The 55,983-nt window shown below is 47.8% G+C and overlaps 1 protein-coding gene and 1 pseudogene across 2 annotated transcripts; one reads left to right on the forward strand and one right to left on the reverse strand.

Annotated features, from left to right (window-relative positions):
- The first annotated feature begins 1,003 nt into the window (after positions 1-1,003).
- Positions 1,004-22,170, forward strand: LOC136515810 (MDIS1-interacting receptor like kinase 1-like; annotated as a pseudogene).
- Positions 22,171-26,752: 4,582 nt separating this feature from the next.
- LOC136516866 (uncharacterized) lies at positions 26,753-28,884 on the reverse strand. 2 transcript variants are annotated; one of them, XM_066510361.1, is made up of 3 exons: positions 28,735-28,884; positions 27,355-28,643; positions 26,753-27,056 (listed from the first exon to the last, which is right to left on the reverse strand). In XM_066510361.1, exons 2-3 carry the CDS (start codon positions 28,635-28,637, stop codon positions 27,032-27,034), a joined length of 1,308 nt encoding a protein of 435 aa, XP_066366458.1. In that variant the 5' UTR covers positions 28,638-28,643; positions 28,735-28,884; the 3' UTR covers positions 26,753-27,031. The 2 variants fall into 2 exon arrangements, with proteins under 2 accessions (XP_066366458.1, XP_066366457.1); XM_066510360.1 differs by having other exon boundaries at positions 27,355-28,647.
- Positions 28,885-55,983: the final 27,099 nt, after the last annotated feature.

The following is a 55,983-nucleotide window of genomic DNA, read 5'->3' on the forward strand; positions in this document are numbered from 1 at the left end:
TGGGGTAGTGATTGGAGATCCACCACTTTCTAGGGCTAGGATAGCGAGAGTTGAGCGCCTTCTTGGTAGTCCACCTGGGACTGTCATTGTAGAAGGAGGGCAGTATACCATTGGTGAGGACCAGCCTTAGGGAGCTTCACAGCAGCAGCCCTTGCCAGCATAGCAGACCTAGGAGGGAGCACAGGCCGAGGAGGCCGAGGAGACAGAGCAGGCACCATAGCCCCAGCTTCGCCGCTCAGGTCGTACACATGCAATAGTTTCACCGAGGCCACCTACTCAGCGGAGAGGTTCACGACCACTGCCTAGACCACAGGGTCCTTTCCTAGTGACCCATCTTGATTTGAGGGCCGCCACGGCCAAGCAGGTCTAGCAGCTTCGCTTTGTGGAGTTTGATGTCTGGTTCCCTCCCAGGAGGGATGAGAGAGCAGCTGAGGGCTTCTATACACCGCTCCACGAGGATTTTTACAATGCTTATCTCAACAGTGGTGCAATATTCAGATCACAGAGAGTTTGCAGCATTGAGGCCATGGTTGCAGCAGTCAGAGAGCACATTCGCCCCTATCTTGCATATCTGCCGAGGCTGACAGATCTGATAGGCCGGACTGGACTATATGTACCATCTTGGGTTTGGCAGTTCTATGCTTCTCTATTTGTTGATCCTCATCACAGATATATTCACTTTGCATTCAGAGGGAAGGATTATAGGATGATGAGTGAGAGAGCCAGAGACATACTGAGGCTACAAGAGCAGCCTATCAGGTTGCATGAGGTGTGTTATGGATGGCAGGAGACTCCTAGGCGTCCTCATGGTGGTTTGGTGCCCCCGACAGATCTGGTGCGCCATTGCTTCAAGGAGCCCTTTGGTGAGGGGTCAAGGAGGAACCCTAGTGATCTTACTCCTACAGCTCGAGTGTTAGAGGCCATCATCTGGAGGACACTTCTTCCCAGGTTGGGATACAGAGAGGGCTTGACTCGTCTATAGCTTTGGCTTCTAAATGCCCTAATGCAGCAGACTGTGTTCGATATCTGGGACCTCCTTCTATCAGAGATGGAGGATACTATTGCTGAAGGTTTCAAGGGTCGCAGACAGCTTCCCTATGCACATTGGATCACCTTCCTCATACTAAAGGCAGTGTCAGTCAGGACACCTGAGATGGTCCAGGAGTACAGAGGTGCTACCATAGAGTTCCCAGCTTACAACTTGTCACAGAGGATCAGGCACAGCACTCCTCAGGCACCCAGACAGCCTAGCCGTCGTCCTGACGTACTAGAGTCCGTAGCTCAGTAGGACAAGATCATTCGAGGGATAGCAGCTACAGAGGAGGAGGAGCTAGAGGCATATCAGGAGATGAGCGATACTAGTGATAGCTCAGACGAGGACTACCGAGATATTCCATAGATGCCTCCATGTAGACATGACCATGAGGCCGGTAGCTCCAGCTCAGCTCCACCTGCACCACAGACGAACCCCGCTCTCATTGCTATACTTGAGCGGATGCAGCAGGATCAGGCCAGACAGGCACAGGAGACCTCTGCCACTTTTGCCCAGTTTCAGGCTCATCAGGACGAGTTCCAGAGGCAGCAGCAGATCATGCAGTAGCGGCAGTAGGCTATCCAGCAGCAGCAGCAGCAGATGCATCAGCAGCAGTTACTAATGCAGCAGCAGCTCATGGGATTTATGCAGCATGTAGTGACAGCACTTGGGGCCCCACAGCCACAGCCTTCGCCCTAGCTTGCTCAGCCTGCCACCACTTCGATGACTCCAGCAGTACAGCCCAGTGGGCTTCAGAGTTAGGGACAACCTCCAGTGCAGTTTGCTTCACCTCTAGTTTAAGTGTCCCAGTGGTTGTCTTCACCAGTGGTAGCCCCGCAGTTCACTCCTTTACAGACAGGCTTCACTCTGGACCAGTCATCCTCGCTTTTTGTGCCTGACATGTCAGTCTCCAGGAGTCTTGGAGCATCTTTTAGCGAGCTGACAGGGATGCCCACACCGCCGCATATGCATGCCCCAGGTCCTTCTACAGCTCTTGTCGCCGTGACTACTCAGAGGCTCCCCAGCTCAGTTGCATCTTCATATCCTACAGATGTACCAGCAGCGTCACAGGCAGCTCCAGCCCCAGCTCAGACCCAGACCACTTCTGTGACACTCCCAGCTACAGAGGGTCAGTCAGTTCAGAGCTCCGAATCAGATGATGATGGCACCTAGTTCCACATTGCTACACGTACTTCAGCGCCTGACTCGTCCGCTGCAACCCCGCCGACCGACCCTTAGTTTTGGTGTTTGACGCCAAAGGGGGAGAGGGATGAGTATGTAGATTCAGGGGGAGCGTCTATTTAGGGGGAGCTTAGATTATTATTAGCTTATATTATTCATTTGGAGTTTCTATGTGTGATACACTATTACTTTACTATTATGCATTCGTGTGTTTACTTTCATGCATACATTTATATCTATGTGATAGTGCTATCTTTGTGATTGTGATATATGACATGTGTGCTCTCTATTTCGAATTCTTTATATGTCATATCACCTTAACGCTCATTTGACTTGCTTCCACGCTTTACTCTATTGCAAATGAGCCTTATGATTTGTACTCATGCTTATTTCATATCTCTTGAGTACATAATGATGGCTTAGGTCATATAAGCTTAACTAACACTCTTGTTCTTATTGACAAAAGCTTATATGATCCAAGCATGTTAAAAACCTCAACTCTTTTACATACTCGAGGTGGTATTGTCATCAATCACCAAAAAGGGGGAGATTAAAAGCATCTAGGCCCCTAGATTGGATTTCAGTGATTAATGACAATATAAGATTACTATGACTAACGTGTGTTTTGCAGAGGCAAATTAGTTAGGTCATGGTAATGGAGATCGATTGGGCGATCATGGTATCATGCCCCTACGATGGAAATCGTTTCGGTTTACAAAGGATGGACGACAAGGTTAAGGATGACTAGTTCTAAGTGTCGAATGAAGTTGGAGAGACACTTAGAATAGTTTAGGACTTTGTTTTTTCCTTTGGCCGTACTATTAAGGGGGGTATGGACGGGTAGCTTGACCTAGGTGAGTCTATTGAGTTAGGTGTGGTGCACACTTGTTAATTCTAGCACTAGGTAGCTCCTACAAAGCCCTTTGATCCTTTGGAGCAAACTTCATTCACAAATGATCGAAAGTTGGAAGTGAATGGAGGGTCAAATCCTGACCGGACGCTGGCTCCGGTGCTACCGGACGCTGGCCGCAGGGTCCGGTCAGTACATTTGACCGAGGAGAACAAGTCTGGTGTGACCGGACGCTGGGAGGTCAAGTGACCGGACGCTGAGGGCCAGCGTCCGGTCAACTCCAGTAAGGGTCCAGACTTGTGAAAGTGTGACCAGACGCGTCCGGTCAATACTGACCGGACCCTGAGTATCCAGCGTCCGGTCGAGTACAGTAAGCATCCAAGAGCGACCGGATGCGTCCGGTCAGTGCTGACCGGACCCTGCCAGCGTCCGGTCAACACTTAAAAACTGATGCGCGGGTTGAACTGACCGGAGCGTCCGGTCACCCCGTAGAAGCTCATAACGGTTCGTTTTTCAGGCTGCCTTATAAATAGATGCTCCACTCGTGTGTGGAGATACTTTTGCTCATTCCATCAGCTGAAAAACTAGTTTGTGAGTGCCAAGAAGAGCAAGGTCCTAGTGAGGTATTTGTGATTTGAGAATCCAAAAGAGAGCCCTCATTAGTGAATCAAGAGTAGCAAAGTGTGCATCCATCCTTCTCATTAGGCTTCGCGTGGTCAAGTGAGAGTTCGTGCTTGTTACTCTTGGTGATCGCCATCACCTAGACGGCTTGGTGGTGGTTGGGAGCTCGGTGATCATCCGGAGAGCTTGTGGGTGACCCGACTCAAGTTGTGAGCGGCTTTGGGTGATTCGCCATGACGGAGTGTCGAAGAATTAACCCGTAGAGAGCACTTGATCCTTGCGCGGATCAAGGGGGAGCTACACCCTTGCGCGGGTGCTCCAACGAGGACTAGTGGGGAGTGACGACTCTCCGATACCTCGGCAAAACATCGCCGCGTTTCCTCTCCTCTCCTTACTTTGAGCATTTACTTTGAGCAATTCAATTCTTGTCATTTACATTCCTAGAATTGCTATGCTAGAGTAGAATTGGAACTAGGTTGCAAGTCTTTTGTGTCTTACATCAATAGAAACACTTTTCTAGGCACAAGGGGTTAATTGGGCTAACCATAGGATTTGTTTATTGCGAAGAAATTTAGAATTAGCCCAATTCACCCCCCTCTTGGGCATCTTGATCCTTTCAGCCACAACCCAATATCCGCGTCATCTATCGGCCTACTAGTTTGACAGTGTCGGATTACTGGGCTGATTGTCGCGTGGCCCCGAATGAACGACAGACTTTCGTCCTTGGGCTTTTCCCCCATTCCACTCTGCAGATTTTTTTTCAATATTCTAAATAGCGGGCTATAACATTTAGCGGATAGTTTTGCTCCGCCGTAATAGCTCTGCTATATCCTGCTTTACCCGCTATTTAGTATAATGATATTGCAGTGGCAGTTGCCAAAAATTGATATAGCCCGCTATTTAGTACAATAATGTTGTAGTGGCAGTTGCCAAAAATCGCTATAGCCTGCTATTTTGAATTGAATTTTTATCCACGGGAAGCCACGATTCGGCCCAGTCTAACGTTACAGGAGTTAACTACGTCGTGCACTGGTACGGTTCATGGAAATTTGATTTGCGACTCATGGATTTGGCACTGACAGTGGCTTAACATTCATTTTGGCCCCAATTCTACAATAATACTACTCCATAGACTAGTGCTCATATCATAGCCTCATAGGCGGTGCTTCATGGATTGCGTGGTCAGCTCTGAATATTTTCTGATGACGTTGCTTAAGCCTGGATGGTCAGAGTAAATTGTGGCAAAGTTTCAGCCGTCACTGGTTTCCAGCCGGGATGATGAATGTTAATAGCTACTCACCAGCCGGGATGATGAATGTTAATAGCTACTCCCTCCGTTTCAAATTATAAGTCATTCCAACTTTTTTGGAGAGTCAAATCATTCAAGTTTGACCAAATTTATATAATAAAGTACTAACATTCATGATACCAAATAGGTACCATTAGTTTCTTCATTAAATATATTTTTATAGTATATCTATTCGGTGCCATAAATTTTTGTGATCTTTTCTATAATTTTGGTCAAACATAAAATTGTTTGACTCTTCAAAAAAGTTAGAATGACTTATAATTTGGAATGGACGGTGTCGGTGTTTAGACCCGACAACCTACCGAGGGGGGTGTCCGAGGTAGTGTTTTGGTTAGTGGGGTTCGTCGAGATCAGGAACTCGAAGCTAAACACATACACACGATTTAGACAGATTCGGGCTGCTGAATAGTGTAATATCATACGTCCTGTGTGTTGGTTGGATTGAATTGCCTTGGAGGGGGTTCCTGCCTCACCTTATATTGTCGGAGGTATGGTTACAGGTTGGTTACAAGAATACTAGTTGGATACGACTAGAGGAGTTATACTCTTATTATAACGAGTACTTTCCTAATCCTCGATTAGTTCCTATCTTTCCATGTAGACTACACCGCCCTGCGCCATGATCTCCATATCAGATACATCTCGGTGTCCAGCCCTATATTTAGGACTGTCTAAACCTTCTGGTGTGCCTATAGATGTATATACGATAGAGGGAGTTGCATATCTTCTAGTGGACCTATAGATGTATATGCGACAGAGGGAGCAGTATATGCACACTTGCTCGACCGAATATGGCAGGGTTTGTTTCGCCGTCATGGCGTGTCTTGCAATTGCGTTTCTGCAATGCATGGATTCTTGCATTGCATGTGTTGCCGCCACCTGCCGCCGACGAATGATTGATCCATCCATCCATCCACGGATCAATTTGCATTGGGTTCCAACTAGATCCCAACTCCCAAAAGCTACACCGATCGGTTTCATGGATGCAAAAATATCAGCCACATGCATGCATGCTGGTCTGTCACCAAACGCGTCACAAGCTTTCGCTAACCATGCACAAGCAGAGAGAAAAGTTGATAGGATTTTATTGCAATTTTAGATCCACGGCCAGGCAACCCTTTCTTTGTTTTTCTTTTCTTTTCTTTTTCCTGACTATAGCCTTCCAGAGCTGTAGTCTTGTACTTTTTTCTGCTATATCAATGAAACACGCACTATCTTGTGCAGTTCGTTCAAAAAAAAAAAAAAATCCACGGCCGGGCGAGGAAGAGGGAAGATGGATGAGCCGCCAAGGAATTATGGTATATATTTTGCATGATTAATCCTTGAGCTGGATCCATCAGCCCGGCCATGCATGTTAACTAACCACCCAGCACTATTAGAGAACAGACTTTAGAACGATGTCCCAATTTGACATTAGCCTCGGCATTTTTTTTACCCCCGGGACTAAAGGTTCCTTTACTCCCGGTTGGAGCCACCAATCGGGACTAAAAGTCCTCCAACCTTTAGTCCCGGTTGGTAATATCAACCGGGACTAAAGGTAGACCCTTTAGTCCTAGTTGGTGTCCCCCGATGGGTTAGTTCAAAAGGAAAGCATCCCATCCATTGTTAGATGTGTTGTGTATGTGGGGTGGTAAGCTCCGTGCGAGGCAGTGCATGAGGTCTTGGGTTCGAATCTCACAGGGGGCAGCGATGGGAGGCATTATTTTTTTTTAAAGCTGGGAGGATCTTTAGTTCCGGTTGTGGCAAACCGGGACTAAAGAACACCACCTTTAGTCCCGGAACGCTAGTCCCGGTTGGGAAACCGGGACTAAAGCCAGTTCCCAACCAGGACTAGATGTCAGTTCTGTAGTAGTGCAGGTTCATGCTTGATAATGGTGTCATATCGCCATTCTTGGATTATTGGATACATACAATAGCCCTAACTCACTGACAATGCAAGCAGGGGCCCAGCCCAGTTGGCCCCACATGAAAGTGGGTGGCATGCATGTGAGGCAGTTTACAGGATGAATTCCTGTGTTAAAAAAAAATACATGATCACTAGTGAAAGGTAGTGTATGCTTTGGAAGCTGCTTAGCAAGAGGGTTTCACATGGCCAGCCTCTCAGCTCATCGATGGTTGTTGCCTGTGTGTATCCATGGATGATGGGCCACATGTGCGCATGTGGCTTACCTATAGCTAGCCAAGTACGAGTAGTAGCTAATAAGCTAGGGTGGTGAGGCTGTTGAGCCAACCGAATATTATTATTCTCCATGATTAATCTGCATGTTTCTCTCCATGATTACCAACTTCTCCATGTTAAATGATTCCCAGATATTGCTTCTGCTTTTTTTGCTAGAGCTCCTTGATTATATTATATTATTTCACATGTAAATTAAATTCGTTCTACTGAAATAAATCTGTACTTTTTCCATTGCCATATATACAAAATCTGCCAAGTTTTCATGAATTTGGGGAGTAATTATCAATACAGTTTACTTGGGGACATCTCTTTTGTTTAAATATAATACCAATGAGTAGTGTGCTCACTGTTCTCAACAGCTGAAAAATCCATTATATGTTTTCACCATTTTGTTTGTTGGTCTGCACAATGCAATACTGAAAACTGTATGATATACAATTAATGTTAGCTTAATAATGCTATTCTTTTTGCTTAATTCATGATCATGTACCCAAATTTCAACTTTGGTGTGTAAACAAGGGAACCTGAACGCCAAACGAATAAAGCTGGCAGACACCAAAGATGAGATGCTACATGTTCCACCCAAACTAACCCTTCCGCTGCATGAAGCAGCAACAAAACGTACATAACATGCCAAGATTCCCATGCCAACGCAAGAGGGTGGCAAAATTCTCCCAATGGCAACATGCAGCCCAACTAATCATCCATAATTCACAAGGGAGATCGAGCTTTGTTTATTAATTAACGGTTACATTAGGGCCGCCTAGCTAATAGCCTGTTCGATCTGTCCTTAATTTGATACTGCTTCTGAATGATTGGAGAGAGGTTGCGAAAGAATATGAGGTCGTAGAAACAGCAGGGAATGAAAAAGTTCAGGGATTTGTTCTGGTTTAAAAAATTATCTCTGGGTTTTGACTTTTTAATCCAGGGATGACAGGACAGGGGTCATGGATGGTAAAGCTTTGTGCTGTGGAACTCTCCTCGAGTTGCGCTAAAGACAGTGACATCTCTCCTTCATGTCTGTATTGAGACACTGTTTGTTTATTGCCCTGTCGGTTAATAAGCATGCACGGATTTATCCAGTAGCACAGGCTTAAGACTCAAGTCGATTGCTTATGTGAGAACTATTAACTATACAGGCAACAAAACATGCAAAAGCTGCATTAGACTAGCCTGGCTATATTCACACAAAAAAAAGACGGCTAGCAGTTAGCCACCCAACCAAACACACCTTATAGTTACTATCCATAGCAGAGTGCTTGGAAACATACATTACACTACTGGAAATAGAGACTTTGCCGAGTGCAAAATTCTTTGCCGAGTGTCAAAAATCGGGCACTCGGCAAAGAATTGCACTCGGCAAAGAGTTCTTTGCCGAGTGCCCGGCACTCGGCAAAAAAGGGCACTCGGCAAAGGACTTCTTTGCCGAGTGTCAGACTCTCGGCAAAATCTATGCACTCGGCATAGGCTGTCCGCGTAACGGTATTCGACCACGTCTTTCTTTGCCGAGTGCCTGCTGTTAGGCACTCAGCAAAGATTTGATTTTTTTTTTAAAAAAATTCTTTGCCGAGTGTCCCAGATCTGGCACTCGGCAAAGATTTACTTTTTTTTTGAAAATTCTTTGCCGAGTGTCTCAGATCTGACACTCGGCAAAGATTTTTTTTGAAAAAGACTTTGCCGAGTGCCCCTGGCATGGCACTCAGTAAAGATTTAATTTTTTTTAAAATTTCTTTGGAGCACTCGGCAAAGAGGAATTTTTTTTTAAAAAAAAATCAAAACATTCTTTGCCGAGTGCCTTATTCTTGGCACTCGGCAAATACCCCCTTTGTCGAGTGCCATGCCCTGGCACTCGGCAAAGTTTTTTTGTTTTTGGCCTCCAATTTTTTTGCAGCCCTTTTAAAGCACCAGGAACTCCTAGTTACAATTTGGGGATTTTTGTAGTTTTTTATATATTTAGTTACTTTATTTCATTTACTTGATTTTTTTTCGAAAAATATAAATTTGAACTGCACGTGGTACGAACAATGGAATTTAATGATTCAAAAATTGATAGTCATGTTAGTGAGTGTAGTGTGAGGCCGTATCCAGGAACGCACCCGAAATTTCGCACATCTTGTTCACGAAACATGTCCGCGAAATTGCGTGCGAAGTGTTTTTAAATTCTATAAAAAGCAAATGAAGTTCGAAAATCATGAAACTTGTTGAGATGTCGTGATATCATATGTGAAGGCTATGATAAAAATTTCAGAAGATTTCGTGCATGTTGTCACGTACGATGCTTACAAGTAGAGATGTCCTGGTTTGTAAGCATCGTACGTGACAACGTGCACGAAATCTTCTGAAATTTTTATCATAGCCTCCACATATGATATCACGACATCTCAAAAAGTTTCATAATTTTCGGACTTCGTTTGCTTTTTATAGAATTTAAAAACACTTCGCACGTAATTTCACGGATATGTTTCATGAATAAGATGTCCGAAATTTTGGGTCCGTTCCTGGATACGGCCTCACACTACACTCACTAACATGACTATCAATTTTTGAATCATTAAATTCCATAATTCGTACCACGTGCAGTTCAAATTTATATTTTTCGAAAAAATTCAAGTAAACGAAATAAAGTAACTAAATATATAAAAAAGCCACAAAAAATCCCCAAATTGTAACTAGGAGTTCCTGGTGCTTTAAAAGGGCTGCACAAAAAAATTGGAGGCCAAAAACAAAAAAAAAAACAAAAAAACTTTGCCGAGTGCCGGGGCATGGCACTCAGCAAAGGGGGTCTTTGCCGAGTGCCAAGAATAAGTCACTCGGCAAATAAGGTTTTGATTTTTTTTTTAAAAAATTCCTCTTTGCCGAGTGCCTCCACAGGAGCACTCGGCAAAGAAATTAAAAAAAATTAAATCTTTGCCGAGTGTCGTGCCAGGGGCACTCGGCAAAGTTTTTTTCAAAAAAAAATCTTTGCCGAGTGCCTGATCTGAGACACTCGGCAAAGAATTTTCAAAAAAAAAAAATAAATCTTTGTCGAGTGCCAGATCTGGGACACTCGGCAAAGAATTTTTTAAAAAAAATCAAATTTTTGCCGAGTGCCTCCCTGATCCGACACTCGGCAAAGGGCGGTTGGGGAGACTTAGTCGTTTTCGACCGGCCGGGCAGTCAAACAGACGGCCAGCCAGCCCCCGCGCCCACGCCAGCCCGCCCCCGCCTCCGCGTCGTGCGCCGCGCTCGCGCCGCCCTCGCGCCCGGCCGCCCGCGCCCTGCCCCCGGCTAGCCCTGCCCTCAGCCGCGCCCTTTTCCCGGTCGGCCCTGCCCCCGGCCGACCCTGCCCCCAGCCACGCCCCGTGGACTGCCTGCCCCGACGCCGCCCGTGCCCGACCCCGTTCCTGACTCCGGCGACCCCGACGCCGCCCGACCCTACCCCCGGCGCCCGTCAGGTATGCCTTCTCTCTTGTTGTTGTCGAGGTAGTGGTAGTTGTAGTAGTATTAGTTGTACTAGTGGTAGTAGTAGTAGTAGTAGAAGTAGTGGTAGTAGTAGTAGAAGTAGTGGTAGTAGTAGTAGTAGAACTAATGGTAGTAGTTGTAGCAATAGTGGTAGTAGTAGTAGAACTAATGGTAGTAGTAGTAGCAATAGTGGAAGTAGTAGTACAAGTAGTGGTACTACTTGAATATATTCTTCTGTATGGATTGATATCCAAACTACATGGCTTCTCTTGAGACATATGTGCTTGTCGGCCATCGTGCCGTTGTTTTTTGCAGGTTTTGGAAACCTCACCGTGCAGGGAAGGTTCTGCCGATTTTTTTTTGTAAATGACAGTATTTTGTTCCATTTTTGTAGAGAAGAGCCCGTCGAAGCCGAGTCGGAGTTCCCACCGTCGTGCCAGTCTGCCTGCACCGCGTTGTCTCGCCACTGCACCGACCCGCCACGGCCCCGCTAGCCTGACTCCGCCGCCACCCTAGGTATAACCCCTCTTTTCGTATCATGGTCATAGATCGCGTAACCCAGTTAGGTGTCTCCCGTTCAAAAGAGATACGGTTGGAGGTATGCAGATCTTTCCATATCTATGACCGTATCTGTTTCGGATTGTCCACATTTTTTGGACAGCCCGCGGATGCGTAGATGGGTTAGTTTCCATGTTCTGCTCCGGTCCGAGACAGAGTTTCGGCATCACCTCCCTATTGTTCTCCGGATATATACTCTTCTTTGGCAGGACGTGTATCTGGAGAACAGCAGGGAGGTGCTGTCGAAATTCTATCTCAGATAGGAGTAGAGCATGGAAACTAACTTCATCTACGCATCCGCGGGTGGGATTAGGACCTATCCTCACCTATTAGACAGTAGGAACACCATGTAGATGCAATTGATGGTTACATTACTCGCTGATACATAGGTTAGAGGATGGATGACCGTCAGTGGATGTACACGGGCTGGAGAAGTCAGAGTGATTACACCACAGAATGGATGAACAAGATCGATGCTTTCTTGAACAGTGCATTTGGTAATGCTGCTAAAGGACATTGCCTAGTTTTGTGTCCCTATAGCAAATGTGGAAACAGGAGAAGGGTAAACAAGGTGAAAATGGGTAAACATCTTGTGAAGAATGGATTTACGCCGGACTACACCCGGTGGGTCCACCATGGTGAAGCCCATCGTATGAGAGAGGAGGTGGTGAGACCACGGGTGGAGGCTTTTGATGCTGATGTCAGGGTAGCAGACATGTTATATGACTTTCACCAAGGACAGTTCGATGAGGGACGTGAGAAGGAGGAGATGGAGGTAGCCGCACAGGCATTCTACGACATGATGGACTCGGCACAGAAACCCCTTCACGATCGGTCAACGGTGTCTCAACTGGATGCCATTGGACACTTAATGGGGTTGAAGTCCGAGTTAAACTTGAGTCGACCTGGCTTCGATAAGATGTTGGCCATGATTGGCACCCTACTTCCGGACAGCCACATTCTGCCAAAGAGCATGTACGAGTCACAGAAACTCCTTCGAGCACTTAAGATGCCGTATGAGCAGATACCTGCTTGTCCGAAGGGGTGCATCCTATTTAGGAAAGAACACGAGCATGCAAAGTTCTGTCCAAAGTGTAAATCCTCCAGGTACCTGGAGGTAGACTCTGATGATGGCCAGAAGAGGCAACTTACGATCCCCGTGAAAATCCTACGGTACCTTCCGTTCCTACCAAGGATCCAACGGCTATACATGACTGAGGAATCCATGAAACAGATGACATGGCACAAAAATGGCAAACAGTACAATCCTGACAAGATGGTACATCCATCCGATGGTGAAGCTTGGATCCGCTTTAATGACAAACATCATGACAGAGCAGATGAGGCTCGTAATGTACATGTCGTGTTGGCAACAGATGGGTTCAATCCTTATGGAATGATGGCTGCCCCATACACATGTTGGCCCGTCTTCGTTATCCCCCTTAATCTGCCCCCCAGTGTCTCCTTTCAATGACATAACATATTCTTGTCATTGATAATTCCTGGACACCTAGGGAGTAATATGGGTGTGTTCATGGAGCCCGTGTTTGATTAATTGGTTCGTGCTTGGGACGAAGGGGTATGGACATACGATCGAGCTACAAAGACAACCTTCAAAATGCACGTTTGGTACCACTACTCCCTGCATGACTTCCTAGCGTATGGGATATTCTGTGCCTGGTGTATTCACGAGAAATTCCCATGCCCAATATGCAAGGAAGGTGTGAGGTTCATTTCGTTGCAGAAGGGTGGCAAGTATTCGTCGTTCGATAGACATCATCAATTCCTACCTCTTGACCATCAATTCAGACAAGACATCAAGAACTTTACAAAAGGTATCAAAGTGACAAACCCTGCACCGCGGATGATGACTGGTGCCGAGGTTCATGCTTAGATAGATGCTCCCGTGCCCAATGAAGAAGGTGGTTTTGTGGGATATGGTGAGCAACGTATGTGGACTCATATCTCGGGCATGACGAGGCTCCCCTATTTCGATGACCTTCTTCTGCCACATAACATTGATGTAATACACACTGAAAAGAATGTCGCCGAGGCACTTTGGGCAACACTCATGGACACTGAAAAGTCTAAGGACAACCCTAAGGCTAGAGTAGACCTGGCAACGTTGTGCGATAGACCAAATCAAGAGATGCAACCTCCTAGTCATGGCAAGACCTGGAGAAGGCCTAAGGCCGATTTCGTCTTGAAAAAGGACCAAAGGAGGGAAGTACTTGAATGGATCAAGACGCTAATATTCCCTGATGGGTATGCAGCGAATCTAAAGAGGGGAGTTAACTTAGGCACTCTGCAAGTCAACAGGATGAAGAGTCATGACTACCACATATGGATTGAGCGGCTTCTTCCGGCGATGGTTTGAGGCTATGTCTCGGAGCATGTCTGGCAAGTGCTGGCAGAGTTGAGCTACTTATTCCGCCAGCTTTGTGCCAAGGAGCTCTCTCGGACCGTCATTGATGACTTGGAAAAAGCGGCACCCGTGTTGCTCTGTAAGTTGGAGAAGATCTTTCCACCCGCCTGCTTCTTGTCGATGCAGTATTTGATTATGCACCTCCCGTATGAGGCACGGATGGGGGGGCCGTGCAAAACCGTTGGTGCTATCCAATCAAGAGATGTCTGAAGACTCTTCGCAAAAAATGTAGAAATAAAGCTAGAATTGAGGCTTACATTGCAGAGGCATACATTCTAGAGGAGTTGTCGAACTTCACAAAGAAATACTACATTGAGAACCTTCCTAGCGTTTATAATCCACCCCCTCGTTACAATGCTGGCGAAAATGAATCGAACCTCAGCCTTTTCCAAGGGCAACTCGGAAGCGCAAGTGCATCAACCACTAAGCAATTGAAAAATAAAGAGTGGCGCAGTATCATGCTATATGTGTTGACCAACCTTGTTGAGGTGCAGCCATTCATTGGGTAAGTTCTGAACGAACTTGTTTTATTTCGCCGTATGTCCTTGTTTCTTCGTCCAACCCCCTTGTTTCTCGTTAGTACAGGGAATTTCTTCGTCAATCCTGGCATGGATTGAGGCAACCTACCTCGCAAGAAAATGATACCCTTCTTTCACGGGGTGCAGGACCAGAGAGCCCCGATTTCATTTGTTGGTTCAAACAGAAAGCCCAAACTGATGCGCCTATAAGTGACAAGCTGAGATAGGTTGCAAATAGCTGTGCCGTTAGGGTCAAGTCATTTACCGGTTATGACATGAATGGATATCATTTTCACACAGCAAGCTACGAGCAGAGTCGGCCCAATCGAAAAACCACAAACAGCTGTGTTGTTACGTTCGGCACTGATGGACTCGACTATTATGGAAGAATTAAAGAAATCTACGAACTATCATTCTATGGTTCCAAACCTCTTACTCCTATCATATTCAAATGCCACTGGTTTCATCCTGGTGTAACGAGATGGACCCCTAAGCTTGGGCTAGTCGAGATTCGACATGATTCCGTCTATCCAGGAAAAGATGTCTATATTGTGGCTCAACAGGCCATCCAAGTTTATTATACGTCATACGCGTGCAAAGACGTCGAGTATCTTAAGGGTTGGTCTATTGTGCACAAGGTGTCGCCACATGGTAAACTACCTGTCCCAAACGATGAAGATTACAACTTCAACCCAAACACATATGATGGAGACTTCTATCAAGAAGAGGGGCTACAAGGGAGGTTTGACATAGACTTAACCGAAAAGATAGGAATGGAAGTAGACAATGAAAGGGATGATGACAAGGACGCTGGAGACGAGGTGCGAAATCTGAAGGACATACAAATGCTTGAGCGATTACGTTTAGACAATGACAATGAAGACAACATTCCTCCTTCGGATAGTGTTGATGAGTTGGACAATGTCGATAGTGATGACGAGACCTATGATCCAGCTAATCTCAATCATGAAGATTATTTCTAATACATGTAATACTATGTTTTTTGTAATTATGTTTTGTTCATTTTGCACCTATTTCTAATTACATCTTGTTTTTCTTTTTTATTGCAGGTGATTGAACAAAGATGGCTGGCGACCGTCATAGGTCCGTGAACTTGATTTACCAAAGACCACGCCGGCTGCAGGAGGAGGCGGAGGGGGTGGTGGAGGGATCGGATAGGAGGAGGAGGACTCGCCTTAGGAGCGGGCCGTCTCCTCCCACGCCGCGTGAGGAGGAGCTAGAGGAGGAGGTGGCACCCGTTGACGAGGAGGACGAGGAGCTGGTTCGGCAGACGAATGAGGAGGAGGAGGAGGGGGAGGCGGCAGGCATGGGTTCCGCTTCCTCTGACTCCTCTTCGAGTGTCTACTTGCGAGGTCCCGCGAGCCTCCCACAGGTTCCGCTTCCTCACCAACGCTCAGTGATTCGCCCCGAAGGGCAAAAGTAAGTAACTTTATATGTTATCACCACTACTTCATATGATATGATGAAAAAAACTAATATTTTTTCTTAATTACTTGTATAGGAACTGGGTGGTTGTGTCGGGTGGTAGCGCATGGCTAGTCAATGGCATCATGGGTCTTCTGTGCAGGCAACACTTCCCTGGCATTGTCACGTACGCATCGAAGACAGAGCCGGCCTACTCGTTTGACCACTACGCCGTCGCCCCCGATGCGGAGTACCCCAACAAGGCGGCGCGGGTGAAGGCAGAGTTTGGGGTAAGTTTCCCCGGCAAAGAACATTGCTCAATACGTCGCATTCATTGGACTTTTCTTGAAATAATGAATGGATACATCGCTTTTGTATGCAGACTTACTACAGATGCGAGGAGGGATTTGAGGCCAGGGTGGAGCAGGTGACTACCAAAGCCTGTAAAAAACTCGTCACCGACATGCATCACGAGGTGCGCATCCAGGCCATCGTAACCTACTACGGGTCGAAGCTTGGAGAGAGGAAACCAAGAAAGACGCAAGAGAGATGCAGCTGACCTGGGAGCAGTACCTTGAGGTAAATGTAGAACATCAACATTGATTCATTTTGAGATTAAGTTGGTTTAATTTGATCTTCTTATATGTCCAATACTTGATGACGTGTAGATGATTCCCTGGTGGTGCCAAGCATATCCCGAGTGTTGGGCGATGATGGTGGAGAGGTGGTTCATGGAGGAGTACCTCAAGATGCATAGGGATGCCCGGGACCGTCGTTTGTAGATGCAAGGTCCAGCACACCATCAAGGCAGCCGCAACCTCGCCGGATACAAACAAGCATGGGTACGCGAATTCATTTCTCTATTACGACGCTCAGTTCTACCTGATTTCTAATCATCGTGTTGCCTTTCTCGTAGTCGGCGTCACATAGTGGCCAGGCTTGCTCGGACTTTCAAGCATGGTGTATGACCCACAAGGGCAAGGCGACGTCCGACGTCTCCTTCAACCTAGAGGACCGGCCCGAGGCATACACGAACCCGAGCTTCCACTCCCGCATCAGTGAGTACACTGAGGTGGCGAGGTCGCTCCATGGGTCAGATCACGATCCGAGCACCCAGGACTTCGATGGAGAGGCTGTCATGAGGGCGGGGCAAGGCAAGAAGCATGGGCGGTTCTAGCTTGGCGATGGCGTCATCGACACGACCTGTACTCCCTCTCTCTCCTAGATCCGAGCACGGAGCACGAGCGAGAGCCCGGCCATTCGCACACGGCCGCCTGCTGCACAACACTGGGTCGATGCACTCGAGGTTATTCCTATTTTACTCATCATACATTGATCTTTACACACCTTAATTAGCTTTACATTACTGAAATATTGAAGTGAAATATTGCAGGCCCGGCTGGAAGAAGAAATGAAGCAACGTCTAGAGCTAGAGGCCGGGTACCAGAGGATGGTGGCCCAGCTGGAGGCCGAGCGGGCCGAGCGGGAGGCCAAATGGGCCGAGCGGGAGGCCGAGCGGGCTGAGCGGCAGGCCCAGGCGCAGAGGCTGACGGACATTACGGAGTTTCTACAAGGGCTTGGGCAATGTATGGGCTTGTCTCTGCCACCTGGGCTGTTGGTTCTACCTCCGTCTACGCGTCCTACAGCTGCAGCTACTCCTGTGAGTATGAAAGTTTTTACTTTCGCTTGTGCTTTGCTTGTATGGCATCTACCGTCCTAGATTAGCTATCCAAATAATCTTGTCTCACATGCAATCTTTTCTCCTTTGTGCAGTCTTTCTCTGACGGTGGTTCGAATAATCCACCTCATGCACCTTCGAATGATGGATTTGTGCCTTCACCACAGTCGCAGTGGTCGAGATGAGTGCATGTTGTATTTTTTTACATTTGTTGTTCACTTGGTGATGGACTTGTGATATACTTGTGATGCACTTGTGGACTTTGATGGACTTGTGGATTTATTTGGATGGACTTGAGCACTTATTATTATATATGTGATATATATTGTGATGGATGTGATATGTGTGGATGGATGTGTGGATGGATGAGATATATATGTGATGGATGAGATATATATGTGATATATGTTTGTATAAATTTATTTGTCATGATAGAATGTAAAATTAAAATAAAAATTGCCGTTTTGGGTCACTTTGCCGAGTGTTGCACTCGGCAAAGGACCCCTTTGCCGAGTGCAATGGTCACAGCACTCGGCAAAGCTGGGAAAATGGGCGCCCAGAAAACAAATTTTTTAGCTTTGCCGAGTGCTGTGACCATGGCACTCTGCAAAGAATTTTTTTTAAAAAAAAATTAAACTTTGCCGAGTGCCGGCCAGAGGGCACTCGGCAAAGAATTTTTTTTTTAAAAAAATAAAAACTCTTTGCCGAGTGCCTGCAGGGATGGCACTCGGCAAAGAAATTTTAAAAAAAAAATAAAACATCTTTGCCGAGTGCCTGCAGGGTTGGCACTCGGCAAAGATTTTTTTTAAAAAAAATAAAAAATCTTTGCCGAGTGCCTGTAGGGTTGGCACTCGGCAAAGAATTTTTTTAAAAAAAATACAAAGAATTTTTATAAAAAAAATAAAAAATCTTTGCCGAGTGCCTGCCGGGTTGGCACTCGGCAAAGAATTTTTTTTAAAAAAAATAAAAAATCTTTGTCGAGTGCCTGCAGGGTTGGCACTCGGCAAAGTGACCGTCAACGGGACCGGCGCCGTGACGGTCGCTTTTTTTTGCCGAGTGCTCGATAAAAAACACTCGACAAAGAGGGCTTTGCCGATCAATTTTTTGCCGTGTGTTCGTTGCCGAGTGCCGCACTCGGCAAAGGCTTTGCCGAGTGTCTCAGGCACTCGGCAAAGAACCTGAATCTAGTAGTGTTAGTAGACAACATGACAACTCGATATACCATAGCCTAAACATGCATGAAACTTATTAACTGAAATCATTATTCCTCAACAAGTCGGTGCAAAATGATTGGGTGCTGCATGCAAGGATATTACATGGAAGCAAAGAAGGGTCGATAATGGTGAGAGGATGGCATCACAGGCTAGCATAGCCAACTTTGGGGATCTTTTTTTTCCTTCCTCTCAACACCAAACTCGATCATGTCTGCATGATTAAGTTTGGTTGGTGCCAACAGTTGCTTAAATACCACCACACGCCATTGCATGACCTGATCATCCCCATCTCGAGTACTATACGTTAGCCTGCACCTCTAGCTGGCTGCACATCATGCAAAGTTTGCTCAAAATCAAACACCTTCGATTAGGGCATGCATTAGGCCCTATAAATTGGCTTGGTTTTCGTTTCCTACTCCCTGGGTAGGCTGTTTTGATCAAGATGCATGTGTTTCTAGCCGTTTTGGTGTGCTGTGGCACATTGCTTGGGTATTGGCATTCTGATGATTTGTGTGCCACATGCATCAAAGTGGAGTAGAAACACAAGTTCAGATACCTTCAGTGTCTTTGTAAACACAATAATGTCCAACGGAGAGCTTGTCTGCATTCCTCCACGGTGCAAAAATCAGATTTACTGTTAGGAATTCGACTTTACACAATGAAGCATTAAGGTATGAATGTATAATTTGCAGAAGATTTAGAAGGTTACGGCTACCTTATCTTGTTTTCTCTTTGTTTCTTTCTTTCTGTAGTTTCTATATTATGCAAGACACATTCAAACTCCGATGACGTGCTCCGGCTGCCGTCGCTCACCGTCCTCAACCTCTCCTCCAACGCGCTCGCCGTCGCGCTGCCCAAGTCGTTCGCCGCGCTGTCCAAGCTCCAGGTGTTCGACGTGAGCCAGAACTCCTTCGAGGGCGCGTTCCCGGCCGGCCTCGGCTCCTGCGCCGACCTCACTACCGTCAACGCCTCCGGCAACAACTTCGTCGGCGCCCTTCTCGCGGACCTCGCCAATGCCACCTCCCTCGAGACCATCGACCTGCGGGGCGGCGACATCCCGGCGGCGTACCGGAGCCTGACCAAGCTCAAGTTCCTGGGCCTCTCCGGCAACAACATTACCGGCAAGATCCCGCCGAAGCTCGGCGAGCTCGAGTCGCTCGAGAGCCTCATCATCGGGTACAATGCGCTCGAGGGAGGCATCCCGCCGGAGCTCGGCAACCTTGCCAGCCTCCAGTACCTCGATCTCGCCGTCGGCAGCCTCGACGGGCCCATCCCGGCGGAGCTCGGCAGGCTCCCGGCGCTCACCTCGCTCTACCTGTACAAGAACAACCTCGAAGGCAAGATACCACCGGAGCTCGGCAACATCTCGACGCTCGTCTTCCTCGACCTGTCCGACAACCTGCTCACCGGCCCGATCCCCGACGAGGTCTCACAGCTGAGCCACCTCCGGCTGCTCAACCTCATGTGCAACCACCTCGACGGCACCGTGCCGGCGGCCATCGGCGACATGCCGAGCCTCGAGGTGCTCGAGCTGTGGAACAACTCCTTGACGGGGCAGCTACCGGCGTCGCTCGGCAAGAGCTCGCCGTTGCAGTGGGTGGACGTGTCGTCGAACTCCTTCTCCGGGCCAGTGCCGGCTGGGATCTGCGACGGCAAGTAGCTCGCCAAGCTGATCATGTTCAACAACGGCTTCACCGGCGGGATCCCGGCGGGGCTCGCGTCGTGCGCGTCGCTCGTCCGCGTGCGCATGCAGAGCAACCGGCTGACCGGCACGATCCCGATCGGGTTCGGCAAGCTGCCGTCGCTTCAGCGGCTCGAGCTCGCCGGCAACGAACTGTCCGGGGAGCTCCCTGGCGACCTCGCGTTGTCGACGTCGCTGTCGTTCATCGACGTTTCTCACAACCACCTCCAGTACTCGCTGCCGTCGAGCCTCTTCACGATCCCGACCTTGCAGAGCTTCCTGGCGTCGGACAACATCATCTCCGGCGAGCTCCCCGACCAGTTCCAGGACTGCCCCGCACTGGCCGAGCTGGACCTGTCCAACAACCGGCTTGCTGGCACGATACCGTCCAACCTGGCGTCGTGCCAGAGGCTGGTCAAGCTCAACCACAGGCACAACCGGCTCACCGGCGAGATACCGAAGGCGCTCGCCAAGATGCCCGCGATGGCCATCCTCGATCTGTCGAGCAACTCCCTGACCGGCGGCATCCCGGAGAACTTCGGGAGCTCGCCGGCGTTGGAGACGCTCAACCTCGCGTACAACAATTTAACAGGTCCCGTGCCGGGGAACGGCGTCCTGCGATCGATCAACCCGGACGAGCTGGCCGGGAACGCCGGGCTGTGCGGCGGCGTGCTCCCGCCGTGCTCCGGGAGCCGCGACATGGGCCTGGCGGCGGCGCGCCCCCACGGCAGCGCGCGCCTGAAGCGCATCGCGGTGGGCTGGCTGGCCGGGATGCTCGCCGTCGTGGCGGTGTTCGCGGCGGCGCTCGGCGGGCGCTACGCGTACCGGCGGTGGTACATGGGCGGCGGCGGGTGCTGCGGCGACGACGAGAGCCTCGGCGTGGAGTCCGGGGCGTGGCCGTGGCGGCTGACGGCGTTCCAGCGGCTCGGGTTCACGAGCGCCGACGTGCTGGCGTGCGTCAAGGAAGCCAACGTGGTGGGCATGGGCGCCACCGGGGTGGTGTACAAGGCCGAGCTCCCGCGCGCGCGCACCGTGATCGCCGTGAAGAAGCTCTGGCGGCCGGCGGCGATGGACGGCGACGCCGCGGCGGGGAACGAGCTGACCGCCGACGTGCTGAAGGAGGTGGGGCTCCTGGGTCGGCTCCGGCACCGGAACATCGTGCGGCTGCTGGGTTACCTCCACAACGACAGCGACGCGATGATGCTGTACGAGTTCATGCCCAACGGCAGCCTGTGGGAGGCGCTGCACGGCCCGCCGGAGAAGCGGGCGCTGGCGGACTGGGTGTCGCGGTACGACGTCGCCGCCGGCGTGGCGCAGGGGCTCGCCTACCTCCACCACGACTGCCACCCGCCGGTGATCCACCGCGACATCAAGTCCAACAACATCCTCCTCGACGCCAACATGGAGGCCCGCATCGCCGACTTCGGCCTCGCCCGCGCCCTCGGCCGCACCAACGAGTCCGTCTCCGTCGTCGCCGGATACTACGGCTACATCGCGCCAGGTACCAATCACCATTGCAATCGCCAAAGCTGGATTCAGAGTTCGATCTCGAAAATCCTTGATGCGTTGGATTTCAGAAGTTGATCGATTCGATCTGAATCAATGCGCAGAGTACGGGTACACGCTGAAGGTGGATCAGAAGAGCGACATCTACAGCTACGGGGTGGTGCTGATGGAGATGATCACGGGGCGGCGGGCGGTGGAGGCGGAGTTCGGCGAGGGGCAGGACATCGTGGGGTGGGTGAGGGAGAAGATCCGGAGCAACACGGTGGAGGAGCACCTCGACGCGAACGTCGGCGGCCGGTGCGCGCACGTCCGGGAGGAGATGCTGCTCGTGCTCCGCATCGCCGTGCTCTGCACCGCCAGGGCGCCGCGGGACCGGCCCTCCATGCGCGACGTCATCACCATGCTCGGCGAGGCCAAGCCGCGCCGAAAGAGCGGGAGCAGCGGCGCCGGTAAGGACGCCGGCAGCGCCGCCGTCCCCGCCGCCGTGGTGGTGGACAAGGACAAGCCGGTGTTCAGCACCACGCCGGACTCAGACTACGCATAGATTTTGTTTTCTTTCAGTCTCAGTGCCTGTTAATGATCATTTGTTCTTGTACCTAGATTTTCAAAGATGCAGGGTTTTGAGCCTGTAAACCACAAAATTTGCTGTGACGATTAACTAGCCAGCCGTAGATCATGTAGATTATTAATGGAGATTGCCGGGCTTGTATTAATTAATAGAGAAGAAAGTCACAGAGGCCTAAGCCAAGGAAAAAGGGAAAAAAATATATACAAAATTTACAAGAAGGCGTTGTGAAGCGGCGATGAAAACAGAATGAAATCGCTCAAAAGAAAACTTGTGTGATGAATTGATGCTTCAGATTGTCTCCAGACCAGGCTATGTGTGGAGGCTCTAAATTTGGCTTGCGGTGATTAGCAATGGCTAAAAACTAACCTAACACCTGTCAAGAATTTTTCTTTTGAAACGAGCCAGCACGAGAGCTGCTGCTATATTAAGAATTGCAGCTCATACAAGGCTCTATATAAACCACGGCTCAAGCTCCTGGTTATACATTCAAGTAATTTTGACAGCTTCAAGAAGAAGACCATCATCGGCGATGTCGAACGTTGAGCAATCCATCCAGGCCGGCAAGGCGCATGCCGCCGAGGGCGAGGTGAGAGCTGGCTTCCTAGCTAGTGCTGACGAATCGCTTTGCTCGCATGGCATGGCGTGCCCTGGGATTCATCCATGAATGATCCATGTGGTACTGATGTGTGTGTGTGTGTGTGTGTGCAGTGCCAGGCGGAGCGCGCGGCGCAGTCCGTCAAGGACGCCGCCGGCGGCGCCGCGGCCGACGCCGCCGGAGCTGCGGCCGACAGCGCGCAGCAGCAGCAGCAGCACCGCGCCGCCGACACCGTCCAGCAGGTATGTACGGATGAATTCCTCCTCGCCGGGTGATTTCCGATGAATAATCCTCCCATCCGTGTGGGAGCGCAGGCTGCTGATCAGGTGGCGCAGATGGCCCAGGGCGCGGCGGCCGCCGTGGGCAGCGGCCACTGATGAATCCATCCACCAACGCTACGCATCGCATGGGAGCGGCGGCCACTGATGAATCCATCCACCAACGCTACGCATCGCATGGGAGCGGCGACCACAAATTCAGAACGGCAAAATAAGATCCTGGCGATTTGTTTTTTCTTTCTTTCTTTCTTTGATTTTCAAACTATTGTCCGATGTTTTTTTTTTTTTTTTTTTTTTTTTTTTTTTTTTTTTTTTAACGAACGGGTACGAGATTGTGCCTATTTCATTGATAAAGATATTGTCTGATGTTTCGTCAAACCACAAACGGAACTATCCGCTTGAGGACCTTGTTCCTTCCTAGATGTATCACGTTAATTCCGTTTGGAAAATGTCTATTGTGGAAGAAACTAGCAATGTGGCCTTGCTTGGTTTCAGTTTTGGTTTCGAATTAGCATGCTCTTGCTTGGTATGGTGCAGTAATCTGCACTTCTAGTTCCCTAGAAGCATCTCTGTAAACTACATCAATCCAGCCTACCTGGGAATTGAATTTGTTGGAGATACAGACAGTAATATAGGAGTAGCTACGTAAGGGAAGTAGGAACCTAACCGGTATTGTAAAAATTTGTAAATGGAACAGTTCTTAAAAATTATTAGTTTTGAGAATGAAAGTTTAGGGTAATGCTGTTTTCTCATTGTCCAACGCTCATAAGATTCTAACCGATCATTCTGAAGTACCAGGCTCTTTTAAGTGGATTTGGAAATCTTAGTGTCAGCTCAAACATAAAAGTTTTTTTTTCTGGCTGCTGATGAGGGACAGACTGAGCACAAGCGACAAAAAACATGGATTGGCCAGAGTTCAGATGTTATTGCCCTTCAAAAGTTTTTTTTAAAAAAATTGCCCTTCTAACAAATAAGAGACATTTAGATTATATGATGTAATTGTTCTTGGAATCTGGGCTTCTGTTTTGTGGTCCTTTTATATGGTCTTATGTGTTGTGCTCGCTTTATAGCTTAGGTCTTGTTGGGTAGGGATACAGATTCTCTAAGAAACGTTTCAGATTCAGATTTTTTTAGAAACGTTTCTTTGTTGAAATAGAATCACTTTCCTGAAATCGTTTGGCTACCTAGCTGATTCGGTTTCTAAAATAGACATAAAGATAAATTATTTTTATTTTAAAAAATATAGAAATAGATAGGCTTCACTAATTTTTTTTATGGGTGAAGAACATTTCACTTGCGATCCATTTTAAATTATTGCACTTGAAAAAGACGAAGTGTACTTATCACATACTAGAGGGGAGAGAGGAAAGAAAGAAACAGAATCACGCGAAACTGGCTAGGAGGTGATTCTATTCTCTAGTACAAAAAATTAGAATAGCTAGAAACGTTTCTATCTAGAATCGCTAGCTGTGGTGACCGTTTGGCAAGCAACAGACGGATTCTAGCAAGAATCTGGAATGATTCTCTCAGCCAAACGGACCCTTAGAGTTTCCTACTTCATGGAACTATTATTTGAGGAACATTTCCATTTTGTTTTGTTTCAGTGCAGGCATTCAGAAATTCAGTATTGCGTAAATCCCTCTGTAACTTATTCTTCAGAGTTCATAATGCTCCCAGGTTCGTAATGTCTTCAGTGTTTAGAGTCTACTTGGAACCAAGGAATATAAAACAAGAGGAATGGGAAAAACCGTACGAATGTGATGAGTGTGTAATAGCGAAACAAAGGATTGAAAAAACACATGAATGGATGGAAAAAAGATGTTTGCAATGCAGGAATTCCAATCGCAATACTTTAAAAAGCATGCTAGTAATAAAAGCATTTTAGGTCATAATAATAGATTAGTTACTATTTTTTTAACCTGCTGGCTGCTGCTGAGGCCTGAGGGGGGTTCTTTGGTTTAACTTCGTTTATCCCTATTTAGCATGTCGAGGCTTTTTATTTACACAGACCTGTATCCTTATCTCTTACCTCTTCCTTCTCATCCATGCACTCCTTCTCATCCATGCAGTCATTCTCATCTTGTAGGCTTGTAGCTCGCCAAAGAGTACGACAACAGCGAATATGCATGCAATCCAGTGCTTCAGAATCGATTTGTAAGGAAATATTTTCTCCGGCTGTTATTTTGGGCCTTAAGTGAACCAACAGACATATATAATTGTTTGGAATTTGACCTTGCATGGCCACAAGTGTACATTATGATAGTACAAAATTACCAATGTACATTGTGATCACTCTCATTTATTATGTACTTGGTCCAAACCGTCACATGATTTATGTTTTGTGACAATGATTTGTAATGATGCATGCAGAGTATAGTCACAATTAGGTTAAGACAACATATACTAGAGGAAAATACTACCATTGCGTTAGCACAGGTAACATACTACTCCATCAGTCCCAAATTATTAGTCACTTTGGCTTTTCTAGGTTCATACATTTTAGTATGCTTCTAGACATAATATATATCTAGGTGCATAGCAAAATCTATGAATCTAGAAAAAGCTAAAACGAATTGTTCTATATTTACTTAGGAAATTAATAAAGAATTGCCAAAAAAAACAGCCACTGGAGGTAATAAGTAGTATACTCACTCCCAACTGCTGATAATTTCCAGCAACATGTAACTCATCACTCATAAGCCTATTGCTTATCTTTTGCTAAGTAGCCTGCAGGCAGTATTACTGGTTCTGGTTGGAGCAATAGGCTGCTCTCCCAGTAGTGAAATGCCAACAAGGTTAAAGTGATGATCAACTTGCACATATGATTTTTGCCGGTTGCGATAAATATGCAACCGGCAAAAATCTATCAAGTAGCTAGCTAGCTAGGTGACAGACAGATAAAAGCCAGCAGCTAGCTAGCTGTATTACCTTGGAGAACTCACAGGGGAGGAAGGGCATTCCTCTGTCAAGTCCTCACCCTCAGTTCCAATGTCCTCCCTCCCATTGCTATACTGAGCAAATGACTCCACCGTCCTGGTGCTCATGTCAATGGCGACGACCAGCCACATCTTCTTCGATGACAAGAACGAAGTGCACCACATGATGCCCAGCTGCGGTTGTGAGCATGCATCTGGGAACATGTCCAGAGGGAAGCGGACGAAGGAGACGGTAGGGGCTGGGCTCCGCGAACACGTCGCACAAGAGGATGACCGCTTCCAACCAAAATTGCCTGATACCCTCAGGAGTTGTTGTAGCATCTTCTTTGGGGCTTCTTTACTAGTGTGTGGTACGAATTCTGAACCACCTGGTTCATGTCACGTCTGAAGCAAGGGCTATTCCAACTTGCAATTGAGTTGTTCGTGCTGCGATCGTCGGATCATAGCAGTATGTAGTAATATTGGTACATGATGCATGCAAACTCTGTTCAGAACTGATGATGACGATGCTAAGGGTTCTTCCAACTTGTCAGTCATAGGATTTCTTCTGCTTTCGTTACATGGTAACAGCAATGTAAGCGTCGGATCAGTTATACCAATCGTAAGCTGCTGCAGGCTCCTGCAGACGCCTTACAGCCTTGCTAGCTAGCTTCTTGCGGCAAGGCCCAGCAGAGAGGAAAGCAACAATTAAGCATATCTTGATGCTTCAAAACATTTTTAGCAAAGTTTGGAGGTTTATTTAGTTTCCATTTTACACCACATTTTAAACATTCACAAGGAAGGAGCAATCATTTTTAAGTTCCAAGTGACTCATCCACATAATGATTGTACTTAAAAAAGCTGGACACACGATAAACATCTTTTTTTACAACACACGATAAACTTGATATAACTTATCCGTTCATACAGCATAAAAACAGACCATAAGATAGATCCTTCCTCGGCCACAACATGAAACATCTCCTTCAATTTTGTTGACAAACACAACAGAAGCCTACCTATCTTGTGGAACCAAATATATATATTGATGTGAGTCATTCCACCGACGGAAGCCCCGTCCTGCAATACATAAATACTGTGAAAAAAGCGATCTAGATGGATGATGTTCAAATCAAACTTGCATTGATTCTGTTAGCAAGAGAAAGCCAGCATGCAAAGGTGCTTGGTAAAGTAGTTGTGCTATATATATTTATACTTAGGAAAGAATTGCCAAAAACAAACAGATGAAGTGAAATGCTAACGATTAATGTGGTGAACAACTTGCATATATGCAAGGGATAAACATGCAACCAGCAAAAATCTACTAAGCAGCTAGGTGAAAGATAGATAAATGCCAGCAGCTAGCAATTAGTATTACCTTGAGGAAAGGTACTTGGAGAACTCACTGGGGAGGAAGGGCCTGGGACCCATGGACCTTTCCTTGGTCAAGAACTCAAGTTCAGTTCCAATATCCTCCTCACCATTGATATACTGATAAAATGACTCGACGGTCCTGGTGTTCATGTCAATGGTGACCACCCACATCTTCTTCATCATGTATGTGAAGTCGCTGATAAGGAAATGCACTACATGTGGCCTGTCGATGTTCACTTGGGGGAACATGGGAACCTCGCGCGGGAGGCGATTATCAGTCCAGAGCTCATCAGAGGTGACTGTCCAGTCCTTGTTCCACACCATGCCGCTGCTTAGAGATGATGGGAGGAGGGTGTGGCAGGTGATGGTGAAGCCAGCACCGGGCTTGAGTGCCCCGTAGCCAATGCCATCATCGCGGGTGACATCGACAAACTTGAGCATACCGGCAGCATCAATGGCGGACACACCACGGTATATCCTGCCGCTGCATTCCCGTCTGATATCGGGAGGAGTACGAGAGAACTTGTGCAGAGGGAAGCGGAGGAAGGAGACGGTAGCCGCTGCTCCAAACACGTCATGGAAGAGGATGCCTCGGTCGTAGTCAATCCAGCACAGCCAGCGGTCGACAGGGATGACCGTGTCGGTCAGCCAGATGCAAAGCTGCCAGGCATCATCCGGATCGTCGCTGTGGAGGATGGGTAAACGCGAAGAGGTCCATTTGCCAGCTGACTTCAAGAACAAGTAGATGTCGGCGAAGACCTTACGCTTGCGTTTGTCCGGGTAGAGGTGCAGCTCCGCCACCGCGAACTCTTCCTCGCCTTGGCACAAGAGGCCCATGGATCTGACACTATGCAGGCGCGACATCTTCCCCGTTTCAGGAGGGCGACGAGATGGGCTACCATCGTGGAGGACACGTTCCAAATCCCGGGTGCAAGTGGGGAGTTTTTCGAGCGAGGAAGGCTTGCCGGCGCTGTAGATGAAGAAGTTCTTACGCCGACATGGCCTCGTGGTACCGACGCGAAACAGGGCGAGATGGCGGTGGGTCGTCAACATGGCTAAGGGACTCTCCTTGCTGGGACCCGGAAAGCCCGGCAGCTGCGCGAAGATGCGGGAGATGGACGGGGGCTCCGCGAGGTCGAAGGCGAAACGGAACTGGGCTTCCCAGGAGGTGGTGCCGGACGCCCTGACGGGCGCCTTGCTCTCGTCCGGGAAAGACTTGTCGTCGTCCCTGCGGAACACGACGGGCTCCAGCATCACCCAGTTGGGGAAGCCGGCGGCGGTGGACATGGCGACCTAGCTTGAAACAGATCGCGAGATTAGGAGGGCCAAGGGGAATCTCTGTGAGGACAAATCGGGGGATTTGTAAGGTGATGAGGTGCCTTACCGACGAAGGAGGAGGCGGCGGCCGGCAAGGAGAGAAGAGGCGGAGGCGGCGAGAGGCGTGCGGGAGCGGAGGCGGCGGCGATCCGGCGGCTTCCAGATTCCAGGGACCAAAGCTGATTTAGGGTTACGAATTGGTGGGTGGGTGGGTGCACTTCTATACGAGGCCATATGCAGTTTGGGCCACTGGGCTTCTATACGAGACGTGTGCCTTACCAACCGACGAACCCACCCAACAATAATGTCTAATTTCCCTGTGAGGCTCAGGTAGGCCGGCCCATGTAACGGACCTTCCTTTTGTCAATGTCACGCGTGGGGGTCATAGCTTACCAAAAAGATTTTTTATGTTTTTTCTTTTACGAATTTGCAGAAATAAATACCCGTGTAAAAAATTAGCAGATCTAGACCCGATGTAAAGACGGCCGCCGTTTGGTTGGGCGGTAGGTTCCCCAAGAGCCAGTTGAAACGGCGGTAGCCATACAAAGTGGCGGTACGAATTCAAAATCAACCGCGCACGGGAAACAGGTGTGCCACGTCGCTTATCGCCGCTTAAAACGGCGAGCAGCAGAAAACCGCCTGAAAGCATCTAGGCCCCTAATTGGGTTTCGGTGATTAATGATAATACAAGATTACTGTGACTAACGTGTGTTTTGCAGAGACAAATAAGTTAGGTCATGGCAATGAAGATCGATTGGGCAATCATGGACGTCATGCCCCTACGATGGAAATCGTTTCGGTTTTCAAAGGATGGACGACAAGGTTAAGGATGACTAGTTCTAAGTATCGATTGGAGTTGGAGAGACACTTAGAGTAGTTTAGGACTTTGTTTTTCCTTTGGCCGTACTATTAAGGGGGTATAGACGGATAGCTTGACCTAGGTGAGTTTAGTGAGTTAGGTGTGGTGCACACTTGCTAAGTCTAGCGCTAGGTAGCTCCAAAACAGCCCTTAAATCTTATGGAGCAAACTTCATTCATGTATGATCGAGTGTTGGAAGTGAATGGAGGGTCAAATACTGACCGGACGCTGGCCGCAGGGTCCGGTCAGTTCATTTGACTGATGTGAACACGTCTGGTTTGACCGGACGCTGGAGAGGTCAAGTGACCGGACGCTGAGGGCCAGCGTCCGGTCGACTCCAGTAAGGTTCCAGAGAAGAGGATCTGCGACCGGACCCTGGGGGTTCAGCGTCCGGTCGAGTACAGTAAGGTTCCAGTGAGGGAAAAATGCGACCGGACGCGTCCGGTCAGTGGTGACCGGACCCTGCCAGCGTCCGGTCAACACTTAAACACTGGTGTGCGGGTTGAACTGACCGGAGCGTCCGGTCAACATGATCGGAGCGTCCGGTCATCCCGCAGAGGCACATAACGGTTCATTTTTCAGCCGCTGTTATAAATACTCGATCCCTTCGTGTGAGGGGGTACTTTTGCTCATTTGAACAGCTGAGAAACACTTTTATGAGTGCAAAGAAGAGCAATGTCTTAGTGAGGTGATTGAGATTTGAGAATCCAAGAGAGTAGCCTCATTAGTGAATCAAGAGTAGCAAAGTGTGCATCCACCCTTCTCATTAGGCTTCGCGTGGTCAAGTGAGAGTTCGTGCTTGTTACTCTTGGTGATCGCTATCACCTAGACGGCCTGGTGGTGATTGGGAGCTTGGTGATCACCCGGTGGAGCTTGTGGGTGACCCAACACAAGTTGTGAGCGGTTGTGGTTAATTCACCGCGATGGAGTGTCGAAGAATCAACCCATAGAGAGCACTTGATCCTTGCGCAAATCAAGGGGGAGCTACACCCTTGCGCGGGTGCTCCAACGAGGACTAGTGAGGAGTGACGACTCTCCGATACCTCGGCAAAATATCGCCGCGTTTCTCTCTCTCTCTATTTACTTTGAGCAATTCAATACTTGTATTTACATTCCTAGAATGGCTATGCTAGAGTAAGTTTGGAATATAGGTTGCAAGTCCTTTTGTGCGTTAGAGTAATAGAAACACCTTTCTAGACATAAGGGGTTAATTGGGCTATCAATAGGATTTAATTATTGCAAGAAATTTTAGAATCAGCCCAATTCACCCCCCTCTTGGGCATCTTGATACTTTCAATTGGTATTGGAGCCTCGTGCTCACGTTTTAAGCTTAACCGCTTAGAGCAAGATGTCTCACGGGGATGGACCTCCTCCTATCTTTGAGGGAGATGACTTTCCATATTGGAAAATTCGCATGGAGGCGTACTTAGAAGCTCTAGATGTTGGTATACTTAGAGCCGCCTCACAAGGCTTTCCAAAACCTCGGGATGCTACACACTTACAAGGCGATGAGGTTAATTATGAAAAATGAAATGCAAAGGCTCGCAACACCATCTTTAGAGGCCTTTGCAAAGATGTGTTCAACCGCGCAAGGAACCACAAAGACGCCCATGCACTATGGTCGGACGTTTGTGCGCTCCATGAGGGAACAAAGAGTGAGCGTGAGAAACGCTATCATCTTGTCATTAAAAAGCTTAACTCTTTTTGAGATACTTCCAAAAGAATGTGCTAATGAGATGTATTCATGTTTGAATGTTCTTGTAGAGGAAGTCAATGGGCTTGGACTTACTCAAATGTCACTATCCGATGTTGTGAGAAAAATCTTGAGTGTCCTCCCCATTGACAAATATGGCCATATTGTGACCGTGCTACACCAAGATGATCTTTCCACCGCTACACCGACACAAATCTTGGGAAAGATCAATGCTCATGAGATGTACAAGCACATCACGCCACAAGATGGCTCATCCTCTACAAAGAAGAAAGAAAAAGATTTAGCATTCAAAGCTAGCCAAGAGAAGGGCAAAGCAAGACTTGAGTATGAGAGCTCAAGTGATGAGGAAGATGATGATGAAAGTCTTGCTCTCATGGTGAAGAAGACCGCCAAGATGCTAAAGAAGCTAAACAAGAATGGTATCAAGTTTGACGGTAAGAAGAAGAAGTTCTTCACTAGCTCAAGAAGGAAGCCAATCTCCGAAATGGATTGCTTCAATTGTGGAGAGCTTGGTCATCTAGCACATCAATGCACAAAGCCCAAGAAAGACAAGTACAAGAACAAGTACAAGGGCAAGAAAGATGACTCAAGCAATGAAGAAGAAGATGAGAAGAAGAAGAACAAGCCATACAAGAAGAGAGATGGCAAGAAGAGGGACTTCCACAAGAAGAAGAAGAGTGGAAAGGCTTACATTGTCGGTGATTGGCTCACGGACATTGATTCATCTAGTGGATCATCCGATGATGATAGTGACAACGAGAAGGTGGCCGCCATTGTCATTGACTCTTCATCATCTTCACCGCCACCACCACCATCATCCTCTACTCACCTATGCCTTATGGCCAAGGGTGAACTCAAGGTATCAAAGAATGATGATAGTAGTGATGATGAGCATGCTAGTGTTGATGATAGTGATAGCGATAGCGATGATGATGATGACTCACTGTCTTATGATGATCTTGTTAAAATACTAAGACAATACACTAAGATTATTAGGAAGAGTTGAGCTAAAATTGAAAAGCTAGATGCTAAGAATGATTCACTTTTAGCAAAATGTGATACAATGGAAAAGGTTAATGTTGAGCTCAAAGAAACAAATGATGCTATATCATCTAAACTCAAGGAGCTCAAATTTTCTAAGAAAGAGCTCAAAGATAAACATGATAAACTTGAGAGGGTGCACAATGAGCTCATCTCTAGCCACAACAAGCTAAAAGATGAATACACTACTCTTAAGATTAACTATGATACTCTTGTCATTGCTCAAGAATTTTTACCAAATAAGCCACATGATGCTACTAACCATGTTGTTAAGATTGATATAGCTACATCATGTGATGATTTAATTGATGAGAGCATTGAGCAAGGATCTAGTGGCAAAGGCAAGCAAGTGGTTGAGTGCAATGACTATGATGAGTATGTCAAGCTCAAGCATGATAATGAAAAGCTCAAGAAAGAGTTTGAAGAGTTCAAAATCCACAACACCATTGTGCTAGAAACTCTTGATCATGATGGTGACTTGATTCTTGAGAATGAGAAGCTAAAAGAAGAAAACAAGAAGCTCAAGGAAGAGAAGAGCAATGTTACACTCAAGAAAGATAAAGGTAGTGATGCACTCAAGGAAGAGAACAAGAAGCTCAAGTTGGAGAAAGAGCATCTTAAGATTGGATTGAGCAAGTTTGCAAGAGGCAAGCATCTCCAAAGTGAGCTACTCATGAACACCATCATGAAGATAGATAGAAGTGGCATTAGATATGTGGCACATGTAGAGAAGAAGAAGGCTCAAGTTCAACAACAACAATCAAAGCCAAAGCCAAAGCCAAAGAGATGTTTTGAGTGTGGATAAGAAGGCCATTTTGCTCATGAGTGTCAAACTCTACCACCACAACCCTTGCCCAAGCATGCTAGACCCTTTGCCTTCAATGTTCACTACATGCTTAGAAAGGATTCTAGTGGAAAGATGAAAGTCATGTTCTTAGGACCCCCTAACAAGAATAGGCCTAAGAAGATTTGGGTGGCTAAGTCACTTGTTGAGAAGGTGAAGGGCCCTCAACAAGTTTGGGTTCCTAAAGCTTGAATCTCTTGTGTATAGGTGAACTACAAGACCGGTGAAAGTCATTGGGTTATTGATAGTGGTTGCACTCAACGTATGACCGGTGATCCTTGTATGTTCACCTCACTAGATGAAGAGGTAGATGGACAAGAGAGAATTATATTTGGAGATAACTCAAATGGCAAGGTTAAAGGATTGGGCAAAGTGGCAATATCAAATGATTATTCCATCTCCAATGTACTATATGTTGCTTCATTGAGCTTCAACTTGCTATCCGTTGGACAATTATATGATCTTGGCTTCCAATACTTGTTCACCAAGAAGGAGGTTGTTGTATCTAAGGTGGATGACAATCAAGTGATATTCAATGGATTTAGATACAACAACTTATATCTAGTGGACTTCACCTTCGAAGATGCAAATTTGAAGACTTGCCTATTCACCAAAACAACACTTGGGTGGCTATGACATAGAAGACTTGCTCATGTTGGTATGAGTTCACTCAAGAAGCTAATGAAGAATGATTTGGTGAGAGGGTTGAAGAATGTGAAGTTTGAGAAGGACAAGCTTTATAGTGCATGTCAAGCCGGCAAGCAAGTAGCAAATACCCATCCAACAAAAGCTTTCATGTCAACCACAAGAGTGCTAGAACTCCTACACATAGATTTATTTGGACCAACAACATATAAGAGTTTGGGAGGAAATCTTTATTGTCTTGTGATTGTTGATGACTATTCAAGGTATACATGGGTATTCTTCCTTCATGACAAATCCGAAGTTGCATCTTGCTTCAAGAAGTTTACCAAGAGAGCTCAAAATGAATTTGAAGTGAAGCTCAAGAAAATAAGAAGTGACAATGGAAAAAAATTTAACAACACAAACATTGAAACTTATTGTGATGAAGTTGGAATCAAGCATGAAGTCTCCGCAACTTATACTCCTCAACAAAATGGTATAGTTGAGAGGAAGAACCGGACTTTGATCACTCTTGCAAGGATAATGCTAGATGAGTACAACACCCCCAAAGCTCTATGGGTGGAAGCAATCAACACCGCATGCTATGCATCCAACCGCCTATTCCTTCAAAAGTTCCTTGGCAAGACACCTTATGAGTTGCTCAATGGAAAGAAGCTGGACGTCTCCTTTTTTAGGGTGTTTGGTTACAAATGCTACATCTACAAGAAGCGGCAACACCTAGGGAAGTTTCAAAGATATTGTGACATTGGTTTTTTTGTTGGTTACTCATCAAAGTCCAAAGCATATAGAGTATTTAATCATGCCACCGGCTTGGTTGAAGAAACATATAATATGGAATTTGATGAATCTAACAGCTCCCAAGGAGCACATGAGAATCTTGATGATGTAGGTGATGAACCATTGAGGGAGGCTATAAAGAACATTCCGGTGGGAGACATCAAGCCTAAAGATGATGTACAAGTCATTAATCAACCTTCTTCATCAAGTGTGCCACAAGATGGTGAAAAAGATGGGAGAGTAGAAAATGAAGATACTCATGTCTCCCATGAGCAAATGGTGGTACAAGCACAAGATGTTGATGCTCCACAACCTCCTCCTCAAGTGGTCAATAGAAGAAATACACCTCTCCTACAAGATCATCCACAAGATCTCATCATAGGGAGTCCATCAAAGGGAGTGATGATTAGATCTCAAAAACTTGCTTCATTTATTGCTCATCACTCTTTTGTCTCTTGCTATGAGCCTACCAAGGTAGAAGAAGCTCTTAAAGATCCGGATTGGATCAATGTCATGCATGAAGAGTTGAACAACTTCACTCGCAATGAAGTTTGGACTCTTGAAGAGCGACCAAAAGGAGCAAGAGTCATTGGAACAAAGTGGGTGTTCCACAACAAGCAAGATGATCAAGGTGTTATTGTGAGGAACAAGGCAAGACTAGTTGCAAAGGGGTTCTCTCAAGTTGAAGGTTTGGATTTTGGAGAGACCTTTGCACCGGTTGCAAGGCTAGAAGCCATTCGTATCCTACTTGCATATGCATCACATCATGAAATGAAACTATATCAAATGGATGTGAAAAGTGCATTTTTAAATGGCTTTATAAATGAACTAGTCTATGTTGATCAACCTCCCGGGTTTGAAGACCCTAGATATCCTAATCATGTTTATAGGTTGTCCAAGGCACTATATAGGCTTAAGCAAGCCCCAAGAGCTTGGTATGAGCGCCTTCGGGACTTCCTCATTGAGAAGGGCTTCACCATTGGGAAGGTCAACACCACACTATTCACCAAGAAGCTTGATGGGCATATCTTTATTTGTCAAGTGTATGTTGATGATATCATCTTTGGATCATCAAATGAAGACTCATGCAAAGAATTTGGTGAATTGATATCGAAGGAGTTCGAGATGTCAATGATTGGAGAGCTTACATTCTTTCTTGGTTTTCAAGTCATGCAAATGAAAGAAGGCATTTTAATCTCTCAAGAGAAATATACAAAAGATCTTCTCAAGAGATTCAAGATGGATGAATGTAAGCCAATCAAGACACCAATGCCTACTAATGGACATCTCGACCTAGATGAGGGAGGTAACCCGGTTGATCAAACTCTCTACCATTCTATGATTGGTAGCTTGTTGTATTTAACCGCATCTAGGCCCGACATCATGTTTAGTGTGTGTATGTGTGCTAGATTTCAAGCTAATCCTAAGGAAACACATTTAATTGCTGTAAAAAGAATCCTTAGGTATCTTAAGCACACACCAAGCATTGGCCTTTGGTATCCCAAAGGAGCTATATTTGAATTAGTGGGCTATTCCGATTCAGAATATGCCGGTTGCAAAGTTGATAGAAAGAGCACATCCAGAGGGTGCCATTTGCTTGGTAGATCACTTGTGTCTTGATTCTTAAAGAAACAAAATAGTGTGGCTTTGTCCACCGCCGAAGCGAAATACATTGCCGCGGGTGCTTGTTGTGCACAAATATTATACATGAAACAAACTTTGCTAGACTATGGTGTAGTTCTAGAAAAAGTACCTCTTTTGTGCGACAATGAAAGTGTGGTAAAACTTGCAAATAATCCGGTTCAACACTCTCGCACCAAGCACATAGATATCCGTCATCACTTTCTAAGAGATCATGTTGCCAAAAATGATATATCACTAGAAGGTGTAAGGACCGAAGATCAATTAGCGGATATCTTCACTAAACCGCTAGATGAGGCTACATTTTGTAGATTGCGGAATGAGCTCAATGTACTTGATTTTAGTAACTTCACTAAAAGATGAGCTTGTGTTGTCCCTTGCATTCATTGTAATATACAACATGTTTAATTTTTTGGTAATGCATATAGGGCTTGTCTAACATGGTTAAGATAACCGCCGAAAAGCGTGTGAAGAAGCTTAACCTTGCATCAAACTTGACAAGCAACTAGATTTACTTACAAGTATTGCATATGCATGAATGTTGTTTTGTCGTTTTGTTCCATTTGCCCTTTCATTGCCTATTTTCTTAAAAAGAATTATAGCCTAAGGCAAAATATTTTGGAAAACTTGAGGGTTTGAGAGAGGTCACTCACATCAGTCCCAATTGGTGTTTATTTGGATCTTATTCAAGTTGGGACTTGATTGGGAACAGGCAGCGCGAAGGATCATTGAAGATTTGCTGGAAAAAAAGTGATCGGACGCTGCACCGGACTCTGATGTCCAGCGTCCGGTCAGTTCACAGGAGGTGAACAGAAGCTGAAGGAGTGACCGGACTCTACGCTTGAGCGTCTGATCAGGAAGGGTATTAGCGTCCGGTCGATCTACATGGCGTTCAAGGCAACTAATTGGACCCTGCCTATGTCCAGTCATGGACCACCGGACGCGTCCGGTCGCGATTCCAGAGGATTTGGACCTCTCTGGAATCGACCGGACGCTGGGTGGTAGCGTCCGGTCGCTACCACCGGAGCGTCCGGTCAGTAGATCTCGTGCGACATTAGGACTCTTAATCCGTTTCCTTTTTTGTCGCATCGGGGGACCCATATAACCGTGTGCCGTACGCCTTGTCCCGCATCCACGCCGTGCCCTAGCCACCAAGAGTCGCCGCAGACACCACTACATGTGCCCATGCGCCGCCTCCCATGCCCCTGCATAGCCGCATCTAGCACCGGTCCACGAGCTCCACCGCACGCCGTAGCGTAGCCGGTCGCCGCTGCTCGCACCTCCATAGCCACCGCGCCCTACCTCTCGCTCAATGCCAGCGCCGCCACTAGCAACGTTGTCCCATGCCCTAGCACCGCATCCTATGCCCGAGCGCTGCCGTCTTCCACTGTTCCCATGCACCACCGCGCCAAAGACCTGCCCGAGCCATTGTTCATCCATCGCAGCAGAGCCTTCCACGCCTAGCTTCGATAAGGCCCTGCCCAAACGCCATCGTGCCCTAACCCGCACTGCTATCACAAGCATTGACTTCAAATTGCTTACAGGGCCATCGATTCATTGCGAACCCTAACCCTAGCGGTCCCGGTGATCCCCCCACGTGACACTTCTTTCCTCTTCTTCGGATCATCAGTTTCGTCAGGTAGCAAGCCCGTCGTCTCAATTTCATATCTAAATTGCTTACTTCCTAGGGTTTCTTATCTATTAGATATATTAAGATTATTTGTATATCTATCTATTTCATCATGCAGTGAGTCGGTGCCATTGAGGTTCGTGTGGCAGTTGTCAGACAACTCAGGGCTAAGCTCGTGAGTACGGATCGAGGCCAAGCCTCGAAAGTGTTAGTGGACAGTTGATCTTGTCAGCAGCAGTGATCGTTGTCAGATCAGATGGCTCGCACCAAGAACGTTGGAGGTGGTCCAGGAGATGATGATCGGAGGCCCCCGTCCCGCCTACCTGTAGATCCAAAAGGCAAGGCAACAAAGAAGATTGCATCCAAGAAGAGGAAGTACCCAGATGTAGAGATAGCTCGAGCAGCAGCTATTGTAGAGGCTGCAGAGCGTGCTGAGAGAGGAGGTGCTCGCAGTGGAGTTGTGATTGCAGATCTGCCGCTTTCATCAGAAACAAGGGCTAGGATACAGCGAGTTGAGCACCTTCTTGGTAGTCCACCTAGGACTATCACTGTTGAATACAGCATTATACTATTGATGAGGGTCAGCCTTAGGGGGCTTCACAGCAATAGCCCTAGCCAGCAGAGCAGACTCAGGAGGGTGAGTAGGATGAGGAGGCCAAGGAGATAGAGCAGGCACCATAGCCCCAGCTACGCCGCTCTGGTCGTACCCATGTCCTAGTCTCACCGAGGCCACCGACACAGTGGAGGGGATCACGTCTTCCACCTAGACCATAGGGTCTACCTCTAGTGACCCATCTTGACTTGAGGGCTGCCACGGCCAAGCAGGTTTAGCAGCTTCACTTTGTGGAGTTTGATGTGTGGTTTCCACCCAGGAGGGATGAGAGAGCAGCAGAGGGTTTCTACACGCCACTACAGGAGGATTTCTATAATGCCTATCTAAATAGTGGAGCAGTCTTCATATCTCAGAGAGTCTACAGCATAGAGGCTATAGTCGCAGCAGCTGGAGAGCACATTTGCCCCTACCTTGCATATCTGTAGGGGCTGATAGATTTGATTAGACGGACATGATTATATGTTCCATCTTGGGTCCATCAGTTCTATGCTTCACTCTTCATTGACCCCCAACACAGATTTATTCACTTTGCATTCAGAGGCAGGGACTATAGAATGATGAGTCAGAGGGACAGGGAGATACTGAGGCTATAGGAGTAGTTTGTCAGGTTACATGAGGTCTGTTATGGACAGCAGGAGCCTCCCAGGCGTCCTCATGGTGGTATGGTGCCCCCTACAGATCTTGTGCGCCATTGCTTCAGGGAGCCCTTTGGTGAGGGGTCGAGGAGGAACCCCAGTGACCTTACTCCTACTGCTAGAGTGCTAGAGGCTATTATAAGGAGGACACTACTTCTCAGGATGGGATACAGAGACGGATTGACTCGCCTCCAGCTTTGGCTTCTCAATGCCCTGATGCAGCAGACAGTGTTTGATATTTGGGACCTCCTTCTATCAGAGATGGAGGATACTATAGCTGAGGGCTTCAAGGGTCACAGGCAGCTTCCATATGCACATTGGATCACATTCCTTATCCTCAAGGCAGTGCAAGTTAGGACACCATGGATGGTTATAGAGTACAGAGGTGCCACCATAGAGTTCCCAGCATATAACATGTCACAGAGGATCAGGCACAGCACTCCTCAGGCACCCAGCAGCCTCACCGTCGTCCAGATGTACCAGAGTCCATAGCTCTGTAGGACGAGATTATTTGAGGGATAGTAGCTACTGAGGAGGAGGAGCTTGAGGCACAGCAGGAGGTGAGCGAGCCCAGTGATAGCTCAGACGACGACTACCAGCCTATTCCTCATATGCCTCCACGCAGACATGATCATGAGGTCGGTAGTTCCAGTTCCGCTCCACCTGCACCACAGACAGACCCTGCTCTTATTGCTATTCTTGAGCGGATGCAGCAGGATTAGGCATGATAGGCTCTGGAGACCGCTGCCAACTTTGCACAGTTTCAGGCTCATCAGGACGAGTTCTAGCGACAGCAGTAGGTCCTCTAGCAGCAGCAGCAGATGCATCAGTAGCAGTTACTCATGCAGCAGTAGCTTATGGGATTTATGCAACATGTAGTAACAACACTTGGGGCTCCACAGTCACATCATTCACCCCAGCTTGCTCAGCCTACCACCACTACTACGACTCTAGCAGTACAGCCTAGTGGGCTTCAGAGTCAGGGATATCCTCTAGCTTAGTTTGCTTCACCCCCAGTACAGGTGTCCCAGTGGTTATCCTCGCCAGTGGTAGCCCCGCAGTTCACTCCATTTTAGACGGGCTTCACACCGGATCAGTCAGCCTCGCTCTTTGTGCCTGACACGTCAGTCTCTAGGAGTCTTGGAGCATCTTTTAGCGAGTTGACCAGGATGCCTACATCGCCGCATATGTATGCCCCAGGTCCTTCTACTACAGCTCTCGTCGCTGTGACAACTCAGAGGCTCCCTTCTTTGGTCGCATCCTCAGACCCGATGACAGATGTACCAGCAGCATCTTAGGCAGCACCTGCCCCAGCTCAGACCCAGACTACTTCAGCGACACTACTAACTTCAGAGGGTCAGTCAGTACAAAGCTCCAGGTCAGATGATGATGGCGCCAGTTCACACTTGCTCCTCGCACTTCAGCGCCCGGCTCGTCCGTTGCAGCCCTGCCGACTGACCCTTAGGTTTTGGTGTTTGACGCCAAAGGGGGAGAGGGTTTGAGTATGTAGACTCAGGGGGAGTGACATTTAGGGGGAGCTAGTTATCTATAATTAGCTTATTATATACATTTGGAGTTTTATTTGTGTGATACACTATTACTATTATGCATTCATGTGTTTACCTTCATGTATTAAAACTATATCTATGTGATAGTGATATCTACGTGATTGTGATATGTGACATGTGCTCTCTACTTTGAATTCTTTATATGTCATATCACTTGTACCATGCTCATTTGCTTTTGCTTCCGCATTTATACTCCGATGCAAATGAGCTTTATTACTTGTACTCATGCTTAATTCATATCCTTTGAGTACATTGTGTTGGCTTGGGTCATATAAGCTTGACTAACCCTTTTGTTCTTATTGACAAAAGCTTATATGATCCAAGCATGTCAAAAACCTCACTCTTTCACATACTCGAGGTGGTATTGTCATCAATCACCAAAAATGGGGAGATTGAAAGCATCTAGGCCCCTAATTGGGTTTCGGTGATTAATGACAATATAAGATTACTGTGACTAATGTGTGTTTTGCAGAGGCAAATAAGTTAGGTCATGGTAATGAAGATCGATTGAGCAATCATGGACGTCATGCCCCTACGATGGAAATCGTTTCGGTTTTCAAAGGATGGACGACAAGGTTAAGGATGACTAGTTCTAAGTATCGATTGGAGTTGGAGAGACACTTAGAGTAGTTTATGACTTTGTTTTTCCTTTGGCCGTACTATTAAGGGGGGTATGGATGGGTAGCTTGACCTAGGTGAGTCTAGTGAGTTAGGTGTGGTGCACACTTGCTAAGTCTAGCGCTAGGTAGCTCCAAAATAGCCCTTAGATCTTATGGAGTAAACTTCATTCATGTATGATCGAATGTTGGAAGTAAATGGAGGGTCAAATACTGACCGGACGCTGGCTCCGGTTCGACCGGACGCTGGCCGTAGGGTCCGATCAGTTCATTTGACTGATGTGAACACGTCTGGTTTGACCGGATGCTGGAGAGGTCAAGTGACCGGACACTGAGGGCCAGTGTCCGGTTGACTCCAGTAAGGTTCCAGAGAAGAGGATCTGCGACCGGACCCTGGGGGTTCAGCGTCCGGTCAAGTACAGTAAGGTTCCAGTGAGGGAAAAATGCGACCAGATGCGTCCAGTCAGTGGTGACCAGACCCTGCCAATGTTCGGTCAACACTTAAACACTGGTATGCGGGTTGAACTGACCGGAGCGTCCGGTCAACATGATCGGAGCATCCGGTCATCCCGCAGAGGCACATAACAGTTCGTTTTTCAGCCGCTATTATAAATACTCGATCCCTTCATGTGAGGGGGTACTTTTGCTCATTTGAACAGCTAAGAAACACGTTTGTGAGTGCAAAAAAGAGCAAGGTTCTAGTGAGGTGATTGAGATTTGAGAATCCAAGAGAGCAGCCTCATTAGTGAATCAAGAGTAGCAAAGTGTGCATCCACCCTTCTCATTAGGCTTCGCATGGTCAAGTGAGAGTTCGTGCTTGTTACTCTTGGTGATCGCCATCACCTAGACGGCTTGGTGGTGATTGGGAGCTTGGTGATCACCCAACGGAGCTTGTGGGTGACCCAACTCAAGTTGTGAGTGGTTGTGGGTGATTCACTGCGACGGAGTGTCGAAGAATCAACCCGTAGAGAGCACTTGATCCTTGCGCGGATCAAGGGGGAGCTACATCCTTGCGCGGGTGCTCCAATGAGGACTAGTGGGGAGTGGTGACTCTATGATACCTCGGCAAAACATCGCCGCGTTCCTCTCTCTCTATTTACTTTGAGCAATTCAATACTTGTATTTACATTCCTAGAATTGCTATGCTAGAGTAAGTTTGGAATATAGGTTGCAAGTCCGTTTGTGCGTTAGAGTAATAGAAACACCTTTCTAGGCACAAGGGGTTATCAATAGGATTTAATTATTGCAAGAAAATTTAGAATTAGCCCAATTCACCCCCCTCTTGGGCATCTTGATCCTTTCACCACCGTCTCATACGACGGGAACCTATCGGCTCTAGGGCCCACGCCCCTACTGTCGATTCATACGGTGGGAGTAGGAACCTACCGTCGGATGACTCGGTAGTAGGATGCCCCCGTAGGGGAGTTCGTTCGAGCATGGCTAGAATTTCTCCTGCCCAACAGCATCTACGACTAGGCGGGCCTCAAGAAGATTTTCGTCGGGAACTTTTAGGGGACGTACGTCCCTCCTGGGAATTCCTGGGACCTCAAGAGTTGCAAGAAGGAGTCCAATGAGTCCCTGTGGGATTACATCCACCAGTTCTCGAGCTAGTGCAACTCCCTTTCTGATGTCGTCGACGCAGACATCATCAGCGCATTCCTTTCCAGGACGACTTGCAAGTCCCTGGTCCACAAGCTCAGCTGCGTGAAGCCCCGGACCACCCGTGACCTGCTCAACATCGCTATGAACCATGCCTTTGGCAAGGAGGTAGTCAGGGCGGTCTTCAGCGGTGGTCGGGACAAGGGCAAGGGCAAGGCCAAGCATGAGGACGAGGGACCCTCCACGCAGCAGGACAAGAAGAATAAGAAGGACCGGCGCTGCCCGACCAACCCAACCTTGGTCGTCGCGACCGAGTGCCCGGGCAAGTAGCCCTAACAGGGCTAGCCTGACTACTTCGACAAGCTCATGGAGATCCCCAACACCAACCATGCCTACCCCGTTAAGCACCTCTACAAGGATTACGAACTCCTCAAGCCCTTCCTACGGCAAGCCGCAAAGCCCAAGGAGGGGAAAGGCAAGGAGGACGCGGTCAAGAGGGGAGGCATGGTGGGCAAGGATGGAGAAAGCTTCCCCAACCTTGAGGGGTGCCTTATGATCTTCAGGGGACCCGACACCGACCACTCCAAGTGCCAGTGCAAGGTGCGCTACCGAGAGGTATGTGCCGTCGACTCAGCCGTCCCCACATTCCTTTGCTAGTCCAACTACCTGATCACGTTCGATCAGAGAGACCATCCCTCCTACATCCCCCGACCGGGTCGCTACTCACTCATCGTCGATCCCATCATCGGCAAGAAGCACCTCACCCGGATGCTCATGGTCGGGGGTAGCGGCATCAACATCCTATACATCTAGATCCTCGGCTCCATGCGCATCCCCCAGTCTGAGCTCCGCCCCATGAGCTCTCCCTTCCATGGCGTGATCCTAGGGAGGCAGGTGTACCCGCTCGGGCAGATCAACCTATCCATCATGTTCGGCGATCGCACCAACTTCCACACGGAGGTCCTGACCTTCGAGGTGGTGGACTTCCCGGGGTCCTACCACGCTATCCTGGGGTGGCCATGCTACGCCAAGTTTATGGCGGTTCCCAACTATACCTTCCTCAAGCTGAAGGTGCCAGAACCGCACGGCATCATCACCGTGGGGAGCACCTTCTTGCACGCTTACATGTGCGACCGCGAGCACTACGAGCTCGCCACTGGCATCATCAACTCCACCGAGCTCCCGAAGCTCGGGGATGCAGCGGCACCAACGATCCCCAACTACAATGAGCCGACCTCCACGAGCGCCTTTAGTCCGACTGAGGAGACCAAGGTGGTGGAGATCGACCCTAGTGACCTGACCAAGATGGTGCAGATCGAGACCAAGCTCCCTACCAAATAGGAAGGCAAACTCATCGACTTCATGCGTGCAAATCGAGATGTCTTCGCATGGAAGCCTTCTAACATTACGGGCATACTGAGGGAGGTCGCCAAGCATGCACTCCGCATCGCCCCAGGCTTGAAGCCCGTCAAGCAACGCCTGCCCCACTTTGATGATGAGAGGCGCATGGCCATAGGTGAAGAGATCGCCAAACTCCTAGCGGTCGGTTTCATCAAGGAGGTATATCACTCCGACTGTCTTGCCATTCCTGTTTTTGTAAAAAAGAAGAATGGGAAATAGAGAATGTGTGTTGACTATACTGGCATTAATAAAACATGTCCCAAGGATCATTTTCCTCTACCGCGCATAGATCAGATAGTCGGCTCTACTTCAGGATGTGAAATCCTCTCCTTTCTGGACACCTACTCCGGCTACCACCAGATCGCGATGAAAGAAATCGACCAGGTCGCGACCTCTTTCATCACCCCGTATGGTCCGTACTGTTACGTGACCATGCCGTTCAGCTTAAAGAATGTGGGTGCCACCTATCAACGGTGCATGCAGCGTTGCTTCGCCGACCAGATCGACCTGCCCAACCAACCCGACCAAATTGAGCGGCCGAAACCGACTATTGCCATCTACGTAGATGACATAGTGGTAAAAATGGCTCAAGCAAGTGACATGATCGCAAACTTGGCCGCAACATTCGTGAACCTTTGAAGGTCTAGTGTCAAACTGAATCCAAAAAAATGCGTTTTCGGGGTTCCAAAGGGGAAGCTACTCGGATACATCATGTCTGAGTGCGACATCGAAGCCAACCCCAAAAAAATCATGGACCCCATACGCAACATCAAGGGCATACAGAGGCTTACTGGATGCTTGGCCGCTCTGAGCTGGTTCATCTCCCGACTAGGCGAACGGGGGATGCCACTCTACAAGCTCCTCAAGAAAGCAAACACATTTGTCTAGATGGAAGAGGCGCAACGGGCTTTGGAAAGCCTCAAAGCGTCGCTGACTTCAGCCCCGGTCCTCGTCGCTCCTGAACATGAAGAGCCTCTTCTCCTCTACATCGAGGCAAGCAACCACGTGGTCAACGTCGCCCTTGTGGTCGAGAGGGAGGAGCCCGGAGAAGCACTGAAGGTCCAGCGACCAGTGTACTTCATTAGTGAAGTACTCACCGATGCCAAGGTGCATTACCGCCAGGTCTAGAAGCTTCTGTATGCCATGCTAATGGCGACCTAGAAGCTCCTGCACTACTTCACTGACCACAAGGTCACGGTCGTTACCTCGTACCCGCTGGGGGAGATCATCCGCAACCATGACACCGTGGGATGGATCTCCAAGTGGGCACTCGAGCTCATGGGCCACGACATCAAGTATGCCCCCCCACACCGCGATCAAGTCTCAAGCCCTAGCCAACTTCATCGCCGAATGGACAAAGATCCAGACCTCGACCCTGGATGTCACCCACGAGTACTAGAGCATGTACTTCGATGGGTCAGTCTTGGCGCCCGGCTCGGGGGCTAGGGTGGTCCTGATCTCCCCAGATGGGAATAGGCTCCGCTACGCAATCCATCTTAATTTTTTGGCTTTGAACAACATCGCAGGGTACGAGGCCCTCATCAATGGGCTACGAATCGCCATCGAGCTCAGCGCGATGTGACTTTTTGTCCGTGGCGACTCAGAGCTAATGGTCGACCAAGTCATGAAGGAGTCCTCCTGCAAGAGCCCGCTCGTGGCGGCGTGTGGGGGTATTAACCCCTATACCCTTACGGCTAGGCTTGGGCTAGCCCGGACCAGGAGGTCTGGCCCACCAAAAGACTACGCGCGACCCGGCCAATCTGTTCGGAGTCCCGCGCAAGGAATCAAGGCAGATTTGGAGAACAAGCAAGATCCTGGTCGGTTAGAATGTGAATCCTTATCCGGCCACCTATGGCAATTGTAACTGGTTAGGATTAGTTTCCAGATCTGTAACCCTGCCCCCCAGACTATATAAGGCGGGCAGGGGACCCCTCTCAAAGACATCTCTCATTGACATACAACAATACAATCAGACGTAGGACGTAGGTATTACGCCCTCATGGTGGCCGAACCTGGATAAAACCTCGTGTCTGTCTTGCATCACCATCTTGTTTATAGCTTACGCATCTGTCTGCTGATAATCTACTACCTTGGGCATACCCTTAGGTAGACTGCTGACCATATTTCATCGATAGTGGCATGCTAGGTAGGGGGTGTGCGTACTGCTCTCCATAAGAACAAGATGGTCATCATCCCCGGATCCATGGCTACGCCGAACGGCCTCATGTTCACCATCGGCTAGATCACCTAGACCACTAGCTCCGACAACTTCATCGCAATGACCACGGAGGAGGCGCGGATCCGATCTGCGTCGACCACTGCTTCACCGGCATCGGCTATGGCTCCAACCACGTTGGATCTAGCTCCGGCTACACCAACATCGTTTTCGGCCACACCGACAACCCATCGTTCGCTTCCCCGCTACAAAGGGAGGCAGATCGACAACACCGGCCTGCTCGACTCCATCGATCGGGTCGGCACTAAGCTTGCCGAAACCCTAGCTCTAGTAGATTCAATTCAGAATCAACCTACCGAGCAGGTAACCACTACCCACAATAGATCTACCCGACCAGCTCGGGCCAGCCATCCTGCACGACTCGGTACGGATCTCGTGGTCACATCTACTCCTGAAAGGCATTCCGTTCATCACCGATCAGCCCCCGCAACGGGTCTTCGGCTCTCCGAGTGCGAAGCCTTGATGGAGAATTACCAGGCTCAGCCCTACGGCCTGCGCAACTTCATCAACATGGTTCGGATCGAGGAGTATCAAGATGGATCAGTCCACATAGTTCAAGAGGGTGGCTCAAGCTCCCCGTCCGACATCGCATCTAATGCCTCCGTCCACACCGAGCTCTAGCATCATGATAATGAAGGCGTTGAATGCGATCTGGATATCCCAGACCATGCCCCGGGGTTCCCATGATTCCCATCCTTCCCACCAAGGTGAGGAGACTTGATCAATGTTGTCAGTAATGATGAACCACCGGCAGTCGGCGAAACAGAACAAGAAAGGATGGCACACGAAGCACGCAATATTGATCGGTTGAATCGCCGACAAGTCAAAGCCGAGGCAGAAGAGGAGGCACGGCGCATATGGGTCCAGCCATGTGACCTTAACAATGCCTTTGATAGGGTGGGGGACAAGCAGGTCTTCAGGACTCCAACCGCCAACGTAGCTGTTGCTATGGTGACAATGCAACGACTACCCAATACCCTAGAAATCCAAGCAGTTCGTGATGATATACAAGCTTATCTGATGGCTGCTATGGCCCAGACTGCAGAGATTGTAAATCAAGCCCAGGTTCCATCTGTCTCAGTTGAATCAAGCCACAGTCACCAGTACTCATGTCGCTCACAGCCACCCACCCAACGTGGCTCACGCAACAACGACCCATCAGACAACCGTCAAGGCGGAAACGGTGGTCATGATGGTGGTCGGAACGACAACCGCCGCAACTACCAGGATGACAACCGCCGAGACAACCGCGACAATCGCCATGATAACCATGGTCGCAGGGTTAACCAGGGTGGCAATCGAGGTTGCTGTGATGGCAATAACGATCTCTGCCATTCCCTCGGAGAACGCGATCTGCGCGATTGCATTAACCAAAGAGGCAGCGATCGTGCATCCCACGAAAGCTATCGCTGTATGGAATATGATACTACCCACGACCCTCCAGGTTTGAAGCAGTTTACTCCACACCTTCGCCAAGTCATATGGCCCAAGAACTTTAAGCTCAAAAAACTTCAGAAGTACGACGACAAGGAGAACCCCAAATTATGGGTCATGCTCTATGAAACCGCGTGCAGATCAGCCATGGCTGACGAGCACGTCATGTCTAATTACTTCCCAGTCACCGTCGGCCATGCAGGCCACCAATGGCTGGTCAGCTTGCCGATGAACTACTTTAATTCTTGGCAAGAGCTCAAGCAAGCATTCATCGACAACTTCATTGCTACTTGCGAGCAACCTGACAACAAATATGATCTGCAGTGGATTCGAGATCACAAAGATGAGCCACTACGCGAGTACATCCGATGCTTCTTGGAGATGCGCATCAAGGTCCCATCAATCTCCGATAATGAGGCAATCGAGGCTTTCATCACTTTTCTCCGCTTCCACGATGCCCTAAGGGACAAGCTCCTCCGTAAGAGACCTGAATTAGTCACAGCGCTCCTCGCCACTGCTAAAAAATATGCAGATGCCGATGATGCTAAAAAGATAATCATCGAAGAAGCAGCAAGGGTTCCACGCTCCGACCACCCCCCACGCCACGATGACTACCACGACAACCACGGTCGAAACGACAATCTTGATCGCCGCAACCAGCGCAACGATTCCCGCGACCACCGCGACTAGCGTAATCAGCGGCGTAATCACCGTGACGATTACAGGGGCAAGCATGCTTGGGAAGATGACAGTGAGATCAACACCATTAAAAAAGGCGGCGGACGTCGCAACTACGAAGAAGACTATGCCAAAGCATTGAAAGGACCCTGCCAGCTTCATCCCAAGTCAAACCATACCATGGAGAATTGCTGCGTTCTCAAATCTATCTACACGCGCCAACAGGCTCCGGATACATCCGACAAGCCTAGCGACGCGGGGGAGCAGCGTAATGAGGACAACGACGATGAAGACACAGATCCCCGTCACAAGTATGTCAAGCCAACCGATCGTGTCCACACCATCATTGGGGGCAAAGTGTCCATCGAGACCAAACGAGAATGCAAGTTGCTTGCCCGAGCTTGCTTGAACGTGGCCAACGCCGACAACCTCATCGCCGATCCATGGCTCCCTCCTTGGTCTCACCGCAAGACCTCCTTCAGTAGAAAGGACCAATGGGCTACAATACTTGAGCCATGGCGTTTCCCTCTAGTTCTTGATCCTTGTATCAATAAGGTTCAGTTCGACAGAGTGCTGATTGACGGTGGCAGTTCCATCGATATACTGTTTAAGAACAGTTTGCCAGCCCTGAAGATAACTCAAGCTGATCTCAAGCCATACGAGGCACAGTTCTGGGGTGTTCTCCCTAGACAGAGCTCCACACCTCTCAGGCAGATCACGCTACCTGTGCAATTTGGTACCCCAGACCACTTCCGCACCGACTACGTCAACTTTGTGGTCGCTGACTTCGAAGGCACCTACCATGCTATCCTTGGCAGACCATCGCTCACCAAGTTCATGGCCATACCTCACTACAGGTATTTGGTGCTCAAGATGCCTACTGAGAAGGGGGTTCTAACTCTCAGGGGCAATGTATACGTAGCTTACACCTACGAGGATGACAGCTTCAAAATAGCAGAGGCTCACGACCTCTCTATTCGCATGGCCGAGACCACGCTCGACGCCAAGAAGACCCCAGCCGACCACCTAGAGATCCCAGAGCTCGAGGCCCCATGCAAGAACATCAAGTCCAAAGAGCACAAAGCGATCCAGCTAGTCGACGGTGATCCTAGCAAAACGGCCCTTATCGGGACCAACCTGGATCCTAAATAGAAAGACGCGCTCATCAGGTTCTTGAGGAGCAACGTGAGTGTGTTCGCATGGAAACCCACTGACATGCCTGGTGTACCTCGGAACTTGATCGAGCACTCCTTAAATGTCGATGGCAAGGCCAAACCAATCAAACAGAAGCTACAACGGTTCGCTCGCGACAAAAAGGAGGCTATTAGGGTAGAAGTTACACGGCTTTTAGCAGCTGAATTTATCAAAGAAGTATATCATCTGGAGTGGTTAGCCAACCCAGTTCTTGTACGTAAAAAGAATAATGAATGGAGAATGTGCGTTGATTACACTGATCTCAACAAACACTGCCCTAAAGACCCCTTCGGCTTACCTCGCATAGACGAGGTCGTAGATTCAACCGCCGGCTGTGAGCTGCTTTCCTTTCTCGATTGCTACTCTGGTTATCACCAGATCGCTCTCAAAAAGGACGACCAAATCAAGACTTCCTTCATCACGCCCTTCGGCGCCTATTGCTACACGACCATGTCGTTTGGGCTCAATAATGTCGGGGCTACCTACCAGCGCGCCATACAGACCTGCCTCAAAGACAAGATAAAAGACAACCTCGTCGAGGCTTATGTTGACGATGTAGTCATTAAAACAAAGGAAGCATACACCCTTGTCGACGACCTAGAGCGTACCTTTGCCGCCCTTAACACATTCCAATGGAAATTAAACCCAAAAAAGTGCATCTTTGGTGTTCCATCTGGGATACTACTCGGCAACGTCGTCAGTCACGATGGCATATGCCCCAACCTAGAGAAGGTAAAAGCTGTCTTGGACATGAAGCCACCCAAAAAGGTGAAGGATGTTCAGAAGCTTACCGGATGCATGGCGGCCCTCAGTCGTTTTATATCAAGATTAGGCAAAAAAGGACTACCGTTTTTAAGCTACTCAAAGCATCCGAGAAATTTGAGTGGTCGGAGGAAGCAAACGCTGCCTTTACACAGCTGAAACAATTCCTTACTGTTGATGCAAAAGTGGATCTGCAAACACAAAGGGCTAATACCCGAATCGATATCCAAAGCGTGCCAGTCAATTTGACCTGTTAATCGACAAGGATGAAGATACGAGCACTTTGGTCCTGACAACAGCGATACGCCCGTAAATCACGGCCAAGAGGTACTCACACGGAACTCGAGAATCGCCAAAGGTCACACTGAAGCTATGCAACTCACCGAATCAATGAGAACTCATAAAAAGGAAAAAAATATGCAAATTGACGAAGTCGCCGAAAAGTAAATAGATGCAAATAGGAGTAAAAATTGGTTTTGATATTGATTGATATATATTTCATTACATTGCCCCTCACTCTATATTTATACCCTGATCTAAAGAGACATAACCAAACACAACTAGGACACCAAGCCCATATCTAAGGAAACACGTGACTCTTACATGAATCATACTCTAACAAATATAGAAAAGGAAATCAACTCCTATCTATTTCCCTGTCCGCCTCAATTACGATGGAAATCTCACCGTCCTCCTTTCCATCGGCATACTTCCTGTTTCATCGGTAGTAGTCTTCAAGCCTTCCTTCATCGGCATCGATAATAACATCTTCAACCTTATCGGCAACGCCCGAGTCTAAATCAACCTTTCCATCGATCACCACCATTCATCGGCAACCATCTTTACAAGCTGATTTTCATCGGCTGTCAGCATACACAGTAACTTCCCTCTGCCGATTAGCCCACTCTGATCATTTTGACACGTGCAAAAAACGGTGTCAACACATGCCCCCCAATTTCAGAGTATAAAACCATTAATGCTCCGAAATTTATTCCAGATAACGTTTGCCTTCGCCCAATTACTGTAACTCATCCTTCAAGCCAAAACTTGATCTGTTATCAAATCTAATCAAATCTAATCCTGATTCACACACCACAGTAAATATCGCACAATTGCCAACCACTCTTGCCTTGATTATGGTCAAGATACCGAAACAATAATCCATCGGTAAGATCCTAACATAATAATGCCGCCACTTTCAGAATTAAAATATCCTGTACCGATATCTCTTCCAAGTCATGATTACTTGCCATCAAATCATCTGTACAATCCCTTGATTATCGTGCGAACAGTTACCATATCCATCTGAACCACCTCGACCTACATGCGCGTGGTGTAGAGATAAGTCCAAAATACCCCTACTCCAAGCGGCTTATAAATAGATTTCTCCGGAACGCTCATCTTCTACCCTCAGACTCCAATCTTTGACATTCTCTCTTTCCGGCGGCGACTCCGACGAACAATCGCATGACCTCAACCAACAAGAACTTTTCTCCAGCGTCAACCTCAAGCCTCCGGCTCGTGCCCTCATCTACCTCAAGATAATGGCAATCAACTTCGACGTCCCTGCGGTTCGTTCCACTTCCGTTACCTTTTACTTCGATTCCTCTGGTCTTTGCAAGTTCATACAGTTGGTAATTTTTCTTTTCTTTTGTTCTTTGGATCCTCTAAACTTAGGAACTGCGCAACAAATTAGTTATTCCAACCGATCAGCCACATGTCCAATGCCTAGGACCAATGGGTAACCCAGATCCAATTGATCTGATTAATGCAGAGGTCAATAGAATCCCCTTTAGAGCCCAAAATTTCTCCCTGAATTTATGGAAAGATACATTCCGATCTTGGCCCAAAACCACCAAAGGGTGGAAAGATTGGTACTTAAGGGTCAATAGGTTGATGCAAGTATACTGGGCAGAACGAAAGCTAGACCAATGCATTAGGCTATCTATTGCCGATATGCAAAAGAACGAGTCAATGATGATTGCAGCTGCTTACTTCTGGTCAGACACAACAAACACTTTTATGTTTGGACATGGCCCAGCTACTCCCACACTTGCCGATGTCTACATGCTCACTGGCTTGGATATTTCAACTGCCGATGAAGGCTCCATCTATGGCAGAAAATCTAAATATAGGGTGAATACCCGCAACATCGGCGGTTAGACGGGATACATTCAAGAATGCCAGAAGACCGGGACAGTTAACCAGAGGGAACATGCCACATTCTTGAATATGTGGTTAGAAAAATTTATCTTCTGTGGTCGATCAATAGGACCAACCAATGTCTTCCTCCCCGTAGCTGAACTCTTGGCTAATGGTGTAAGGTTCCCTCTTGGCCGATACCTTCTGAGCTCCACTTATCATCTTCTTCATCAAGTGTCTCAGAAACTTTTGCTTGGCGAATCCATCGGCAACTTAGGAGGCCCGTGGTGGTTTATCAACATGTGGCTGAATGCCCATATTCACAAACGTTTGCAATGGGACTTCTTTGCCCAACAATTCCCACGAGAAATTACTGAAGACCATGTGCTTGGGGACGAGGAATCGGCAACACGCGCACCCCTCAATTTTGGTGAAGCCATAATTGTCCTTCCTGGAACAGAGGCCAATGAAGACCAGATCGGCAGATTCTTCCAAAGCTTCTACAATGGTCTTTCTCGTGATCATAGGGCCTGGGTACCTTATATTGACGAAGAAAAATAGATTCCCCCTTCTTTTCAACTTTGCCGATGACACTCTGAATCAGGATAATAAACTCATGATGGCCATCATTACTCCCAGGGCAATTCCAGTAAACACATTCGGTAGCGGGAAAAAACACCAACATCACGTATGAATTTTACAACCCATCGGCAGTATCCCGTCAATTGGCTTTTGGGCAACTGCCAATCAAACTTTGTTTTGCCGATGTGATCAAACCCAGAGAAACAATCACCTGCGGAATAGATTGGAATAAGGTAGTGCGACTCTCCCCCGATGCCGATACTACAGATGTCGATATATCCATCTAGACGCCAGTATCTTTCATCACCGAATCATATAAGCAATGGTGGCGAGAGTGGAAGGAACAACTGTTTGCAACATCTGCTCACACAAATCGGCACATGATCGACCCTGAATACGCCATCCTCGATGACGCAGTAAGTTTCTTTTAACTCCCTTCTGCTTTTTCCTTGCATATATCGGTAACTGACTTTCTCATGACAGGTTAACAACCCAGCACCATCTATGAGCAAAAGTGGGAAACCCTTCGATCTTCAGCCTGTTTCCCTGATATCACCGATCGGCTACAACGCCCCTACCTTAGCTACTTTGACTCACCAGAAGACCCGTGCCAAGACCATCACCTCCAAGTCCAAATTGGCTACAGCTAGGGCCACTCCATTGGCTGCTGCTACAACCCTGATCAAGGCATTCAAGGTAACAACCCTGTTTATTTCTACTCATGCCGATCACAAACTGTATTAACATTAATCATCAGGGTGTAAGAGCCGCTGCTGGATCGTCATCGGCAATTCCTCCGATATCAAGCACCACTACTTCTGACAAACCTTCAGAGGTATTCCTTTGATTTTACATTTTATCTGTTAAATATCATACCTTACACTTGTTTTGCAGCAACAAATGGGTACATCGGCAAGCGTACCAGATGTCCAAGCTCCACAACCAACAAGTGCCGATGCCCCCCAGCCAACCGTTGCTAAAACTCAAGCAAAGCGCAAAGCCTTAACAGATGCCGAGGCACAGCCAAAACGACAGAAGTCCATGCTGATCCCCACATATGCCCCAATGTCTGCAATTTGGCCAGAATCAGTCGATGCAACTGAGCAAGCAGTTAATCCTCCTGTACAGGACACACGATTGGTCATCATACCCCAGGAGTCAACCACCGATTAGGCCACAGAGGATATCCCATCGGCAAGCTCAGCCGATCCTCCACACGGCATACTCCAGGCTGCTTCCTCTAGCCAAGTACAAGAAATTGCTTTGAAACAGGTAAGCCGATTGACCTAGTCGATTTATAATATTCATACTTATCCTTAACTAACCTCTTTTTCTTTTCCTCAGGAACAAGACTCCCCAAACAGCCTATTTTCCTTTGCCATTGACGTTTCTGACGATGATGGAGAGGAAATAAGTTCTTCCCTTGCACTAGAAACAATACCGGCAGAAATTAAGTCCAAGTTGGAAGCTCTCCTGAACTTATTACAGCAGGATACCGCCCAACTGGTAGATGATTCGGACCCCGCAAAGCAATTTTCAAAACAATCCGTGGCCAGATTCCTGCCGATGTTGAAGAAATACTCTTCCCAGCAGCCCATTTAGAAAGCCGCCAACTGCAATATCAACGGGCTGCTCAACGCATTACCGATAGAGCAGCTCAGGCTCAACTCAAAGAAGAGATGCTTCAACTGAAACAAATTGCCAATGAGAAGCATAAGGGCATCGGCAACTTGCAGACTTCGGGCGCTGAACTTAAGCAGAAAATCTTAGATTTATCGGCAAAGAAGATGGCTCTGTTGGCTGAATTGAAAGAAGTCGAGGCAGCCTTAACTCATGCTCAACAAGAAGAAAGCCAACTACCCAATGCCATCAAGGCCCTTCAGCAAGAAAGAGACATCCAGGCTCATAAAGCCTTGGCCATAAAGAAAAAACTCAAGCCTGTGGAGGGTGCTGCCGATGAAGACATCAAAGAAATGAAGGAAGCCAACCAGATTCGCCTGCGTGCGATATTGGCTATCCAATCCCTGTTAAACTTGTAAATCTTGTCTATTGCATCGGCACTTTATGAGACATTGACATCCTTGTATAATTCTAGCCGATAGGACTGTTATCGGCACTTATACTTTTATGCATCCATCCAGATACTAGGGTAATATTTCTTTAAATATTTTCCATTTAATGCTCTGGAAAACACAACCCCTTCGAGGGTTTCTAGAATATATGCGTTACCAGGAACAGACTGATTTATCCGATATGGACCTTCCCAATTAGGAGACCACTTTCCAAACTTTGAACTTTTAGTTCCAATCGGTAAAATCAACTTCCAAACCAGATCTCCATCGGTAAACTCCTTTACCTTCACCTTCTTGTCATACCATCTGGCTACTCTTTTCTTATTTTCTTCGATGCTAACTAAAGCCCTTAACCGATGACCCGCCACATCTTCCAACTCATCCTTCATAAGAATATCATAATCATCGGCTGTCAGCTGATTTTGAGAACGTATGCGCCTAGAGCCAGTTTTAATTTCCCAAGGCAATACTGCGTCGTGTCCATATACTAACTGATAAGGCGTCACTTTGGTTGCACCATGATATGACATCCGATATGACCACAAGGCTTCATTTAATACTGTATGCCACCTCTTAGGATTTCTTCAATTTTGCGCTTAATGAGTTTGATGATCCCTTTGTTAGAAGCTTTA

Source organism: Miscanthus floridulus, chromosome 17 (genome assembly GCF_019320115.1).
Source record: "Miscanthus floridulus cultivar M001 chromosome 17, ASM1932011v1, whole genome shotgun sequence".
Lineage (NCBI taxonomy): Eukaryota > Viridiplantae > Streptophyta > Magnoliopsida > Poales > Poaceae > Miscanthus > Miscanthus floridulus.

Coding starts and splice junctions, on each gene's coding strand:
- LOC136516866 (XM_066510361.1), bottom strand. CDS start 28,637: ATGTCCACCGCCGCCGGCTTCCCCAACTGGGTGATGCTGGAGCCCGTC. Junction 27,057..27,354: donor TCCAAGTACCTTTCCTCAAG/GTAATACTAATT, acceptor TATGTATTGCAG/GACGGGGCTTCCGTCGGTGG.